This window comes from Patiria miniata, unplaced genomic scaffold, assembly GCF_015706575.1.
Source record: "Patiria miniata isolate m_02_andy unplaced genomic scaffold, ASM1570657v1 HiC_scaffold_29, whole genome shotgun sequence".
Taxonomy (NCBI): domain Eukaryota; kingdom Metazoa; phylum Echinodermata; class Asteroidea; order Valvatida; family Asterinidae; genus Patiria; species Patiria miniata.
The window spans coordinates 6103011-6175099 of NW_024037068.1; the positions used below are offsets into that span (position 1 = coordinate 6103011).

Consider the following 72089-nt stretch of genomic DNA (forward strand, 5'->3'; position numbering starts at 1 on the left):
ATTATCTGCATTTATTAATTGTCTTTGTGTGGGTATGGGCGTTGCAGTGGGGGGGGGCAATGGGGGCTTCCCCCTCCCCCCGACGAGCCCCCTAAAAGGGTGTCCCAAACATTACGGCGTGGGGTTCTGGGCCCGCTCGATTGCCCCAAAATTGTTGGATTCTAGATGTTCTGTGGTGCGATCTGAGGCAATGTTTAAAAACTTAAACCAATTTTTGTTGAGGAAAAGATGGTGGTGTACTCATTGCCTGCCTTTATTGCGACGTCACTTTAAAACATTTTTTTTTGCTTTGTTTCGTTTTCGGTTTTGTTTTTGTTTTTTTGTTTTGTTTGTTTGTGTGTTGGGGTGTTTATTTGTTTGTTGGGTTGTTGGGGTGTTGGGGTGTTTGTTTGTTTGTTTGTTTGTTTGGGTTTTTTGGGGGGGGGGGGGGGGTGGGGGAGCATTGCCCCCATTGCGCCCCCGGATCCGCTCTTGAATTCAGACTGATGGTTCGTGGCTGTATATTGTTGTCTTAAATGAAGACCACAGCCAGTCTAAATCAAATAATTAAAAAAAAATCATATATGTATCATCTATGTATTTGTAGCGTTGGCGTCCATGCCGATGAAGTATCTGCCCCACATAGCCGGTGTAAATGTCCTTATCAAATGCAACGGGAATATTGTCCATCCACGGGGAGCCCTGAATCGTGAGTCTCTCCCCCCCCCCCCCCCCCAGAAAGATCAAATCTGCCCTTTGAATGCATAAAATGATTGTTTGCATTATCCGATAAGTAATGTCCCGAATCATTATCAAAAAAATTAATAGGATTCAAGATCGTACGGGTACTAAATACCCTCTGAAATTAGTCCGTCTGGCTAACTGGCATTTAGTAGAAATGAAGTTCCAACGATCAGTCAATTTGACTGATTCCTCGTGATTTCCTGAAGATAGAGTGTTTTGGACGAAGATCAAAAGGTTGTGCATTTCCTGTTCAAGTTCTCGATTAGTGTAATAACTAATCTCTGCTTTAACTTCAGCGGGTTTGGTTTGAACATTGTTTTGAGTGGTGTGATTATTCGTAACGAACAAAGTGCAGGCCAAGCAGTTACATATGGCCTAAATGAACATCCTACGTCCACCCCTAACTAAAGAAATTAAAATACACAAATAAAATGAAGGGTTGTAGGCTTGATCCTATACAAACCTCACAAAACCAATACCGTTGGTTCCTCTGTCACCTGCAATAAACGTGAGCAATAATGTTAATATCAATTATTTGTTGATACATTGCTAATTTCGTTTCTAGCCAACTTTGCTATCGGCGTGTGCTCTCTGCAACAAGAGTGCTGGGGCGCTGTTGTCAAGATCTGCTTCCACCTCTACCACATGGCCAGTGCTGACGGAGAGGGCGCTGCTCCACACGGATGCAATGACGCCACTTGTCACTATGAATGGCGGCCAGGAGCAAGTGTACACCCAGTGCATGCTGCGAACAGCCTAAGCATCTCATACTAATAAATTTCGAGAGGGAGGCTGAGGGGAGGGGGTCTCGTGAAGTGCACAGGCGTCACAAGTATTAAAACTGGACTTTGTGAGCTTTATGATTACAGGCATTACGTAGAGGAACGTCGCTAGACCACTTTGAATTGAGGCTCTGCTTCCATGCGACCTGATCACGTGAACAGTGAAGGATCCGCCATTGTGTACGTCTAGCGCGGCGGTCGATCGACTAATCATACAGTTCATGTACAATCTTCATGCATCATTCCATAAAATGGGGTCCCTTTTGGGGGTCACTGTTACATCTGATATTTATAACGTTTTGTAATTCAGTGCACATTCTGTGATGACTTCCTTCTCCAAGAGTGATCACGTAACGCAAAGTACCTACCAAACAAATAAAACAATAGTATGAATTCAATTGTATTCATACTTAAATTGCAAATAACACAGATCAGGTGTAACAAGGACACCAACAAAAATTGCAACACTTAGGACCCCTTATTTATGGAATGATCCCCATATGATTTATTGCATTGAATTTTCTCCAAATTGTCATCGGTTAATTACCCCACAAAAATTAAGTGATAATAACAGATGATGAAGTAGGCTTTAAGTTGGTGTTTCTCAAACACCTCAATCTGATACACGGTACCTTGTGGAGACATGTCCATAAAAGTGAACACATTGTATACGTCTCCGCAGACAATTTTGCCAGACGTGGACAGACAATTTTGCCAACAGAACGACGATTTTGCTGACATAACGATTGGGGGGGGGGGGGCACACCTCCATGCCCCTCTAGCGCAGTGGCGCACCCAGGATTTTTTTTTGGGAGGGGGCCCATTTTTTTTTTTCCAAAAAATGTTGCCTGAAATTGTTGGCCGCAAAAAAAAAATTGGAGTTTTTTTCGGGGGAGGGGGGGGACTGTTTTTTGACGTTGGTGGCGCCACTTGCACCCCTATTATACAAAAAAATAGGCCACATACATATAGGTAAAATCTTAGGACTAACAAAAAAGGTCCCCCCCAAAAAAAAAAAATATGACAACCTCTTGTCATATGACAACCCCCCCCCCCCCCCCCCCCCCCCGCGGGTACTTGCGCAACTGCTCTAGCGACCCTCTTCATCACGTCATTGCATTGTCTCAATCCGCTGGAGTTGTTCTTTTTTGCTCAACAATTTCAGATTTTTCTTTGGAAGCTGACCTTTATTCACACAGTGCAACCATAGAGCTAGGACCCAGAACTCTCGGGGGTTTTACATTTGTTCATTACCATTCCAATCCCTCGGGAATGTCTATAGCTAAAACACTGTGACAGAATGAAAACTTAACTTACATTTCTTACAAAACTTAACTTACAAAACTTATATTTCCCAAAATGCATGTACTCACATTTCACAAATGATGTATTGCCCATAAAAAATGTTCGAAAGGACATAACTTATCCGGAAAAAAACCATCCAATTTATCTTCAGATTACAGGGACCAATAGCGCTCTCAAGGACCAACAACTGCACATCGATATTGAATTCATAACTCACATCAACTGCGCAGTTATTAAAACATATCCTGTCGAAAAAGATATTTAAAAAAAAAAGCAGCGACGTGACATGACTTATTATGCAGCATATAGGAGTTGTTTGTTACCAAATAAAAAGGCGGCGGCGATCATCGTTTTCAAGAGCCGCTTGTAGTAACGCAATGAATGGTCCAAGCTTGCGGTAACAGTGCTTTAGCTATGGACATTCCTCAGGGATTGGAATGTAAATGGTGCAAATGAAAATCACCCGAGAGTTCTCACCCCTTGGGTCCTAGCTCTATGCTTACACGTACACAAAGGCATTGCCTGTTATATGTGGGTCACTGGGAAACGATTCACTTCGGTGCCATAATACAGGTAGGAAACCACGCAGGAAAGGAATTCAATTCAGCCGGTCTGTCCGGCCTTCCTTTGTAAGGCATGGATTTCATTCAGACGCTGAGAAAGTGAATACCGTCACTGCTTTTAAGCTGTCCTCGAAATCAAGGCATATATATATAGGGCATATTTGCTGTTAACCTTTGGGCCAAGAGCGGTATACACGTTTGGGCCAAAAGAAAGCGAGACAATACAATTCTACCACACCACTGAGAAGCAGTAAGGTCAATCGAGCTAGTGAACAGATATATCCAGCGTTAGTAGACATACATCCAGCATCCAGAAATATGAATTCCTTCGTCGTGTATCTCTGTGTGGTTGCAGTTCTGATGCGTTCACGGGAGGTAGGTTGCAAAGGAATTGCCGATTTTAAATCTTGGAATCCATGGAAGTAGACTGAACATTGGAACAGTTGAGATAAAACAGTATTAAATATACTTTAAATTATACAACACTAGGCATAGGAAAACCAACACAGTTTCCTTGTGTGAGCAATCAGACTTTAAAGTGTGCTTCTCAACGGGAAAATAGTTTTCCTATAGGTGAGTCCGTTTAGGACCCAGTATATATTTCGTGAGAGGAGGACCTTTTTTAGCAATCCCCAGACGGTCTGGTTCGCCAAATTTCATAAAACTTATAGACACGTAGATTATGGTGTACCTTATTAGGCCAAGTAAAAAAGTCTTTAGCATCCTGCCTTAAAAAAAGGATGCCTTTTCCCCTTCAGAATGACCGCACGACGGGGCTGCTTTTTAAGATGGCCGCCAGCTTTTTTTTTAATGGCCGCCACTTGGACTCCGGAAATGACATACTAGCATATGGGCTAGATGCAACAAACAAAGAGGCCAAGATGATGTCACTCTTAAAAATGTATCATTTTTGTTTCGGGTAAAAAAAAAGAAGGGAAGCCGGCCTCCAAACAGAAAGTGGGTGGGACGATAAACATGTTGGTTTTGTTTGTATTTGGCCTTACAAAAATATTTTTCCCGATCCGCAGTTTACTTTGGAATGAGAAACCCTGGGATAAAAACGCCGATAATTCGTCACAAAAAAAAACATAAGAAACAGCGCCCTTTATTGACATAGTCAGAAACATTTTCCCACGCAACGAGTGCTTGCTAGATGATGCTTCTAATACAGGGTGTTTCAATAAAAAAGGAAACCAAACTTTGAAGAACCAGTATGGACAGACTAAATGTTTACTGGCTATAAACTGGTATCATCTGAAAGCGTAATCTCTATGCTTTTTAATGATACTGTAGTATTATTTGATCCCGTGTGGAATCGGGGTTTCCGGGGTTTATATTGACAAAGACTGTCTTGATGCAAAAGATGTACTCAGTAGACACAGGTTACTGTTGATTTCACGAAAGATTAGCAGTAGTATTTTATTCTTGACGACACTCTGTTATTAATTAGGAGAATTAGAAGATTCCGGATTCCGGATTCCAGTCAGATTAGTTGTGGTGATTGTTTCTTCCCCCAACCATTCGGGCTGATTGTTAATGTACGCGATTCCCCATTGCTACTCGGACGCCATTTTTCTCCACCCTATCCCCCAAAACGACAACTTAATGCACGACCCTACGATACGCCCGGTCCCATTGTCTAAAGTTGACCCGAGGTCACGCACTTTCTAGGCCCCAGAAACAGTGCGCTATATTTAGAATATCATGCACCCATATCGTGTACCGTTACCGTAGCAGTGATATAGCCCCCTCTCGTGATTAATCATGAATCTTAATCAAAGCAAAATTACACTTACAGTCATTCTCCTACAATACCTTGTTTACATTTCCAGGGTCATGCATCACTGAGCGCCATTGTCATGAGATTTTGATGCAAAACTGCAGCAGTTGGTTGACTTTCATGTCAAACACAATAGGCATGGTGTGCATGAGAATAAGTATTCAAGAAGAGGACACCAGTGCATAAAAAGAAACCAAAACACATATCGGGTTGGTTTCAAAACTGGATTGTATTGTTTGTCATGAATTTCTCGTTTTGACCAAGCCACGTTCAAAACAATGTGCCATTTTCCCGAGGATTACCATTTCAGCCATTTCACAGACATTTCCGTAACAATAGGCACACCGTGGCCATTGGTTTTTTTTTATGAAAGTGAACCAACTGCATTTTCACATATACGTCGTGTACACAGACCAGAATTACCATTCGTACATATGAATAATTAATTAGCCATAATTCCAAAACCCTTTGACCTATTGTCATGAAATGTCTTGGGTATGTTCATGAAGAATTGCTCTATGCATGTAGTGAGTTTCAAAATTTCTCGTCACTCGATGGCCAAGATCCAGCCATTTCACAGACATTTTCGTAACAATAGACACACCGTGCCCAATGGGTTTTTTTATGAAAGTGAACCAACTGCATTTTTGCATCTTATTTTTAAGACCATGATGCTCGGTGATGCATGACTCAGAAAACCTTAACACGGTATCATTAAAAAGCATAGAGATTACGCTTTCAGATGATACCAGTTTTATAGCCAGTAAACATATCGTCTGTCCATACTCATTCTTTGAAGTTGGGTTTCCTCTTCTTCTTTTTTGAACCACCCTGTATATTACATGTACATTCTACATTTGTGTCATTTCTTTCCAGGATGCCATACAATCTTCATTACAGTTTTGTTGAACTGAACATAATCAAGGTTTAAGATAAAAAAAAATATTGGTATGGTTCAGGCTAAAAAAAAGTCTCCGGTTTCTGCTATGCGCGCGCGTCGCCGTAGCCATGCGCGTCGACACAATTATTATGTATTTTTCAATGCAAGATGATGTCTCAAAACCGCCAAACTCACTGGTTTGACTGGAATCCTGCTGCTGCACAATTTTAACGTGTTTTTAGATGGGGTTACGATCGAGTATAAGCTTTATGTGGCCTCTCTGGGCGTCGCCGCACCACCTTTGAGGCAAGCTCCATACCAGAAACGGGGGACTTGTTTTGGCCTAAACCCCAGATCAAACTAATCGGTGAACGCTTTTTTTTCCCCGAGAGGATACACCTTGACCTAGATGTCTATCTAAAAGACTAAGCGTTTTCAGCCTCTCGTCCAACTAACTAATAGAGACAGCTAAATCTCTTGGCTCATTTGTGGGGGCTTAATTTCCATTGTAACACTATTCTCAATACAGGGTGTTTAAAAAAAAAGAGGAAACCCAACTTCAAAGAATGAGTATGGACAGACGATATGTTTACTGGCTATAAAACTGGTATCATCTGAAAGCGTACTCTCTATGCTTTTCAATGAAACCATGTTTAGGTTTTCTGAGTCATTCATCAGTGATCATCATTGTCTTGAAAACTGGATGCAAAAATGCAGTTGGTTCACTTTTATTTAAAAAAAAACACTGGCACGGTGTGCCTATTGTTACGGAAATGTTAACACCACTACGGAAATGTCTGTGAAATGGCTTGAATGTAAATCCTCGGGGGAAATGGCAGAATTTTTTTTAAAGCTACAGTCCATCATTTGTAATTTGTGCATTTTGTTCGTTTGAAGCAACAAAAGAGTTCAAAATCTAATGAAGGATACTGAGCAACTAACCTGATGAAGTTTCAGCTAAGCTTCAGCTGTTCATTCCGAGAAAAACAGCATTCTAAGATCTCAATTTCAAATCAAAAGTTACTGAATCATGTTTTGAATTGTTTTGAATTGCAGCTATACGCGACGTCACGCACTGATCCGACGAATTACAACAACCGCGCGCGCGTGTGCGTCGTTCCAATACTTGTGCGCGCTGCGATGAATAACAAAACGAACTACTAATTTAAATTTTCCTACGGGTGCTTCTTAAGAATCACCGTTGTAATTACGCCAGTTACTTTTTGGATGGCTACAAATGATGGACTCTAGCTTTAACGTGGCTTGGTCAAAACGAGAAATTCATCACGAACAATAAAATCCAGCCTTTTTTTGGTTTCTTTTAATGCACTCGTGTCTTCTTCTTGAATACTTATTGTGTTTGACATGAAAGTGAACCAACTGCAATTTTGCATCAAAATCTCATGACAGTGGCGCTCAGTGATGCATGACCCTGGAAATGTAAACAAGGTATCATTGAAAAGCATAGAGATTACGCTTTCAGATGATACCAGTTTTATAGCCAGTAAACATGTAGTCTGACCATACCGGTTATTCAAAGATGGATTTCCTTTTTATTGAAACACCCTGTATAGTATGGAAAACGCAACATTGCATGCACACTACATGTGTATCTGAATCGTACAGAGCTAAGTTAGATTAATAGAGCGGTAACTCTTCATTCTTGCGCGCGGAGAAGCTTTGAAGCCGCTCTGGGCGCAGACATTTTGAATTCGTGTGCGTGTTTGTAGAACACAATCAACATAGATGGATTGAATTTTAAAAGTGTACTCTAAATGCAACGCGCTAGTAGACGATACGCAAACAACTTAAGCGCGTCATGACGGTTCAAAAACATCACGGCGAAAAGCATCTGCAGCGGAGGCACGCGCACACGTTGCGCTGTTTGCGTGGAGCAAAATTACACGCTCATTTGCTGATCGTGCGTTTCAGTTTTGGGCGTATCGGCTTCGATGACGCACCGGTATGGAATACAACCACGTATATGTCTATAGACGGACAAAATACGTACATAATTTTAGTTCTCCATAGGTTTGTGTACAAACATGGATGCGTCCAGCAGGCATCAATTTGTACATGAGCTAGCGCTCTAGTAATATGATATAGCTCTATGATCTGAATACACTGAACGATATCTGAAGACTAGTAGCATTTGCAATTGTTTTCACAGGTGTCTGCTACTGAAAAGATAAAGATTGTGTCTGGCTCAATGGACAAAAGAACGAAGGTTTTCCAGCAGCTCCAGGGACAACAACATGGTAAGTACGGTCCACGTTTCTGAGCCAGTAGGATTTCGGCCAAGAAGCAGTAGGGGTGGTATAGGTTTGGAGCGTTTGATTGAGTTGCATTTGGATTTGGACGGACTTAGATCGGGTTGGTTGGTTGGGTTCCATTACATGCATATCCAATGCCTTGTTCTCCACAACCCAAACACAAGATATGCTTTGCATCTTGCGAGAAATGTTCCTTCTTCACTTTAGGTATGTAAAAGGTAATATGAGAAGAAAAAAATATTGCTCACTGGGGTTCGAACCCTTCCAAACAGTCCACGAATCAGCTGTAAATCGTCGGTGATTTAAACACCATTATTCCTCGTTTATTCTCTAAAGCCCTGGACATCATGAATATTCACATAATGCAGAGAGAGCGCTCACTTTTGATATTGTCGGGTCTCGTTTTGGGAAAAAAATATTCGCGGTCTTGCCTGGCTGCGCTTTGGAAGGTTGGGTAGGTTAGGATAGTTTTGAATTGGTTTTGATTAGGGAGGGTTGGTTTGGGGTCGAGTGTGGTTGGTTTGAAAGGATTTGATACTTCTGATTGAGTTTGGTTGGGTGTAAATAAGTTTGGCTCTGTTTGGTTCGTTCGGATGGGTTTGGTTCGGTTTGGTTTGGTGGGGTAGGCATGGGGTTGGTGATGGTTTGGTTGGGTTCAGTTGGGTTGGGTTGGGATGGTTACTTCTGGTTGAGGTTGGTTGGGACTTGGCTCGGTTCCGTTAGGTGTGTATGAGTTTGTTTTTGCATTCAATAGGTGACGTTGAACATTAAAGAGGACAATAAGGTCTTCAATTTCCCAAAGGTCCCCAATTTACGGTAGTGTGCAAAACATATAGGGGGTCTTCCTACAAGTACAAACAAAAGAGGGGCAATAGGGGTCCCCGATTGCAGGCAAACACGGACTTTGGTGGGTTTGTTTGGGTATATTTATGTTTGGTTGGGTTGGTTTAAATTTGTTCCTGCATTCCATAGGGGGCGTTGAATAGTAAGAAACAATATGGTCCCCAATTCCCAAAGGTCCCCAATTTGGCGATCGTGTACAAAACATATGGGAAGTCTTCCTAAAAAGTTAACCTACAAACAAAATAGGGACAAAAGGGGTCCTCGATTGCAGGCAAATACACACTTACCTCCGTTAACCACAATACATGTGGCCCAAACACTAGACTTCCTCTGCATTTGGAGCCACACATACACCGCTGATAACAAAGTGTGGGGAAAAACAAAATATGTTTAGGAAATCGAAATCTTTCAACTTTTGATAGTCCATGGTTAATCAGGTAATCCTTATTGCTAACCAAATAGGACCATCCATAGTGAATATCTGGTGATATTTTGATTTTCTCAATGCTCTTCCTTTAATATCAGTTGTTCTCTTATTTTTTTTCTTCAGTGAAATCGCCTGGTTCCCTGGATGGAGCAGATCCTGATGGTATATTCCAGCATTGCACATGCACCAGTGATACTCATGTCAACTGCGTGTGCCAAGGCAAGATTGCAACAGGAGGTAAAACTTCCATTTTCAAACATGCACTTGAAAGTTGCACTGGTCTGATCATGAAGTGATGCAATTCTGTTCCTCGAAAAGGTGCCTGGTTTATTCGGCATCTAACTCAATTTGGCCATGTGCACGGATGGTGTGTATGTATACAAGATATACATCTAATAGTATTTCATCACATTTGGAACCAATCTGTTGCCGTTAACCCTAAAGGGGCCGGGTTATTTTGACCATCTCTCAGCGGGGGGGGGGGGGATTCCCCCCCCCCCCCGTAAGATCTCGGCCATCGAGTTACGAAACATTTTGAAACTCAGTACATGCATAGAGCAACTCTTCATAAAGATACCCAAGAAATGTCATGACTATAGGTCATAGGGTTTTGGAATTATGGCTAATTAATTATTCATATGTACGAATGGTAATGCTGGTTTGTGTACACGACGTATATGGGAAAATTTAGTTTTCACGGCGCATAGCGTTGGAAAATGTTTCGCTGCGAGACAACCCCTGGTCCGATTTTTATGTTTCTGGTGTCAATAACTGTGCAAGGCTTGAGGCTGAAAAGTCATAACAGCTCGGGTCGCGAAAATTTTTTTTTTAAAGGCTGTCGCGAAAAAGGTCGGGGGGGGGCGGATTCCGCTCCCCGGCCCCTTTAGGGTTAAACCAACCGCAATATTAAAACCTTCACCGTATTTTCATTTTACCCTCAACGGTTTGACAATGAATAATTAAGATCAAGATGTCTGCGTTCAAGTAGTCTGTTTTTAGCGGTGGACAACAGCTCATTAAATCCTCGTGTCTCTCCGTTACTACGTTAGTTAGTAACAAACATTGCATATTGCTCCTACATATTTTTACTGATTTCTTTTTTCAAAAAGAAGTAGACCAGCCCCAACTTTTCACATGACGACGCTGGGGTAGAAAGGTCATTATAGGGTCATTGGGGTAAATCTAAACTTTTTTTGTGTAATATTGTTACACAAAACACTACTTCCAGAAATTGCATGGCACAATCACGTGACTTATGCATTAACAGGAATTCGTTGGCCCACAGCTTCCGAGATCCCATCGAGCTTTTTTTTATAAACCTTAGCTTCGATGGTCCCCAGAGGAAGGATATTAGGCTTTGACTTATTAAACCTGTGCTCAAGTAGATCTACTTCCTGCTGCAGGGCAATCAAGTTCTGTAGAATGAAACCTGATCCTTTTGCAAAATTTTGTTTTGATACTGAATGCTCTTTAGTGAGTCTGGAACTTGAAGTGAAACCAAAGTGCAAGACCAAGCCAACAATTTGAAATGACTTTCAAGGCTTAGCTGATTTTTAACACATTACCTTCGTCCTCAATTCAGTTTTTTTGGGGAAAAAAAGCACTGGCGTTCTTTTTGTCTCCGACTTAAATGGTTGAATGATCAGCTCTGGAAACCGCAAATCGTTTTTTTTTTGTGGGGCCAATACAATTAGTCAGTTGGCCTATGGTCAAAAATCATCTGCCATATGCAATTTTGGGGACTACATTCTTTGAAACTTTCAGGGATAATTAACGAAACACTATAAAACCCAAATTCCACAGGATGCCATTTTATTCCTACCCAAGAAGAGTGGCCGCCAGGGTATTGTTTTTGAGCCCAAAATGAAGAACGGGCAATTGAATACCCATTTTCCTTGACTTTTTTTGTGGGCGGGTCGTCCTATGGAAAAGTTGGCGAAATTAACCCAACAGGAGAGTCAGTTATGAAGATTTTTTGTGCAACAGATGAACAATTTGAATATAAAATTATAAGTTAAAATTGACAACATCATTTCTTTTTGGGGGCGGGGACACCTTTCATAATGGGGGGGGGGGTGGGAAATGAAATTTTCATATACTGCAACATTAATCCAAACTCATGTCAATTTTGTTTTCTGAATTTTGCCTTGGCAGTCTAAGCAGTGAAAGATGTTAAGGGGAAATACAATTTTCTATAAAAAAAAAAGGGGAATTATAACAAATGCGATTTTGTCCTTACACTCAAATGTTCCCTGCTGTATTGTTTAGCTAACAGAACAAAACAGAACTGGAACGCCGTCTATTCTTTGAAGCAAATCCGGGACATAAACGTGAAACTTTAGGGTATATTCAAGAAAAGAAAATCCGGGAATGGACACAAAAGCAGAACATGTGTACATTTGATGTTACGATCAAATTTGAGTGGCAATTTCAGTTATCAAAATTAACATATAGCAATTTAGATACATTTACAAATGTATAGAAATATAAACTTTTATTTGGCTGATTTCAGACCCCCCAAAACGGACATAAAATTAATGTGGCCTGTTATGTGAACTATTTTGAAAAGTTTAGTTCTACGTCTAACAATTAAAAACAAAGACATACCATGAACATTTCAGGGAAACAATATTCAGCTTCATACATTTGTTTAGTTAATGTCTTGAATTAAAAATAATCTCAGTTTGGGTTGAACTGGTTATGTTTGGTTCATATGCAAGATGCACCCCCCGTTTGTGACAAAATTGTGACACGCCCCCAAAGGGGAACACAAAGTTTATGATTTGACATGAAAACATTATATCCACCCCCGTCCACCATTCTGGATTGAAAAGAAAACACAAAGATTGCCCGCTACAGCTTGATTTTCTGTTAACATAATATTTCATAACATAATAAGAAAAGTGAAATTATTTGAATAGCGCGCGAAGCCCCTAACTTTTTAATGTCATGGCCCCGACCATAAAAGGGTCATAACAAGATGGCATCAAGTGGTTTTGCACTTGTTGAGGTATCCTTAGAGTTTCAAATATTGTACCAACAAATGCACATGGGCCCCACAAGGCCACTGACTAAATTCTAAATCAGAGTATTTGTGAAGATGAAAACGACGCCAGATAGAAGCCGAGCTTTGTAAATGCTCTTCAAATACCACTGTGCGTAAGCCAACAGCGCCCTCTGTCTAGTTTGTATAATAAAATGAAAAGTACGGTATGCTGTAGTCTGAGCATCTGAAACTCTAATTGGATGTCAAAATGTTTATATCTTTTTTAAGAGCACAGTCGACCGAATAATAATGGCGGAAGTCGGGTAGGACGCCACCCTGGGGTTTGTAAGCATGTGTGCATTTTCTACAATGAGGCACGTCATGGTGTACTTGTTTTACATAACCCCCGAGGACAGACACCCAAAGGGAGAAAAACAGATCCCTTGGGTCCTCAGGAGTTGGGTCTTTTGTTCAAAATGGTCCACCGTAGTAATTGTTTGTGTTTTGTTTAAGGGAGAGTGTTATATTACAGGGACAAATGAAAACACAAGGCATTGTCCTCGGGAGTATGGTAAAACAAGAGTACATGGCCGAACTCTACATTCACCCTGAGGATCGACAGATAAAGGGAGAACAACAATTTCTTTGTTGATCTCGATCGTTCATGTTTTGTTCAAAACTGTCCTCGATCTTGCGTTTATGATGCTTAGTATGGGAGAGTTTTAATCAACGACTTAAGGGATTTGCGGTTTATGGCTCTACGGTTTTCCTGTATTCATCCTCTTTTCAGTGACTGCCTCCATGGCAATGAAGTACCTTCCACAAACCGCTGGTGTGGATGTTGAGGTCAAATGCAACGGGGACATTTTCTTCGCCCAAGGCAATATGAACCGTAAGTTTCATCACGTGCATGGCAACATCACATTCAACATCACATTCTTTTCGTAACATTTAAGTAAGGTGATATACAATAAATACATTTAAATACTAAAGCTACACTGTCAAAAACAGTTGAGATACCAATCAAAGGGGACGAACCTGTGTTCACAGGAACGGTGTGCCCATCTCTCTTTCGAAGCGATTGGGCCAGACTCGAGTCCATGAAATGCTTCTGTGGGGGGATTGCCACACCTCCTCCTCCACAACGAGTCTGTTACCTTCCCAGCATTGAATAATGCCTGTACCCATTTAACACCTGGGTTGAAAGGGGTAATTGAGGTAAATCATCTTACTCAAGGGCGCAACACGCATGGCCACGGCGAGGCTCGAACCCACAATATCACGATCATGAGTCCTATGCTCTCCCATTAGACAAAACGTGCCCCTCAGAAGATGACGGTATTACATGTACGTTCCTAGAAGTTATATACGTACATTGTAACTGCTCTGAGCATACACTTGCCCCGCTCAATATACAGGCATTCGGATTCCGCCTTATTTTATATAGTTTTACATTTTGCAACATTACAGTACGGTTCAAGCACATGTATGGACTAATTCCGCGACAGCCATTTTCTGAGTTGGCACGCAATCCAGAACTCCTTTGAACAATAGGGCTACCAAATTGCGCGCGCGCCTCGTCTTTCAGAACGCGTGCAACATGCTCGCGGACGTTTTTTTTTCACCTCAAAAGCCCGATTCATACTCGGCGCGAAAGCGAACGCGAATTTGGGACGTCATGGCAAGTATTCGCGCTGCGAATTCGTAAACGTTGAACATATTTCAACTTGGGCGAATTTCGCAGCGAATGCTTCATGACGTCAAACTCGCTTCGCATTCGCTCTCGCGTGAAGTATGAACCGGGCTTTAAAGGGTTGCCAATTCGTCATCGGCACCACGAACTGACACTCAGTCGCGCGTGAGTGCGCTGCACGCGTGCGTATTTTAGAGCGCAACTAGTACATTTTCGGTTACACGAACGGACACTGACCTTAATTTCACAAATTACAACTTTTTTTAAATTAAATTGTTGTGTAAACACAAAAGTATACGGATGGATATAATTCGTGTAATACCTTTCAAACCCTTTTTCTCCGTTCTGTATTGCCGCATCATGCCTGAGTGTCAGTTCGTGAAAACAAATATCTTCCTTTTTTGCGTTATGTCGATGTGCGCGCGCCCTACCAGATGTCAGATCGTGAAACCGAAATTGTTGATTACGTGGTTTTTACGTGTCAGTTCATGGTGCCGATAACGAATAATGTTTGACTTTCCAGCGGACGCGGATGTCAACCACTGTGCTTTGGAGAAGGCGTGCGGGGGCGCTAACGTCAAAATGTGCTTCCGGCTCTACCGCATGACCAGTGCTGACGAAGAGGGCACTGCACCGCACGGCTGCAATGACGTCACCGTTACCATCAATGGCGGCCAGGAGATAGTCTATACCGAGTGCATGCCGGGAGCGGCCTGAGCATTTAATTTTTTTCGATATTATTTGCTCACATTTATAATATTACGTGAAATACATTGATACATGGAAGTAGGCTAAACATTGACGAAAAGGTAACTATCTAAATCAAATGTCTTAAAATAAACCTAATTTGTCTTGAGTTTTGAACATGTTTTATGCGACCCGGTCTCATTAGTAGAATTTTGAAGATATGGAGGAATATTAAACACTCTCAAACCTTTGTATCATAACATGCGGAAAGGTCACTTGAGTGGTAGCAGTAAAACGTATTTTAATAATTCATTTAACCGATATATGTTTAACAAGGTCAGAGAGGATCAGCTAGAATAATGATTTAGTCATTACCTATTCTCGTATATTATGTTGATTGGTGACGTAAGACTGTTGCCTTAAAGTGATACAAATTCAAAGGTTACTATATAACTATGCTCGTTTTGGCTTTTGTTGGATAGAAAACAACGAACTCTAAACAAAACAAAAGATAGAAATGTCACTGTGTTTTTAATTTGAACGAAATGAGGGTTTCACCAAAGGGTATACAAGACGAATCGAGGTTTGTGCACGTTCGAATGACAATTATGCACACGTTGCGTACACTGCTTTATGAGATAAGCGCGCGAAGCGAACCCTGCAGAAACACAGCATGACCTCATCCATTGCCAGCTAAGACCGGTACACCCACGTATATAGGCCAACAATTCGTCCACCGAGCTACTGAATAAAAGTTATACACTCAAATTATTCCATATTTAGATAATTCTCAGAGCCATGCAATTGGGAAATCGAAGACATATGACACTGCACCTCTGGCCTGGACTTGGGGCTTCCAATTCTGAGCATTTTGGATGTAATTGGGTCCGAAAGCGGCGCAATTTAGCCATGTTGTGGAAGGATCCTTTTTAAAAATGGCAACTTTTCCAGTTTGAGAAACATCATTCGTTTTAGGAGTGGTCTTCTTTGGGTGAGAATTTCTCCAAAAGTCAATAATCAATTATCCACCAAAAATGGAAAAGAACATGGAAGATGACATATAGATCATCATTTTTCTCTGCAGCTGGAATACCTGTGAGAGTGTTGAATATTTTCAAAGGAATTTTGAAGTATGGAGATTGGGTATGGGTTTGTGTCAGTGGGCGGAACCTAGTGGGGAGGGAGGCAACAGCATTTCAAAGGCGTCAGCAAGGGCGGATCTGCAAAAAAAATGTGCACAAATATTCAAAGGTCCGATAGGACATTGGCCGATTAAAGCATTTGAGAAATGCCGGAACACTTTTAAGAGTTCTTATTTAAAAAACAAATGAAGCATTTGGGACTTATCGCTAGTGTCTATGGGATTTTTTTTTATACTGGGGTGCACCCTGACGTACTCAATGACCCTCGTTCTTTGTAGGCCTCAAGAGCGTCAACAGTTCATTATTTGTACAAACCTATGCGCGATAATGTGCATCAAAAACGTAAATCTCCACGTTTTGAGTCATGTTCCTTCGGATTTGCTCATGTTAAATGTATGTTAGTTAGATCTATAATTATCCAGTGAATTAAAATGGTATATTGAAAGATGATTCCAAGGTCTATCGACAAAGTCATGTCGTCGTGTGACATCACTGCATGACAATTTCTGGCTCTACATGATCAACAATCCGATCTACTTAACCCTTTTAAAATTATATCCGTTGGTAAATAGAAATATTTAAAATTTGTTTCACTAAAATTATGGTAGATATCGCAGTTAATGTCCATTATTGCGTTGTCTTTTTGCATGCTTGTTTTGAATATACAACCCAGCTTCAGATTTGAACTTCATAATTTTTGTTAAAAAAAAACTATCAATCAGATGGATTTTTTTTCTTTTTTTTGCGTCGGGGTGATGTAAATCTATATTAGGTTTTGCCCTACACCCGAGTCCCACCGAGTGATTTTTTTTTCCAACTTTCACTCGGGCGGTAACACATTGAGTGTACAGTGTTTATGCGTCGGTGTAGGGCAAAACTTAATATTGATAAAGAAAAAAATGTTGTTTTGCTTCAAACTGAAGCAAAATAAGCCCATTTTGTGTTCACCTTTGGAAGCTGGGAGTTACACTTTGTGTGTGTGTTTTTTGTGTGTGCACATACCTCTTTAATCTACAACCCTGGAGTACATTAAATGCATAGTGTTAGAAGCAGCATGTATTAATGAATTGTTGTGAGGTTGTCTATCCGTGGCCTCTGGCCTCTTCTATACTAGCCCTCATTAATGCATCGTTGCCATGGAACGACGGATGCATACTCCCAAGGAATGTTTAAACATTCTTCTTCAGTTCATAATGAGCTTGTTTGTGTAAATCATAAATGTTTTCCGACACTTTCAGTCCCCTAGGTTATGTTCTCTCTGTATGTTCATAGATAATGATTTCGTCGTCCCTTTATCTGGGCTAGTATCCAAACGAATAGTGAACATTTCGTTATTCGTTTGGCTTTTAATATAAAAGAGCAAGTTCTGCAAGATATTTCTCCATAATTGGTGGACACGTTCTTTTAGCATTCAATTAAATGTTGACATTTTGTGGCTTGATTTTATGTACTAGGCCTACTTATTTTCTCCCCAGGCCTAGCTGTCCCTGACTTCACAAACTATACCAATACCGACTACAGAAGTTTGAGTCTCAAGGTTACTTCGCATTTTTTGCAAATTGTGTTCATTCCTATCTTCATTCTTTTGGTACTGTTTTGACGCTATCTCAACCGGCCCACATTTTTGTCCTTTTGTTAATTTGCTACGAGCTTCGCGTAATGGAGTTCTTAACATACTTTGTTATATAACTCTTATTACTCTGTGCGTTATAAAAGGGCTGGGCTCCGGGCACGCGGTGTCTGTGTCCCTCGACGTGCCGTCGGGATGCTCGGGCAGACGAAGCTGTATTCGAACAAGTTGTTAAGTTGCTTGAGTTGTTTTAATTAAAGATAGGTTAAAGATTGGTTATGTTCTGCAAACCGGTCTTCAACTGTCTATCTGTTCGTGGTGTCGATGCCATACCGCGCTGCCACACGGCCATAACAGTACTGTTAAATTAATCGTCACCCACAGAGTACATGTATGACCAAAGACAAAATTGATATGAGATGCCTGCAGCCTTAAAGCCCATCATTTGACCTGCCAAAAACGCCTTGAGAATTTGCATACAATTGTTCGTCCTCGTGTCCATGCATCGTCAATGCACTACTAGAACGTCTAATTTTGTGGCCAATCGCTTACAAGCTATATACGTTGCAAGAAAATGTTTAGTTCAGCGAACTGGTCTATAAAATAGCTGCCGTGGACTGGTTTGATCAAACGACGGCAACCTTTACACTTTAGGGTCATCGGCTGGTTCTGTAAGTAAAACATGGATATCATTCCACTCGATGTATGCATCAAACATACTTGGTATTCATTAGTCTCTATGTGCATGTGCTGATGCTAGTTAGGCCTAATATGTGTTGCCTACAGAGTTCAAGTATCATCAAGGAAAGAAGTTCCCAACCACTTTGCATTGCCTTTATTAATTTGGAGCCCCATGGCATTAAGCGATGCATTCAGTCAGTATCTTTTATAGTGCATACGACCAGTTTCCTTTTAGCTTTTCTTGTATTTTCTTTTGAAGTAATAAACTAGACAAATATTGTTTAGCTCGGTCGGTAATATGTACGTTTTGAAGAAAAAAGAGGAAAAACGTAAAGACAAGTATCTAGATCTCGTTACTGGAATCCGTTTCTGATTGTAAATAAAGTGTGTGGCTGCGGACACCCGATTTTGAAAAAAAAACTTCCATTGTTAGTTTTCTTCAAACGATACTATTTCAGCCGGAACCATTTTACACAGTATTTGATTCAAGTCCTATTTCCACTTTGAGCAAGGCGTCTGTCATTTAATCGGTAGGTACTTTCCAGGCTAAATGCGGACCTTTCGACTTTGCTTTAAACACAAGTCAAACCGGAGTTAATTGTAGCTGTCGTAGGTAAATCTTCTTCACCGATACACCAATGTGTTGTTCAATGCCCTACTTGTCATGAGGTCTACGATGATGCCCCTAACTTTACCGGCGCTTACATGGGCGTCGCGAGGGGGGGGGGGGCAAGGGGGGGCACTTGCCCCCCCCCCCCCCTGGAAAAGCAAAAAAAAAAAAAAAAAAAAAAGGACGAAAAGAAAAGAAAAAAAAAAAAAGAAAAAGAGGCGCGAAGACAAAGTGGTGTAAATTTAATGAGTTGGGGGGGGGGGGCAAAATGTCCCTGCCCCCCTCTAGAACTGATAAATCGAGAATGTGTTGAGAAATACAAGCATTTTGGGGCAAATTTTTTTTTTGCCCCCCTCTAGAAAAAATCCTGGCGACGCCCATGGGCGCTTATCGTAACATGCCTCCGTTTCACAATTAAATTTGGTTCAGTGGTATAGAAATCGATAACACCGGTAACAACTATTCTCGCAAGTGGTCCATTAGTGAGACACGTTTTAGCGAGACATTGAATGTCTTTTGAGTATGGAGACATTTCAATGTCTACCTGATGTTTCAAGTCCTATTGTTCACGTCGCAAATAGACTAAATCGCTTCCTTGTGATGGCAAACCTGCATCTACAAAGTTTGGCAGAGGCGTAGCCAGCAGGGTAATAAGGGGGTGTTTATAAGAATTTGTAAGACTGACCTTCTCCATTCAAGTGCCCTTTTTTCACCAGCATTTACAACTCCCCCCACACAATTGTGCCGCCCTGAAATTTTGAAAAGCGCCATCTATTGTCAGATAGTGTGCATGATCCCCCCCCACACACACACACGCAGTCTACGTGTCAGCACAGATGTGCGTGTGCCCTTTTCACGACCCCTTCCCCATTCAAAACAACCTTGCCACGCCTCTGTTTTGTGACGCTATGTTAAGTTTAGGTCGGGGGTAATAATTGTCATTAAAGTTCGGATTGTTTTGTGTACAAGTCTACGACAAGGTCATCCAAAGGTTATATTTCGGGTTTCTTTATTAGTAGTTGCATAACTTGCATTCCGTGAATAATTATCGACTGCCTCTAGCAAGAATATGAAAGAAATCGCTGACCCAGCTCGGTTTTAATTTGTGGCAAAGAATTCTCGCACAAATTACAAAGGCTCCTTTCAATTCGTGTGGAACGACTGTGCACAGAATGGTTGTCGCACAAACGACGTGTTTATCCTTTTCCCCTCGAGTTCAGCTTTGTTTTGTTGGTTTTCAATATTATTGACCTAGCAAGAATAATGAAAGAAATCGCTGACCTAGCTCGGTTTTAATTTGTGGCAAAGAATTCTCGCACAAATTACAAAGGCTCCTTTCAATTCGTGTGGAACGACTGTGCACAGAATGGTTGTCGCACAAACGACGTGTTTATCCTTTTCCCCTCGAGTTCAGTTTTGTTTTGTTGGTTTTCAATATTATTGACCTGTGTGGAAGACATGACCCACAAAATATAATCGCTGCATGATGCAGCTCACGTTGTCTCCCGAGCTTAACTAGGAGAGTCGCTTACTTTCATCACAATAACGCCTAGGCTGTTTATATTTGCCCAAACTCTCGGATGGTATTTTAAGTAAGGGTCGTGTGAGGAATCTCCAGTCAGTCAGATCACTACACAACAGGGACTCGTGACTGCATTGGCTGTTGGTCTAAACCAGGTAGAGTAGAGAATTATTAGGCAATGGAGATGGATTTCTGTAGTAGGAGGATTTGCCACGGTTTGGAAATACGTGCCTCCAAATGGCGGGATTTTTTATATTTTTATGTTGAGGAACGCGGAAGTGTGGCGTTGTCTCTCACTTAATTCTCATTTTGAGGCTTTATACAATCTTCTTGTTGAAAGCATGTAATAGTGGTAGGGAGCAGCAATTGTAACACTGCTAATATGAAGATACCAGTGCGAGTGCACAATAAGCACTGACCGTCTTGCATGAAAGTCTTGCATGAAATCTATAAAAATGATTCCTGTCAAAGCTGAAAAAAAAAAGTGTGACGCCCAAGCATGGCACGCCAGGCTCCATTCATCCACGCCGGTGACGCTTCCCACGTGAAAATTCCGCTGTGCTCGTCTGTCATCGAAATCTGACGAAAATAAGCCCCTTAGTTTCCCATAGAATATACCTTGCCTTTTTCGCGTGGTATAGTGCGCTGTATACCACGGGACTACATTACTGCACATATCGTCACCGATTTCACGAAGGGACAAATTTCATAAAAATCGTCTGTTTTTCGAAATTTGTTTTTTTTTTGATGAAAATGAATAAATATATCAATGTCTACAACCTGGTGAGGTTATACTTTCAAAAAATTAATTATAATCTTAATTAACCTAATTAACGAATAGGCGAATTTGCCAAAAGTGCCGTTTTGCAGTTTCACGAAGGGGCGAATTTCCGCACTCTATGGTACTAATTCATTTTCAGTAAATAGATACATTGTAATACAATGGCGCGTATATCACGAAGGGGCGAATTCCATGCGCGTGCAATAAACCGTTTTCACGAAGGGGCGAATTTCAAGGCGCATGCGCAGTGGGGCAGAATCTGCGCGTAGTGTACAGAAAACGCATTGACTCAGACCGCAGAAGGGCGAAATATGCGTGTAGTCACTTTAGCGTTTTCACGAAGGGGCGAATTTGCTAATTGGTCTTTTTTTTTCGTTTTCACAAACAACCACTTCTCTTAATTGATTAATTCTGCCAAACTTATCACCTATTTTTATTAAAGTTTGCTAAATTTAGGAAGATTAGAAGCTCTTCTTTCCTCTGATACCTAAACCTTGCATATTTTATGCATCTTTAAGTTCAAATTGTCAAATAAAAAAGGACAAACTTTAAACGCGATTATCTCGAATGTTGTTCGACAGTGGAATACTAAATTCGCCTCTTCGTGAAAATGGTGACGATATTTTGCCTCCATTTTACAACTTTTCAAAAATGTCAACTAACAATATTTTGTTGACTATTTACTTGATTTTACTTGATTTCTGTAAAATTATAATGTGGTAGTTATATTTTTGTGGGAAGCTTGGGGGTTCTTATTTTCGTCAATTTTCTGGGGACAGACAGACAAACCGACTGACCACAAAGTGACATGTAAAAGCTCCGGCCCGAGCTGATAAATATGAACCTTGCGGGATGTGATTTTTTTTGGAGAGAGAGGAGACATGAACGTTTTATCTCATTTCTTTTTCTCACCTGTTCTTTCTTTACTAATAATTATGTTTTAATGAATGTTAAAGTGTGAGGCCTGCCCAAATTGCAGCTCACGAAAATTACAGTTCCTGCTGGATACATATATTTGCACGCAAATGAAACCCAAAATAAGTTAGGCTCTTTTCTAGGATTTTGCAGGTGCCTATTGAAATGACACGAATAGTTGGTAGACATTTTGTTCCAAGCAGCACACATCCTTTATGAAGATTTGGTGAGGTTTGTCTGAGATGATATTTTTGGCGATGACCTTTGTAGGTTCGATGTGTTTGTCTGCTTTGTTATGTTTTTTTTTTCAAATTAGTATTAGGATACCAACTTTATAGTAATTTAGTTTATTTTGTGTTTATCCTGCAAGGGTTCTACTTGTGTTTTTGTTGGGGCATTGCGTGTTTTTCTCTCTCTCTCTTTTTGGTTTATTTATTTGTATTTACTTAATATTTTTTCCTCGTGATCTTGGAAGTGAGTTATTGCTGTGCTTGTGTCACTTAATGTGCAATTGGTGTGTAATTCTGCATTTTTTTTTATTGTAGTGTATGTAATTTGTGTATTTTTTTTGCCTTTTTAACTTGCGAACTAAGTAAGTGAAATGAAAATGAAATGGCCAATTACATTAAGTCCTGTTCATTGTAATTCTTTCTTTTATTCTGACTTGCATTTAGTCTTCGGGAACGTTCTGATTCCAGTATGGAGCTGCTTGCAACCCCAACAGTTAGACTGAGCCTCTACGACAAGGGAACCACCATTCGGGAAATCGCACTGGAGAGGATCAAGGTCAAAGCGGAGCCAGAAAGGGAGGTAAGATAGAGGGCGCAATTATCATTTTACAGTAACTCTTAAAACTGCAAACAAACGTTCGTTTAAAATTCTTCATCCCATGGTGTAACGTGAATTTGAAGCCACCGATGTTACGTATGAGACACATGCAATGTAAAATAGTCAGCATGCTTTGATTGAACTGTGTGGTGGACCTTCGAAGTAGGGTCACTTGACCAAAATACGTACAGCCGTGACAAATTGTTCATGGACGTATCTGATGGCCGAACCATTGTGACCGTCCGTGTACAAATCAAATGCCCGGGGCGGATAATCTGAACAAAAGCTACTACACGCGCCTTCGACATTGAATTGGACCTTCGCGATATAATTGATAGCGGGATGGGATTGGCCCAGATGTTACCCTTATAATACACTGTGACATATCGGTCTCTCATCAGGATTTGGAAGATCCATTCATTATCTATGACCTGGGTGACGTAGTGGCCAAGGACAACCAATGGAGAGAGATGCTGCCCAACATTGATACTTTCTTCGGTAAGACTCCATTATAAGAATTTAATTTTAACAGCTCGTTCAACTCCCCCCCCCCCCCCCTCATCTCTGGCGTTGTCTATTCGCGAAGCATGTGCACGTGCTGTATACTGGTGCCAGTAATTAATTCAGGCATGTATACGCACTGTTTCAATTGGGGAAGTGTGGTAGCTCACGACACCGGACCACCACACCAGCTCAGAAAATTCGAAAAGTGGAGTGGGGGAGGGGGGTTGGTTGCAGCACTGGAAGATCTCGGACTCCATACATGTATGCATACGAGTACACGCATGCCTCATTTAATGCCAATTCCCTGTTTGAATTACGCGCAATGGGTGGTGGACAGTCAATATGTTTTCGAGATATTGTATACTGGAAAAAAAAATGTTAATATAAAATTAGCTTTGGAAAATTGGGACTTTGGGACGTCTTCCGCCAGATGTAAATATAAGTTGGTGGCACAGATTTGAAAGGGTTAGGACTTTTTCGTATTTTATGTCCATTTCTTTTTTTCTTTTTTTTTTGGGGGGGGAGGGGGGTAGTGTGGGGTGCGTACGCAACCTGCGCAGCCTCCCCCTCTCGCTTGGTACGGGCCTGAAAATGATAAGTTATTCTAATTGAATTGTCTAACTTGAACTATAGTAATCCCTGAAACCTTATGCTATCATACAGGCCCGTCGTCAGAGGGGGGCCTGGTGGGGCCGGGCCCCCTTGGCGAGCAATTGCCCCTCCCCCTGCCCAACGGGAAAAGCCATACATGTGTATTTTTGTATTTTTTTCGGTAGTGGGCCCGCTTAGTTGGTCCTTCCCCCCCCCCCCGACGATCAGGGCTGGCGATAAGGAAACATCAATCGAACGAGTCCTTTGCTTTCTTAAAAAATATGTTGAACATATCTAAACAAACAAAAAAGTTAAACATTTTTGTCTTCAATAACTTCCAATCTTGAAGATTTTCGTCAAGGTGATTTACGCTCTCAGCCAGAAGAGTGCAATAGCTGGAGTCCGTCCATCTGCCAAAATGTATTTCGATGCAAGCATAAATACCCACGGAATCGGTACTCTATTAATACAAATCTATACAAGTATATTTGCATGTACTTTATTTTATTTGATATGCACATTGTATATTTTCTTTTTTCTTAAAGCCGTCAAGAGTAACCCAGATCCAGTGTTTTTGCGACTTCTGCTTGGTCTGGGAAGAGGCTTCGATTGCAGCAGTAAAGTAAGAACAAGAGGCGTTTGTAAAGTTTCGTGTTTGCATTTTAAAAACCTTCCACATCCAAAATACAATTATACAAACAATAAGCTGGTCTGGGCATCTGGGGGCGCACTTCACTATGAATCGCTCGTATTTTTGGAACAGTAGATGTGATTATAATTTTGCAGTAGTCCCTTTGTTTAGTCGGATCGTGTAAATCTAATATTTTCTCCTTTGGACAGGTTTTGTCCCTGAAGACAGGTTTTGTCGGTATTTAAATAATGTGGCAATGAAAGTACAGTGTGTCTGCTCATGTATAACACAGAGAAACACAGACCTGACCTCAGATGTGACGTCAAAGTCAAGGGGTCTATTGGTGATTTTAAGACAGAAGTTTAGGTGCCAACATGGAGTTTTTACTGTAGCCATCACCAATGGGTGGCCAAATGGACATTTTATTTCTCACCAACACGTTAAGTCTCTTGAGGGCGCCATGACTGACGCGGTGCGTAGAGCAAGCCTGATGTATCATAGTCCATCGGCGACGACGCGTCGTCTGAGGTGGTAATAAGCATCCGCAATGGAGGAGTCCATCAGCTGCTTGTAAATTGCAGAGGAATGGTTTGCCCGATATGGGCAAGACTGTGATGCAGGAATGGTTGCTACAGAGAAGCTGGTCATCGTTACGGTCCCAGAAGGAGAGGAATGTAATCCACGTGTCCCGTTTATAGGTAGCTGTTCCTGACTTTACATGTGGTTGATGATACGTGTGAGCCACTTGATGAGACAGTCAGCACCTGCCTTCAGAATTCTGAAGTAAAAATGCAAATTCCGGGGTCTGTGTTGTTGTTTTTAGTTGTTTCATAACAGTCTTAAACTCGTATTGGGTAACAGGGTGGTGCTCCACTCGGGGCTCTGCCGTGATTGTCAGTGTTGTGTTTGGAGATACTGGAGGATGGTGTGGGAGATGGCTGAAGTAATCCTTCCAGCTTCCCAAAACAGCCAACTTCAGTGGAGAGAATGAATCCGTTGCTGGCCTTGATTAAAGGGAAGAAATGATCAAATTATCACAAAAGACCTTACTGGGTTGTTACGGGAATGACAGTCTAAAGCATCCTGTAAAATCGTGTCTCCTGGTGTGCTGACATTTTCAAGAAAAGCATTTGTCAAACGCTGGTCAGCCTACCACCGTTGGAAAAAAACCTGTTTTTTTTTTTCAAAAACCGCTCCGAATTTTGCATAACAGTTGTTCCGCATTTTCTTTGCAATTAATTACACACCTGTGACTGATTCTCTGACCTTACAATTCCCCAAAGTCTATACATCGCTTTGTTTCATTTTAAGTGGGCCAGGGAACCAGATTACAAGAACATGATGGGTTTCTTGGTATTTCCAGCATTTACAAGCCCAAAACGTGAAACAAGTCAGTTTAACAATATTTGCTATAACAAACTAATCCTCCAAATCCATTATTGCAGCAAAAGAAAATGTTGTTCATTCCCTTTAACAAGTTCGCGTGTAGCAGTCCAGCCGGCAGCGTTTGACCCGTCTTACAGTCTCAGCATGCTGAACATCTTGTTTTGTCCATGATTTGTTACAGCCATTTGCATATCTCTGACTTCCTCTTCCAAGTACTTCTCTCGGTTATTCGCAATGGATGCATTTTGTAAAAGTATTAGGTGGTGATAATGTTCCATGTCTCCACGGAGGCGTGCTTGCCAGCGTACGTTGTTCAATGATCTGAAGCGACGCTTGCGAGATACCTTGGTTGTTTTAGTGATCAATCTTGGAAGTCATAAGGTCTTTGTGACTGTTTCCCCGACTTGGTATTTAAAGTGCTGAGCTGGTGAAGTATTCTTCAACCAATTCATTGAATCAGTTGGAGATGACACTGGAGAATGTGGGTCTAATGGCTGGGTCGACGAGTCTAGGCGGGGCTGAAGCTTGACAGATGGAGCAGCATTCAGTTTCAGTGTGGGCTGCAGGCTGGGCAGCCAGTAGGCGGTGGTCTGTGTTTATGAGCTGTGCTTCAATGTACACACGACAAGGAACGACAAGCACGTTATTGCTTTGTATATTTATATCTTTTGATATGACTGTGTTTTTGTTGTGTTATAAAGAACGAAATAAAGATGGTCCTCGATTTAGGAGTGAGTCCAGATCGCATCATCTTTGCTCATCCCTGCAAACAGGAATCGCATCTACGCTTCGCAAGGGAAAAGGGGGTCAGGCTCATGACCTTTGACACGGAAGAAGAGCTGCATAAGGTCAAGCGCGTGCACCCGGATGCCAAGTGAGTATTTTTGTGTGTTAGTCCAACAAAGACTCTTAATAACTGATAGTTATTCGAAGAGAGACAGAAGGGCTTCCCTCAGACATGAGCTGAGATCTATTGACACGAACATCGCTTGTTGATGTACCCCTATATTGCTTGTTTGCATGAATGAAGGGAGGTTAGTACTGTTGAGGGCGTTGTTTACGCTAATGTATGTGTGCAACGTGCATGTCCAACAATCGCAGTAGGTCGTAAAGACAAACTTATATTTGCGATGGGCTCAACCATGTTGAAAATGTGCGGTTTTCCTGGCACTGCTTTTGTCAACGGAGAGACCGTTACAGCAATGGATGTTATACCACAGCGAGTGCTTGTCTTATATGTGTTAACTATGCTTTTCCTCATTGTTGTATTCAGGCTGATACTTCGCGTGCGCTTCGATTTCTTGAAAATGCCAATCAAATTCGGATGTCGCGAAAGTCAAGTTCGCCCTCTGTTGGAGCTGGCAAAGAACATGGGACTGTCCGTTACAGGAGTGAGGTAAACGAATGTTGCAGTCTTTCCATTGCTCAGTCATTCTATTTGGCTATTCTTTTTCTAATACACCAGGTGATGTGATGTCACTTATACTTAGCCGAAAATTCGTGTTATTGATGATGTATTCTTGACGGGTACTCTAAATGCCAAACAGTAAATTAGGGACTAGACGTTTTAGAGTGAAAATCACTCTCATTTTCGATTTAAATAGTCTGAAAAATGAACCGCTTCGGTCAAAATTCGTGTGAAAACTCGATCTTTACGATTGAAGAAATTTCACTCTAAAACGTCTAGTCCCTAGTAGCAATCGTCCCCAACTGATCTGCCAAAAAAATAGTTGCCGCATGAGGTCTCTGTTCGCGCGAGAATATGCCGCCGATTGATTAACGCGTACGGGACAAATAACGACGAGAGCATTGACCAAGACTAAGTCCCTTGTTTCCGACTGTGGGAGTGTGTTTTTTTTATCATGTTTACATTTTGTAAGTTGCGTTTCAGTTGAGCCTATACACCTCCACCAATCATCCAAAATTCAAAACGACGGTCTAATCTGTTTACAGTGAGTTTAACAATATATTTCACAAATTCAAAAGTGTCAAAAAATGATAACAAATACCAATGTCCCCCCCCCCGTGTTTCTATTTAAAACTCAGAGGCGTCTTGTTTTCGTTTTCTAGTTTTTATGTCGGCAGCGTCAATACCATCAGCCCGCAAGTTTTCGTCCAGGCAATCCAACACAGCCGGCCTATTTTCAAGGCTGGACGAGAATTGGGATTAGAAATGGATCTGCTGGACATTGGTGGTGGATTCCCTGGAAATTTGCACACCGAAGAAGCCTTCGAAAAGGTACTGAAACAACTTTACCGACTTTTTCTGTTCTCATTGTGTGATTGGGGAACCATCAATTATTCTGACAATTACATGACAATTATTCTCCGCGGCTTTTCTTTTAAATTTAACAGCTCATGAACTTCAAACTTGTCATGAACATGAACCCTCATAGCAAAAAATGTGCGTATACAAGTGTGACGTCATGATGACGTCATCAGGTATCAAATAAGCGATTTTAGTTCCAAAACTGACTGTTTTGTTTCAATCCTATAACTCATGAAAAAAACCCACAAGAATCATGTTCGCACTTTGTGGTCTGATGGACCGTGCCTTGATTGATTTTCTTGTTGTGTACGTGAAGTCGCTTGACCTTTACATTGAAGTGCGAACGACCTGTGCACAAAGAATTTACATGCGCGCCGTATGCTTACAGCACTGGTCGTACCATCAATGTTATGAGGCGATAATGTTTCCGTCTGCGGTGGCACGTCCCTTGACTTTGGTTATGTAAATAAAACGATACATTTGGCTTTATCGACGAGACGGCAATATTAAATTGAAAGCGAGGTAAAATCTTCATTTGGGAAGTCGCTTGCTCTGATGAATAATGAAACATTTGTGATTAACCCTAAAAGGATCAGGTTGTTGTGACCAGCTCTCAGCGGGGGGGGGGGGGGGATTATGGCTTATTAATTATTCATATCGTCACCGACACCACGAACTGACACCCGGTGGTCAGCGTTGCAGAAATACAAATCGGAGAAAAACGCTTTGAAAGGTTTGACAAGAATTTACTCAGTAAAATGTTCCATTTATCTTAGAGGTTTTAGTATCACTCAACGAAAAAATGCTTTCACTACTCAATTATAAACGTTATATTGTAAAAATCTACTTAGTTAATTAGCAATTAAATGATTAAGATGGGTGTCAGTTCGTGAAAACCAAAATTTACGTGTTTTCGGAGAGTGCGCGCATGCAATAGCGTTAGTGAGTGTCAGTTCGTGAAAACCAAAATTGACGCGTTTTGGGAGAGTGCGCGCAAACAGGTAAATTTTGGTTTTCACGAACTGACACCCTGTGCAGTGTCACTTCGTGGTAACCAAAAATACCAGAATTGACCAATTTCTTGAAAATTCATTAGTAAGATTCGCTTTTTTTAGATGATTTCAGCAATTTTAACCTCGTCATGTTAAACTTCATGATACAAACTGCTAATAAGTGCAAAAAAAGAAAAATTTTATTTTTATTTGTTTGTGTACACATGTGATGCAGAGGGTGTCAGTTCGTGGTGTTGGTGACGATATGTTTGAATGGTAATTCTGCTCTGTGTACACGACGTAATGGGAAAATTCAGTTTTCACGGCGTGTTTATGTTTGTTAGTATCAAAAGATGTGCAAGGCTCGAGACTAAACAATCATTACAGCTCGGGTTGCGATTATTTTTTCTAGGCTATCGCGGAAAAAGTTGAGGGGGAAGGGCGAACTACGCCCCGGCCCTTTTAGGGTTGAACATACCATAATTGTTAAGCCACATTGAAATAAAAAGAAATTGAGGCTAGAATGCATTAACAGTCTGGCACCATCCCATTCAACAGTTTCTAATTTATATACTGCATTCCGGGAACACGACCAAAATGGCTTCCTCGGGAATAATGTCCATGCAGCCGCAGTGGCTGTTGTATGGCCTGCAGGATCCTGCAGGCCAGATCACAGGGGGGGGGGGGGGGGCTGTTCCATTTTATTTAAATGTGTTTCACACATATTTATTTAAATTTTATGTGGCCAGGATAATTGTTAAACACGAACTCCCCGCCATTTGCATTGCTTGACAGTTGGCCGAGGCAGTCCGCGAGGCCCTGGAGGAGCACTTCCCACCAAGTAGCGGTGTGACGGTCATAGCTGAACCGGGGTCGTTCTACACACGATCGGCCGGGTACCTGGTGGCAAACGTCATGGCCAAGCGGATTGACAGGCCAAACAAACAAGATGAAACTATAAACAGTACGACAGGTATTGTATGGATGCATGCTTAAATATTTTGTTCTAAGTGAACTAACGAGCTTCTTCCCCAATCGAGTAACATTACTTGGAAAACAAAGTAGTTTCTGAAGTATTAGATACAAGCAAAATTTGCATGTATTGCCTGGTGAATCCAAGATTTTCACATTTAGTGACTTGATATGTGAAGTTCAGGATTTTTTTACAAAGAGAACTGACGGATGAATTCAAGTACATCAACAATCAAAAGAGACATCAAAAGGCCTAGGACAATACACATAGATTTGCAATTATGTGTGACCTTTGAAAGAAAAGAAAATTGGCAAGTTCTAGCAAAACATAAATAAGAAGTTCATACAAAAAGAATGTATAGTTAGACTTTTGTATTTAGTCCTGCAAAACTGCCACTGGATTTCATTGTATTTTGAAATACAGGATGAGTAAAAAAAACACCCGAAAACCAAATATTGGGACCATTGTTAAGAGAAGTTCTGCATGTAGCATTTTCAAAATCTAGATATAAAAGTCCAATTCATAAGCTTTTTTTAGTACAAGAATCATTCAAATCACTCATGTACTTTTCAAGTTAGAGGCTTTTAAACACAACCACCGTTTTAAGGTATGTCCACGGATTGCAAAAAAGTTCAGTGTTCTTTCAGCAAAACGAAAACAAATCACACAGGGATGTGTGTGTGAATTGTTTTTGTTTTGCTGAAAGAGCGCACACCTTTTTGGTGATCCGTGAAAAGAACCTTAAAACGGTGGTTGCGTTTAAAATTCCTTAACTTGAAAAGTTCATAAGTGATTTGAATAATTCTCATTCTAAAAGAAACCTCATGAATTGGGGTTTCATATACTAGATTTCAAAAGCGCTACATGCATAACTTCAATAAAACAATAGTCCCGACATTTGGTGTTCGTGTTTATCTTTGGATCGACTCACCCTGTACATGTAATTCTTAACGATCTAAAACAATATTAGACTATTGACATTATCGGTGGCATCAACACACCCGTCATAATGTTTTCGTCATGTGTTATCTAATGTAATAAGCCAATGTGCTACATAATGTTCAAAATGACGCAACCAAAAGAACAAGACAGGTGTGTCTGCTGCCACCAGGCGTCTGAAAACAAATATCAAATTGGATGATTCTTGCAATAATACGCTGGCAAAGAGTTTCGTCTTTGTTGACAAAAATGTTCTGTTCTCTCATCTCGTTGCCATGAACATTGACGTTGTGACACTCTAGGTAGCCCTGTATGGATGTACTACTTGAATGTGGGAGTCCACAATGCATTTGGCCTAGACTACGTTGATTGTTTCCTCAAGCGTCCCGAGTTGCTGCGTCAAGAGGTAAACATAGTTGATATTCTGGCATATGCCAGAGACTATACGCTTCACTTGTCCAATAGACCAACCCAGTACACTCTGCCCTACGACGCTACATGGACAATACACTCGTGCACAAGATATCCCACATGAATACACGTGGGTATGACGCGCGTGGCTGCAAAATGCAGTGTGGCAATATACCATTATCATGTTGCGGCCATCTTTATTTTTTCCCCATTCAAATAAACGTAACCAAAGCGAGGCCGGAAGGTAAAAAATAGTCTGGTTCCTTTTTGCCAAAAAAAGAAAAGAAAAGAAAAAAACCTTACCATTTAGAACTGTTATTGGAAACAGGGAACATGACTGAAATGGTGGCAACATGATAAAGGTCAATGGGAGTGGGGAGCGTGTTGCCCAGGTGCGTATTCGGCGGGAATTATTGGATAGGTGCGTACCTATGTTCCCTGGTCCCTATGTTCCCCAGTCCTTCTGTTCCCCAGTCCTAACCCAAACACTAAACATAAACCTTACACTAACCCTAACCCTAAAACTGACCCTAACCGTAGGGAGTTGGGAACAAAGGGACTGGGAGCATAGGAACATTGGGAACATCGGGTTGACCCCTTTTGCCGGATCAGTCTAGCATTGTAAGAACAATATTCACAGGTTATTACATAATTCGCGTGCAAGTAGCATCTGTGCATCCAACAAAATGTGTACCGACTCGTCATGCATTTGTTCAATGAAGTAACATGGATGTGTTATCAATTATTAAATAAAAACCGCAGGAACCTGGTGAGCAGCAGCTGCAGCTGAAGCCCTCCTGCCTTTGGGGACCCACGTGTCATCCCAAGGATGTCATATTCGACAAATGTATGATGCCAGAGATGGAGAGCGGGGACTTCGTCATGTTTCACGGTACGTTGAGTTGATCTTTGTTAATTAAATTCAGTCATAACGACTGTACCGGAGAGATACTTTGCTTAAACCTCGGGAAGAAAAAGCACACAGCTCAATGGTGGTGGCAATGCAAAGGATCTGTATAGACCTATATCATGCTGCCACCATTTCAGTCATGTTCCCTGTATCAAACAACAATACTGAATGATAATGGGTTTATTTTTGCAAAAAGGAACCAGACTATTTGTCCTTCAAGCCTCGCTTTGGTTACATTAATTTGAATGGGGAAAAAAATCAAATGGCTGCAATGTGATAATGGTCTATTCCCAGGAACCGGCGTAATGTGACGGAGGAAACATTCGATTATCTTCTCCGGGTCGATCCAACATTTCTCAACGGAGAATTAACGTAGTATGGATCTAGAAAGGACAGTTATCACCATATCACGAGTTTGGAGAATCATGCATTTTATATACTGGTACTAGATGTCTATGCTCTTATTTGTTCTATCTGCTTATCAAAACCTCAGATATGGGATGTTATGTAAAGTCACGTGTGTCTGAATTTAACGGCTTCGAGATCCCACAGACGTGCTATATCGCACCCAGGGAAATCCGGTAAGTGTACCATTGCTGTGCGCCCCCAAGAGGTAACCTCAAAAAGTGGTCTGGTTCTGGATTTTGAAGATCCCCTGACGTCTCTTAACAGATCCTAGGTCAGGGAGCCGTCATGATTATAATTAGACGCATCCGTGACTGGGTTGTTATCGATGTATTGACTTGCAACGCCCACCCCAGAAACATTTGAGTTGCCACGAACATCACCAAAACATCACAGTGTCAGGAACGATTATCCAAACACGGTGGTTGGAAATCTTCGGTCAATTTCGGAACCAACCTTGCCCGGTTTGTTCACGTTATGTTGGCGGCCACTCAACCTCCGATGTTTAGGCAGTTAGGGTAGTCAGAATCTTAAGGTCCTTTGCGCACATCATTGTGGGAATATTGCGTTTTCTTAAGCAGACAAGATTAGAGAGAGTATAATTTTTCATGCTGACGCGCGTAATTGCTTTTTTGTGTGTCAAAGTTTAAACATGCATGGCGTCGACTGTTACATTGAAAAGTTCAGAATTCAGACATCATTCGTTGTAAAAAAAGTATCACACTAAATGATGCTTGCACTAAGCTGATATTGTACAATGTAATCATCCACAGTAAATGAAGAGTACGCCCTCTAACAACTGTGTGCTCGATAATTAAAGCATCCTCCTTATTACGTGGCAGCCATTGTGTAGACCTCGTTACTGTGTTTCTGTCTCATTATATGTCACTGCTGACTTTTGGGCGAGGAAATGTGCAAGAGTTTGCTGCGAAAAAAAAGGTAAATAAAGACAGACACTTTCCCAATAAATAACTTTTAATTTGTTTGCCCACATGTGGTGTACTACTACTGGTTGCCTTATTGACCGGGCGAGAAGCTGCGAACACATCGAAATAGGAGCGGAATTCAGGCTTTATAGTTACGCTCTATGTTTATGTTCCCCCCCCCCCTCTTTTATTTTACACTTTCCAGACCGATTCTGAAGCAGGTATTCTCCGCCGGAAAGAACGATGTCTCGGTGTGTGGCTGCAGATTTTAACACGTAACGCCTTAGAGTGTTGCTGACATGTATTGGTGACTACCACGATAGAGTAGTTTTTCGAGTGCTTCTGTAACTTCTGCAATTAAGAAGAAAAACAAAAAGAACAGGGGATTTTAAAGGGGGAGTATTATAGTCTTGTTTTAGAATGAGATGGTAGTTAGATAGAGAACACTTCATGGCTTCCTTATCTTATGTTTCATGATGCATCTTTCACGATGGAAGTCATATGAAAATTTCAAAGAGAAAATGTTTTCTTTTTTTGACGCTTACTTAAATTAGGCTACTCTCATCCTATCACGGTTTTGGATCACAGAGGTCAAACGAGAGAATGTTGTCATACAGTTGTTCATTGTAGGTTTAGTAGCAAATGCATATTATTACTTCAACCATTGGAGAAATCATGAACACAGTATACATCACAAATTAAAAACAATAAGAAGTTTAAACAAGTATACATTTCGTAGAATGACTATAGATTCATTACAATTAAGAAACTCTCTTATTTGGAAAGCAACATTCGAATATTATGGTGTAATTCTCCTTGTTATTTTGAAAGCAACATTTGACCATTTAAGTGTAATACTAATTACTATTTTGAAACATTGTTTCAGGAGCACAGTGTAATTTATTGTGATAGTGTATTTTATGAATATGGAAGGCGAATTTATGATATCCAAACATTGTGAATTTTATATTTGAATTTGAAATGAATTTGGATTTTGTTTGCTTTATCATAGAACAGTTAATATTGCCTAGTTTCTTTTTTTTGTCAACACCTGTCACACATCAAACAGTCAGACCAATCAGATGATGATTGGTCTGACTGTCATCTGATAATTACCAATCAGATGATGAGGATTTAATCAGGCGTTGTATACAACGATGATGAATGTTACACATCTGTGTCATGATAGGAGTAATTTCATTAGGTGACTGACTAAATGTTCCATTCCACGCTGCCTCTCCTCGTGGAGTGGAATAATATTTCCCTTTAAAAAAATCCTCCAGAGCCGTAGATAAAAAAAAATATTTTGAAATATGCGGTTTCGAACTCACATCCTCCGATTTCAAAACCACGGCATTATCCATTAAGCTCGATAGCATACGATAATTAATGGCATTATATACCCGCGTACGTATAATAAAATTATCGTAGAGGGCGCTCAACAACCATCCATACGATGTTGTTTGGGAAAAAGTTCGATTGACCCCCCGCCCTGCAAACAGTGCCCATCATGCGTAGCGCGCTAGCTGCATGCAAAGGTCAGTGTGTACCTCCTTCACAAGATTCTGTGAAGCTCATCAGCCCTTACCAGCGCCCTGTTTGCAGGGCGGGGGTACGAGCGAAGGGAAAAAGTAATTCGCGGCCGGGCCGTGGGTTGAGACGAATAATTGGATGACACGTGATGATAAACATCCCATCAATCAGATGACGGCAATCTGTTACAATACTGTTACATTACTTAATTCTTTAAATTTGACTGGATTAATGCCGCTGAGCATGAAATGCAAAAAACAGTCATCAAATCTCATCGGTGTTCTTTGTGCTTGCTAATTAACAGCGTTTTGTTTTCTCTCTGTTTGTTTTTAATTCCATATCTGTTCGTTTTTAATTCCATATCTGTATTTTTTCTCTTTTGTTGTCAGTTAAACTAAAGGAAAACTAAATACAACCCTCCTTTAATTGTATCTGTCATAATATATCCATACGAAACGAGAGCGAGCTTTACTATAAGAGCACAAGTTCTTTCAATAAGTGCCAGAGAAAACCGAGTGCATGCTATTCCACAATGAATACAATTTTCTACAGTGTGTTTTCTTTTTAAAAGTGGCGACAGTTTGATCAAAAGAAAAGTTGCATGCCTGTGGAAAGGAAACTTCCCTTTTCCACTGTTCTTTGTTATGTTGGCAGTGACAGCCTTTGGGCAGATTCCGCGCTTTCAAAGAGCAGGGGTTGGTACTAGCCTGTGTCCCACACACAGTCATGATAATTTTGGGGTGAACAATTTGAGTTGCATTCAGATTCGGTGTATAATTGATGACAACTTGAGAACCGTAACGAAATTCCTCTTTTCGCACAGGGTGACCGTACGTACCATGTTATCGTGTCCGCCATTACATCTCCATAACAAACGAGAACGAGGCTTCACCTGGTTTATACTGGTTCTTTTATTTTGCGTATTATAAATTCCAGGAGCTGATTTTCGCCATTACAAACCGAACCTCCAGTGACGTCTCAATTACTCTCCAGCAAGGGGGGGGGGGGCTTTTGGTAACTACTTCCTTCTCTGACATGGACGACAAATAAAGACAATCAGCAACAGAGAATGGCAGCACGGATAGAACCCCCCCCCCCCACCTTTTGATCACAAAGGATTTGATATGCATCTATTGGAATAATTACTGAACAAAACAATTCGTGAAAAAAATCCTGGGGGAGGGGCAGAGTGCCGTGATAATGGGTATATAATTTGCAGTATTCATAATAATGGTCAGTTTTGAAGAGCGTCCCCATTTGGAAGGTGGGTACCGCCCCCCCCCCCCCCTCCCCCCCCCCTCCCCGGCATGCATACAGTGTGAGTAAAAAAAAATACACTTTTAAAATTGGCCATAATTTTATTCTGTAGCAATATAGATAAAATATTTTCATATATACTTTAAAGTGTTCTTTAATTGTCTCATTCTTATCCAGCCCTGACCAGTTGGCGCAAGTCACATTTTACCCGACCCCTTTAATTGTCTCATGTGCAGTATGCATGAAAACTATTCCAGTGAAAATGACACCATGACAAACCAGAAGAGTTACTTTAAAAGTACATATGAAAACATCTTATTTATATTGCTACAGAATAAAACTATGGCCAATTTTGAAAAGTGTATAGGTTTTTTTTTTGGACACACACTGTACATTCGAGATTATTTGGGGTGAAAGTCAAAAGTTGCATTTAGATTCGGTGTATGATTCTCTATGACTGCCCCTAGCAAAAAAAGACGAATGAATTCACTGGCCTAGGTCTGTTCTTTTGAGGCAAAATTATAATCTCGCATATCCAGAACCGAAAATACACAACTTTCTCGTTTCGCACGTAGCGACCGTGCTCAAAAGGGTCGTCGCGCATAAAAAGTACGGGTTAGGCCTACCATTGTTAGCATTCAGGTTGTTTAGCATGCGTGACGCGACGCAGGTCACGGTTTTATTCAGAGCTTCAACACATTGAAGTGACGATAGTTCGAAGAGTCCACAATCTACTTTCATTACACAGACACTGTTTTGCAGTTTTGCCTAAACTCTCGCAAGGTGCCCGTGTGAGGAAACGTCAGTAAATCGGATCACTCATTTAAGATATGAGGATGGCTCTTGTCTTGGTCTTTCTCCTGACTGCCTTGGTTGTTGGCCTTAACCAGGTAGGAAATTACTAGGAGGTAGAGTTGGATTTGTTTTGTGAGTGGGATGATTTGCCACGGTTAGGGAGGAAAATGCCGAGAATTCGGCGGGGTGTTAGTACTGTTGAGCAAGAGTTGAGTGCGAGAACGAATTTGTTTTCACAACTGGGTGTCAGTAGGATATAGCTTTCAGAAAACGGGGCAGGGGTGTTTGGGTTGAGTGAAGGACCGAAGGCACCGTACTCCCAGCTGGTTGGTCGGTCGGGGACTTGCACCAGGAAAACTTTTGAAATATTATATGTTTGGCCCCATTTTACTAGTATCTGAACATTGGTCAGCGTTGATTAGGCCCCAAAAAAGTCTCCGGTTTCTGGTATGGAGCTTGCCCAAAAAGTGGTGCGGCGACGCGGCTTTTTTTTTTTTTTACCTTATTTTTTTGCTTCAAATGTCGGCTGATGACTGCAAATGGTGCCCGACTAAACTTTGTGCAAATATATGGGAGTCCAGAGAAGCCACATAAAGCTTATTCTCGATCATAACCCAATCTAAAAACACGTTAAAATTGTGCAGCAGCAGGATTCCAGTCAAACCAGTGAGGTTTAGCGGTTTTAATACATCACCTTTTATTGATTTTTTTTTTTCATTTTGCCGACGCGCATGGCTACGGCGACGCGCGCGCATACCAGAAACCGGACACTAATTGTTTTTGGCCTATGGTGTTGCAACCCCTCTCCCCTTTAGGTTTGCAACTTGGAATTTGTCGAATCGTATAAAAAGATCTATCTAAACCCATGTTCTAAAGCTCAACGAATACATTGACGACATTTCTACAATAATTATGTACTTATTGTATGCACATTATGCAAATAAGTACCCACCATTGTCAGAAATATTTATGGCATACTTCTATTTTCTCCGAAGGAATGTGCCCCATCGTAACTTACTCATGTTTTCATGGTCAACGAATTCATTAAAGCCTTTTTACGATGATTATGATACTGTGTGTATTGTATGCATAATTGCAAACTAACATCCGCAATTAGCAAACCTTCCGGTTTTGTTGTTTCTATAAACATCTACCTATGCAGAATAATCGTCCAAATTTATCGACCAAGGTGTCTATATTCATGTTTCTGAGTCAATGGTATTGTACTGGACAGGTATAAATGTTTCAACCGAGATGTATATATTTTTTTTTTTAGAGTCAATGGTTTTGCTTTGGTACATGTATACATGTATCAACAGAGGTGACTATATTCATGTTTTTAGCGTCAATGGTATAGTATTGGTGTTTAATAGTTTAGTAGGATTTTCTTCCCAACCATCCCAATAATTTGTTCTTGACCATAAGAAGCACGTTTTTTTTTTTTTTTTTTTTTAATTAATGCAGATTGAAGATTGAAATTTTCATTTTGGCCAAACTTTACAAAATTTTGACAAAACAGTTTGCGCTATATCGGAATAGAGAATCGTGTTCGTTCTTTCGTGAGGATGTAGACTTTGCCGTGAGAAACATTTCTTGTTCCCTGACACAAAACTGCTTGACCTTCACTTTCGGTGTGTTACCTGAAGTGCAATAAAAAACAAATATTGCTCAAAAGTGGAAGCATTTTACTACACACAGAGTTACTTCCTCCGAGCTTACTCGCGCCTGGCTCTTCGCGTGAAAATAGACATGCGCAGTGGAGCTAAATAAACGAACGGTTTCGGGTAAAGTTTCGTGCAAAAGCTGGAAACATGGACGTCGCCAGGATCTTTTCTAGAGGGGGGCCAAAGATATTCCCCCCAGAAAAATCCTGTATTTTTCAACATATTCTCGATTTATTAGTTTTAGAGGGGGGGGGGGACATTTTGCTTTCCCCCATTCAATTTACAACAGTATGATTTCTCGCCTTTTTTCCTTCTTTTATTTTTCTCTTTTTTTCCTTCCTTTTTTTTTTTTTTTTTTTTTGGGGGGGGAGGAATTTCCGTAAGGGGGGAGGGGGAGGGTTGCGCCATCCTTGCCCCCCCTCCTCTCGCAACGCCCATGGTTGGAAAGTTTAATTTTGACATAACGCAGGCGGAAAAAGAAAATGTTGCAACCTGGCGCCACTTTTTTTCTTCATAAATCATCTCAATGAAGGTCATTCATTGCAAAAATGATGATAAGACATGAATCTGGGACTGAGAAATATTTCCAATTTTGTTAGGAAAACAAAGAAAATTGTCTTGACTCTCTCCATAAACATTGTACACAATCGCGGAAGTGGCGTCAGGTTGCAACATTTTTTTTACCCAGGCTGCATCCGAATCAATTAAGTGTCTAGAGCACATCCACGCCCATTGCAAATACGCGAGACGCTCTGACTTGCACGAGTAAGCGCTGGGGAAGTAATCGAACGCACTGCCTCACAATTATGAAAGTGCTTAGTGAGGAATGCCAGACACAACAATTAGTGTGGTGGCGTCATCTTTCGAAAGGGCGCCCCTAGCAGCACATAAAAAGTGTTTGCTTTCTTTAATTTGAAAACCATCTTTTCAAATTTTACCAAATCGCCCCTTAATATTCTATAATAAACCACAGATAACTTGGCAAGGTTTCAAATTCATGACGTCATCAGACCGGAAGTTCCTTCTATAAAAATTTGAAAACGACCATATTTGGATTTTAATTTATATCATTCCATCCATGTCGTATATCCGTGGCCCAAATAACGATATCTATTACAATCTTCACTTTTTGCTTCCAAATACTGTGACGTCATCAAACCGTGGGTTAGGTGTTATGAATACATACACTTATATTTTCCAAATTTGTATACGTTATTTAATTTCACAATGAACATTTATCCACTCCGAACTAAATCAGTATTCACTTCCCGTTTATGAATAATGGCGTCATCAAGCCAGAAATAACTTGTAGTGTACATAGAATGTTTACTGAATTTCATCAGAAAATAATGTATTGTACTGGAAAGGATTTAATTTCGTGAACCTTTGTTCTTACATAAAAAATATTCATAACTTGACTCGGCAGTGTTTAGTTAAAGAAAATGCCTGCCCGACCTCTCTACGTTTGTAACATTACATGTCAATCATATCAAAGCCCAATTCATAAGCTTTCTTTTAGTACAAGAACCATTCAAATCACTCATGTACTTTCTTTAGTTACGGAATTTTAAACACAACCACCGTTTTAAGGTTGTGTCCACGGATCGCAAAAAAAAGGTTTTTTTTTTTTTTTCAGAAAAACGAAAACAAATCACAAAGGGATGTCTGTGAATTGTTTTCCTTTTGCTGAAAGAACGCACACCGTTTTTGGTGATCCGTAGACAGTGGTTGTGTTTAACATTCCGTAACTTGAAAAGCACATAAATGATTTGAATGATTCTTGTACTAAAAGAAAGCGTATTAATTGGGCTTTTATACACTAGATTTGTATAGTGCTACATGCAGAATTGCAATAAAACAATAGTCCCGAAAGTTGGGTATCTTTTTTTTACTCACCCTGTACAGAGGGTATACGTTCGTGAGTAAAAAGACCGCTTTGTAGTCGCCTGAACGTTGATTACCACAGACTTTTGAGCAGGAAAATAAACATTAGCTGTGGCCGTCTTGCATGAAAGTCTTGCATGAAATAATTATGCGTACGCAGTGGCGTAGCCAGGAATTTTTCAGTGGGGGGGCGCTGGGGGGGGGGGGCTGGAACATTTCATGGGGGGGCGTCATGAAGGGGCGTCAATCACTTCTCAAAAGTGGAGGGGGGCGGACATACCTTGATCAGAACTGATGCGAGCGCGAAGAGCGAAGCCCTTACGGCGTGGGGTTCGGGGCCCGCTTAAGGGCCCCGAAAAAAAAATTGATTCTAGATGTTCTGTGGTGTGATCTCAAGCAATTTCTTACAACTTTAACCAATAATTATCTTAGCACAAAAGATAATATTTGAAACATAATTTTCGAGGTTTTCTCAGCTAAAGGCATAAGAAAAAAAATTTGAACATTGTTTTCGGAGTTGGAGTCATTGAATCAGCTACCAGAATTCTGAGCTTTAGGCGTGGGGTTCGGGGCCCGCTTAAGGGCTCCGAAAATTGTTGGATTCTAAATGCTCTGTGGTGCTATCTGAGGCAATTTCTGACCACTTTAACCAATATTTTCTAAGCAAAAGATACATTGTAGCACATAATAGGGCCCTGTAAATGAGACACGAGTTCAAAAATCTGGGGGGGGGGGTACATTTGATATTGTGTCCCCCACCCTCCAAAAAGTGGGGGGGGGGGACATGTCCCCTGTTCCCCCCCCCCCCAGGATTGACGCCCATGACGTCATGTAGATCAATGATAATGTTTTAGAAACTCAAAATGTTAGTGGGGGGGGGGCGACTGTGGGGGGGGGGGAAAGATTTCATGGGGGGGGGGGCGGTTGCCCCCCCCCCCCCCCCGGCTGGCTACGCCACTGTGCGTACGCACAAGCCCGGGCCGCGGAACACAACAATTTTGGTAAATGTTCATGTCCTCCTTCTGGATAACGTACAAAGAACAACTTTACGAATTGTTACAAATAATTTGTATAATCCATTTACTGACGACGGCTTGGCATTTGCTCAATTTTGGTAGAAATGTTTTTGGTAAATTTTCGGGGACTAACCGACCGACCCACCTGCGCACCCACTCCAGCACACATACCGGAATTTGTATCCTTGTGGAGACATTCCTTTGTTCTCGTGTACTAAAGTTTTCGAGTTGAAAAGTGTGGTTTAAAAATGTTCTTATTTTGACCAGAATTAATTTCCTTGGTTTAAATTCGGACTTAATATCCCTTTTCTTAAACTCTTCCATTTGCGACGGATCAACATAGCTTTTAAATTCCTAGTTTTTGAGTAATAATCATATATCTATTTCGTGAGAACCTTGTGGAGACGTATTCATTTATAGAAATTGCGCTGTGAAGAGGTATACAATCGTTTGTTCCTTATTGAACACACGTCTCCAGAGGGTATACGGTGTATCAGATCACGTTCGCTTATGGTGTAAATCGAGGATTTTCTTTTGTTCCTCTTCCCTTTTCCTGTGTTTGTACTTTTTCGCGACAGCTCTCGTTAATTCTGTACACGTTTTCCAACCGAGGAGTCCTTGGTTTGGTTTCTGGCCTCGATTCGTCGATGATGTTGCACGTGTGTGTCCTCGATTTACACCATAAACAAACGCAAGTGTGCATTTGCCTGCAATCGGGGACCCCCATTTTCCCCTATGGAATGCAGAAACAAACTCAACCACCCACCCCCCCCCTACCCACCAACCCACCACGAAGTGACATACAGAAGCTCCTGCTAGACCTTAAAAAGACGTTCATGTGTAATTGTTGATTGCGTCATTTGTGACATTTGTGGATGATAAGCAACGAGGCCAAAAATGCGCTCTTTGCAAATGGTCCGATATTACGTAATGCCGTAAAATTTGAAACTGTGCCATTCATTTATATTTTAATTTGTGAGGCTCCATCCTACTGCTGAAAGCATTCATTAATGGTTGGGAGCTGATAATGTAATAGAACAGCTACAAAACAAACTAGGAGTAAAAACCTTGGGAAGTGTGAGTTTTGTTGAAGAGGTGACATCAACTTGATGACATCACGTCGTGTCCATCCGTTCTCTTCATTTACTCTTGTATATTTTTTTTTACATTTTGTTAAAGATTGAGGCCAACCCAAATTACAGCCCAGAAACAAGAGACAAGCTCGCGGAGCTGTTGCGTCGTATGATAAGTCTTGAGGGTGAGTCGTTGAAAGTCAAACCGATCTACAATCATCCGATAAATTTAACAAAGACAATATTGTACTGCATATATTTAAACCATGCATAGGTTTAAACCATGTAGTAAATTCTGAATGGACAACTTCGATTCCTGACTGTTTTCAAAGTTGAGTAATGAAATTGACTGAAGCCGGGCTCGAACCTGCGACCTCCGGATTACCGTTCCAGTGCTCTTCCAACTGTGCTATCTAGCCCTATGTTGGATGTTCCCCCTATAATTATGACAATATACGTGTTCATGGGGCGCTAGTCAGAAGCCTTAAGACTGTGTTGCAGTGTTGCGAGGCACCACGCCCAAAGTCACGCCGTTATATAGCAGCAGTAGGCCAAACAAAAAAACTCTCCGGTTTCTGGTATGCGCGCGCGTTGAAGTAGCCAGGCGCGTCGGCAAAATGAAAAAAGTGGTGTTTTTTTTCAATAAAAGATGAAGTCTCAAAACCGCCAAACTCACTGGTTTGACTGGAATCCTGCTGCTGCACAGTTTTAACGTGTTTTTAGATGGGGTTGTGATCGAAAATAAGCTTTATGTGGCCTCTCCGGACTCCCATATTATTTGCACTAAGTTTAGTCGGGCATCATTTGTAGTCATCAGCCGACATTTGACAGCAAAAAAGACAGGTAGAAAAAAAAAGCCGCGTCACCGCACCACTTTTTGGGCAAGCTCCATACCAGAAACCGGAGTCTCTTTTTTAGGGCCTTAGCAATGTTGTCAACTCGCAATAGCCTAAGTCGATTCCTAGTTACGAAAAACCTAAATGTACAAAGTTTGGTGAGGGTACGTTCAGTTAAGGTAATAGGTTAAATGTCATTAAAGTTCGGATTTCTTTTTTTTGTGCACGCATGAAGGTCTAAGGGCATCCAACTGGCAGCATATCCCGTAAACTAAGCAAAACAGTTTTATTCACAAATTGGTTTTACATCTAACCTTAGATTTTCCGGAAATTATATCAAAATAAAAACAGAGATGTATTTTATCCAATTGACCATTAAGTCATAATTTTGAACAGTATTCTGCATGGACCAGTTTCACTTCCAGATGCCTTACAAATATATAACATCACAAATAACCATGCATCTCGATCGAAAGCCAGCAACTCATGCATGTCAATGCTAACTCCACTTAAAATGCAAAGACTGTAGCCACAGCTTAGAGCGCGAGCCGGCAATCTTTGGATCAGGAAACCTCAGTTCCTAAATCATGTGGCCGGTCTCCAAACAGAAACTCACTGCACGGAAATAGCCTATGTAGTTTAAATAAAGTTGATTCATAGCGTTTCAGGTAAAATTCCAGTTCTATTTGGAAAAATCACAGAGAGAGAGAAAAAAAATAGGTCCACTGGCTACGGGTACAATTGACATTATAAATTCTAGCGGAAGAAAACATGTAAGGCCAAAAAAAAAAATTAAAAAAAGGTTAATTGTAAAAAAAAAAAAACGAAAAAAAAATAATACATTTTAAACAGTGACATAATTTTGGCCTCTATGGCTGTTGCATCTAGCACATAGAAAGCTGGTATGTCATTTCCTGAGTTCAAGTGGCGGCCATTTAAAAACACTGGCGGCCATCTTAAAAAAGCCCGGCTGGTCGTTTTGGAGAATGGGTCGAACGGCCATTTTGGGAAGGAAACAAAAGGCCCCCTCCTTCGTTTTTCAGTATGTTTTTTTTTTATTTGGCCTAAAAACCGACGGGGAAAAGTCGTTGGTTACCCGAAACGTCCCCCATACACAATGTTTGTTACAGGGCAAGATCAACAGGTATAGAAAATCTCCTTTGAGTACCCCGAATAGAAGTGGAAAGTCCATTTATAATTCGAAAAAGGGTTGACCTCAACAATTTTCAGGAGTGTTGCGAACACAAAAACACGCCCTAAAAATTCCAATCTAATCACTCATGGTCTGAAGGTTGTGCACCAGTGATTTTCTTTATAAAAGCCGGACCATTTTTGAGGACAATCCCCTTTTCTGGTTCAGTGATCTGCAGGGTAATTTGTTAAGGTCTCTAGATATCAGACCAGGTACGCCATTTGGGTATTTTTGGTTTTCAGCACTTCACTTGTTATAAAAAAAAAATCAACACTTATACATAGACGAACTGTATAGTGATATTTCTTTGGACCAGAACGAAATAAATCATGAACCGTATTGTGAACCGCTAATAATTGAATTCGTGACTTGTTCAGCTAGTCGGGTAGACTGGTGCACGCTAGGACGGAATTGTTCATTTGATTATAAAAGCATGGAATTCGGCACACAGTGAGAGTATGTCGTAAGAAAGATATGTGTCTGTCACCATGTCGCGTAGAAACGAACACCGAGCCGCGTATAGTGACCTTAATAGTACACCATGAAAGCCGGTGTAAACCATCCGAGTCTGACTACACAGTTAGAAAAACACACATTCTTTATTTTCTCTTCTGAAAAGGGGGGGGGGGGGAAGGGCATGGCACCATAACTCGCCATTGAAGGGGGTCTTCGTAATTGAAGTGGAAGCGTGACTGGATTGGTCTAAACAATCGTGCTCATCAATATGATGTTTTTCGGATTTCCTGCGTATTTATGTTTTACGTCTTCGTCTTTTAGTGCGTTGTGAAATCATTACTATACAGGAATACCCCCTCATATCGTTATTATTTTAGTCAATGCAGTCGTCAGACATTGGACGGTCCATAATGAGGTCGACATTTTTGGGAAAGGCTTTTATCAAAATAATAAAGCTTTAGACCTCAACTACTATACAAACAACAAGAGGTTTATCACAACCACTGTTTTCGCATTCAGGATATACCGATTTATCTCCCGGGAATTTGGAAATCTAAAAAATGTGCTTTTTGGCTGAGGGCGTTTTGATTATTGACAATTTCGTTCATGACTTTTACCTTCTAGATGAGAAGGCAGTAGACATCGCTGCGGGTGCCGACCCAGATGGACTCTTCCAAAAGTGTGTTTGCATGACTCCTACGCATACGGACTGCACATGCAGCGGTCACATTGGAACTGGAGGTATTTTATTAGTTGGCCTTTTTTTGGTCCCCCGCTTACCTTTTCAAGAGCACTGGTGACCGCTAATCCCTTTCACAGAAAACCGATGAAGAATAAGGTTGCAGACCATTAAATAGTAATGCCGCCGATTCAAAAAACCCAGAAAAAGTCCAAGTTGTTCGAAACACACATCAAATAGAAGCTTACTTCAGCATCTTTAATTTTTTTATTTTAATTTTTGGGTGGGGGAGAGGGGTAATAATGACATTTTGGAGAACTTTCCATCCAAAGATGATCACCCCTAAAAAAAAGTCCTGAAGCCCATCGCCATTTTGAAAAAAAAAACACAATAATGCCTACGTGCCATTGAAAAAAAATGAGGGGTTTTAGCTCAGTCCTGTGCACGGGTTCCACCCTTCTCTTTTTACAAATTCTCAAGTTCATGGCCCACAAAATAGCAGAAAAGTGGAGGGCATGCAAATCATGCGAATGGCCGGCGTAGGCAATTTTGAGACTATTTTATAAAAAACTTCACCCTTTAAATATAGCAGCTTTTTTCTATTTTCCCCAGACCACTTTAAAAGCAAGAGGGACTCCATAAATCAAATTTCATCTGAAAATCTAATGAAAAAAATACTCACAGGTTAATAAAAGACCTGAATACGAGGACTGTTTTCTACAGCTTATGCTAGGGGTGGGTATTATGTCACTTTTTTTTCACATTTTAATGTTCTGCCCCCTTCAAAATATGTAGTAGCCCATAGAAACAACAATCAAACATTAAAACAAACATTGGAAAAGTTTACCCCCCCCCCCTGTACATGCCGCCAAAAAGTGTTGGGCGAAGGGCACCCTCTATGGCTAGTTGAACTGACATGTTCCCTGACTTACAATATACTTAAGAAAGGCCAATTGGAAGGTACCAGACTATAAATATAAAAAAACCATTTGTGCCACACAGGAGATCAGCTGGGCATAGTTTGTGGACATAGTTGGCGGGTTTAAGTCATTAAAAGCAATATATTTTGCAGTTCAATGATTACTGAAACAAGTTAAGTTACTTTACTGGCCATTTCTTGCAACATGATTGTGAAAAAGTTGTTTTTGGTCCATAGTTAGGTGATTGTATTTCCACTCACTTATCCCTGAGCATATGACTGCCTTCCTTATGTGAAACATTTATACCCAGACCTTTTCTATGTTTGTCTGAAGCTATTATCAATAATAACGAATCGTGAACATCTCTTTTTTATTGTGATATCACCACTGGTTTGGGTGATTAAGTTCCAACGTCATTATTGTTAATTAAGTTTTCAAATTGTGACCTCTACTTTGCCAATGTTGAAATCTGCCTTGCAGTAAACTTCATGGATAATTTGTTTTGTAATTAACCCTCCGGCGCAGAATCTAGCCCTTTTGGGGACCCAATTTGGTTAATTACCTTAATTTAAAAAAAAAATTCAAACCAATACTGGTGATCTTCCATCTAATCCTAGCAAGAGACACCCTCTACGGATATATGCAGTCACCTTTAGTGTGTGACCCCGGGTCAGGCATATCTGAGCATGACAACCTGGGCTAAGGACCGATGCAATTTCTGCCCATCCGGGGACCCACCATATACACGTGCACAAACAAGGTCACTTGCGAGTAGACAGTGCACGGCTTGACCACAGACTATGTATACAAATACACCTCCTTAGTCTACAGATATGGCAAGATTGTGTTCATGTGGATACAGTGTTGTGTAGCCTCAAACCGTGGCGCTAAATATTTGGGTCCCCGGGGGACCCCTTACTGTAAGTGTGTTACTAAATGGGCTTTCTGCGTCGGAGGGTTAATATGAGGGGGTTGGAAAATTGGTATTAATTATATTTAATGCTTCATCAGCCCAAGTCAACATGGTCAAAGCTACATTCATGTACTAACTGTTGATCTAATTCAGCGAAGATAGCCAGGTTTTTTCCGAGAATACTCTGGTGAAACAATTTTACAATACCAGAAGTAATGTGCAGTGGAATTCTGCACAGGATGAATTCAAGGATAAACTATAAGGCGTGGGGGTGCACACCTGTAAATAGGTCTAAACCCATCCGCCGAGCTCATGAATAAAAGTTATACCCTGAAAATATTCTATATTAGAGAGTTCTGAGAGCCATAACATTGGGGTATTGAAGAGATACCTCTCGGGGCTTCCGATTCTGAGCATTTTGGATGCTATTGGGCTCGAAAGTGGCGCTATTTTGGCAAGTTTTGGAGAGATCGTTTTTCAAGATGGCTACTGTTCCGCTTTGGGGGAGATAGGGGTCGTCTTCTTTGGGCGAGAATTTCTCGAAAAGTCAATGGTCAACCCACCAAAAAATGAAAAGAAATTGAAAGATGACATGTCGATCATCATTTTTCTGTGCAGCTTAAATACCTGTGAGAGTTCTGAGTATTTAAAAATGAAGTATGGGCATTTAGCACTAGTGGCTATGGGATTTTTTTTGCACTGTTGCACCCATGGGAGGACTATTCATATCATCAGACCGGGTTGATAAGTATATGAGTGTTCGGAAGACTAGGCCCTAGACTAGGCAAATCTGACGCTATATTTGGGTAACAAAAGCAGATGCCAGGATGGATGATTTGCAACAGAGCCGGCCATGGACATCTCTTAAATAAGTAGTCCAATGCATTCAGCATGAATCATACCCGCAATGAATTTTCAGTGAATAGAAATATACTATTCTCTGTTTTTGCCTTTCAATTCAGCATAAACATGTACATGTATCTGACATAATTGAACTTGTTTAACACTTGGACTAATACTAGCCGAGTTATGTGTAAGCTTGGAAAACGGGAAAAAAATCAACATATCGCAAACAATTAAAGGTGCAATTCTCCTCTTTTGGCATTTTTCAACGGTCCATTTAATTTCAGGAACATGTTTTTCAACTGTTGTGTATTTAATTATTGTTTTGGTATGTGCTGATTCCCCCCCCCCCATCAAAACAAAAAGAAGTAGACCTGTTGGTACATATAACTGCATTCCACACACAAAGCTGCATGGGCATGTGTTTTAAATTACATTTTGCCTTTACAGTACCACCGTTGCAACCGCAGGCAGGGACGGCGGAACTGGGGGGTGGGGGTTTACTCCCCCCCCCCCCCCCCCAGATTATCCCAGGCCAACAAAAGTGCCCCTCTCGCGGATATAAACGTGCTCCCTTGAGATGAAAACAAAACTGCCCCTAAACACGCACATGAAAGCACCCAATCGCGCTACAAATAAAATTGTTTCCTCTAGTAGTGGCAAACTTCTTGTGTTTCAGAAACACAAGTGCCCTCTCGCATTAACAAGTTTGGCACCTTCTTGAGATGGAAAACTACCCCTCGGAAGCACAAATACGACTCTCGCAATAATACAATTGTGCCCCTCTCGAGATGGCAAATTTATCATCAATAACAATAGTGTTCCTCTCGCAATAACTTCTCGAGATGTAAACCTGCCCTCGAAAGCACAATTGTATTAGTGCCCCGCTCACAACATTAAAATGGTGCCCCTCACATGAAAAACTGGCCTTTAAAGATAAAAGTGCTCCTCCTCACGCGATTAAATGGTCACTGAGCTGGCATCAAAGGCAACAGTGCCCCTCTCGCGAAAAAAAAATGGTCTCTCTACATAACTAGTCAAATTCATTGGCGGACCCATACTGCCGGGGGGGGGGGTGGCGTACGGTGTGCCGCAGGCCCTAGGGATGATGGGGGGAGCAATTAGCACATGCCTCCTCCCCCTCCAAAAACAACAACAACAACAATAACAACAACCCAACTTTTTTTTTTTAGTGACGTCACCAACAAAGACAACCACCACGTACAGCACCATTTGGGATTCCCCCCCCTTAACAAATTGTGTTTTGGATCCGCCATTGCGGAGACGGACAGACAGTACATCAGGAATGTTAGCAAACAAAACCAAACAAACAAACAAACACTTTTCGTGCCAGCAAAAGAAGTCGTTTGTGAACATGTGACCGATGACGAACACATTGTGATGTACCACCAAGAAAACAAACTTTGCAAGAGATGTGACAATGGCAAGTGCAGGTCTTAGGGAAAATGCTATTCAGCTTCAAGGTGGGAGAAGAAAGTGAATCAGGGGAGTCAATGTGCACAGAAACTGACAAGCTGTAAAAAACAGAGCCTCTCTTAGCTCTTAGTAAATAGGCTTAGAACACGACTGATGCTGGTGGGTGTTTTGGCAGATGTCAGTGAATCATGTCTGCAAAGCCAGGCAGATATCGAGACTGAACATTCACTAGACCCTCCTCATTTGAACAGATCACTTTGTGCAGCCATAAGTCGAGCAACATTTTGTCCAGACATGTTATCTGGAAAAACGAACAGAAAATGAAAATTGCAAGTTCGTTTTGCTGACGATATCAGTCACATAGCACAAGCCCAGGCCGCTGCTCTTCTGAACAAGTTCAGAGGAGACCGTTAAGAAGGCTGGCATGGCTGCAAAGGCATCAATCGCCATGATGCAGTGTTACATGGGGATCCATACCCTTTCTAAAATGGTGGTCAGTAGTTTGTAAAGGTTTTAGAAGTACGTTTCCATACCTGCCAGCTAATGCTACGGAAAACTGTCCATTTCAGCAACTGATTAAGAAACGATTTTCAGACTTCTCAGCAAAAATAATGAGACATGAAGCCTTGCAAAAAAACAGGCCCGAGGATTTATCAAAAGCGAAACAAATCACTTTTTAGATGGATCTCCAGACAATAGGCAAAAAAAAAACATTAAACAATAAGCAAAACAGATTAGATCAACTTAAAAATACAGAGATTAATTACATGGATAAAACTCAGAACCCGATAACTGTCGTGTTCAATCCTTATATAAAAGGGCAAGGTGATTATTCATAAAAAAAGGCATGTTTATTACTCATAAGAAGGCAATGTTATTGTTAATTAAAAGCAAGTTTATTATTCATTAGAAGGTCAGATATTTTTTCATAAAAAGGCAATGGTTTTATTCATAAAAAGGCCCGTTCATTATTCATAAAAAAGCAAGTGTATTATTCATAAGAAGGCATGGTTAATATCTGAATCGATGAAACATGCATAAGCGGTAACAAACCCAACGGGAATATTATGTACTGACTTTTTTATGCGCATGCCAATTCAATCGTGAAAAAAATGCAAAGCTGCTTGTTGCTCAATTACTCCGGGTTATCCGACTACAAATGCCCTCCATCAAATAGACACAGAAATATCATGCCGAAAGAGCAAAGGGGGTAGCCTACAGAAAAAAATAAACCGAGCAAATTGAAGATCTAAGAGGTATTACTCTTTTACTTTACCCAAAATATATATAAGCAGGGTCGACTGAATCCTAAGCACGGTTTCATATTCCAAGATGTGAATGAAAGTTACAATGTTAGACACGATCATATTTATTGCATGCAGTTTTCTAGCAAGTGATTAAACTTTGTGAAAGGCTTTTTTATATCTTATATGATTACACTTACAGCTTTATTTTATTTTTAATCAGGCCATCTATGAATGCGGCATGCCCTTGGCATTATTTTTGCCTCCGAGATTTTTTTTTTTCGCTGATTAATTACAACCCTCAGGGGAAAGGTGCTTGAACAGAACTTGCAATGAAACAAAATTTATTGGCTTGCACATTCCCGATATGTGCCATGTAAGCCACTCGATGCACAATTTTCCTTTCCTCCAGGAAGTACTCTTCGTGGACCCTTTCCACACAAGGCATCCAATTGTAGTTTGTTTGGCTCTTCTCAAAATTGTAATTTTATGCAACCGCACCATGTTTCGAAATCCATATCCTCTATGTTGACAAACAGGGTGAGTAAAAAAAAAACGAAACCCAAATGTCGGGACCACTGTTTTAGATTATGAAGTTGTTTATGTAGCACTATCAAAATCTAGGATTTGAAAGCCCAATTCATAAGCTTTCTTTTAGAACAAGAATCATTCAAATCACCCACGTATTCCAGTTCACAACCGCTGTTTTAAAATTATGTCCACGGATCACACACAAAAAAAGTTTTCTTTCAGCAAAACGAAAATAATTCACACACCTCCTTATGTGATTTGTTTTCGTTTTGCTGAAAAAACACTGACTTTTTTGTGATCCGTGGACATAACCTTAAAAAGGCGGTTGCGTTTAAAACTCCGTATTTTTAAAAGTACATACACTGTAAAAAAAAAAAATGGATAAAACAATGTTGGGCAATATAATTTTACCCCAACATTGATTTGAAATTACCCAGTTTGGGTAAAAGTTTTCCAACAATTGGGAAGAATTTGCCCAAGAGTTTAACCTGTTGATATGTTGACCAACGTTAGTCTACATATCAACCCATTTTGCCAACGTGTCTAAGTGATTTGAATGATTCTTGTACTAAAAGAAAGCTTATGAATTGGGCTTTTATACTCTAGATTTTGAAAGTGCTACATGCAGAACTTCACTACAACAATGGTCCCGACTTTGGGTTTCGTTTTTTTTTTACACACCCTGTATGTTTCCATTAACATATCCTTACCTGTCCCGTTTATTTATGCAATTGGCCGTATGTTTCCACCCTAGTACTGCAATGCCTCTCCCACCCTCATAATTAAGTTTGTACATAGCATCAGACCACGCCAGCTTATCTATGAAAAGTGCAAAGATATTCTTTAAATTAAAGTAATTATTGTCAGCAGAGAAAATTGAACACCCAAAAAGGAAAAGAAAATATTTAAAGCACCTGCTGACTTGGGTGAATGTAACGTGTGTAGTCCTGACTTCCTGTGCACGTAAAGGCCTATACACACGTTACTGTTACATTGTGCGGTGATTAATTATTGTTTCGGTGTTTTTTTGTTAATAAATACAACAGGAAAAGAGGTACTTTGTCCAAGGTTGTCTTTCAAAGTTTGTTTTTTTATATCATTTTATAATCAACACATTATTCAGACAGCAATCGACCTTTTTCAACCCATGTCACAACAAAATGGACGGTGCCATTTTGAAACTTTAACGGTGAAGGCCAGTAAATTGCCTACGCCGGACAAATCACGATTTGCATGCCCTCATTTTGCCGGCCATGAACTTTAAAGAAGAATGGCAGCCGTGCAGAGGACTGTGACCTCGTATTTCTGTGAAAATCGGATAAAATTGTGCCCTAAAATTGCTCTATTTTGCAATGGAGCGTAGGCATCTTTGTTCAAAATGGCGATGGGCTTCAGGACTACTTTTGAGGGTAATAATCTTTGGATGGAATTTTCTCTCCAAAGTCATTGGTTAATCCCCAAACAATTGAGCAAAGAAATGGAAGATGATGAACTAAGCTTTGTTTTGATGTGTGTCTTAAACATCTTGGAGGGTTGTGAGTATTTTTAATAATGTTTGGAATTGCGCGTAATTATCACTTAGGTCTATGGAATTCTATTTTAAGGTCGCGGCCATTTTGATCAATGATGCGACAGTATATATGAGGGCGTACTTTGGTTAATAAACTTCCCTGGCGAGGGGCAACGCTTGGGTTTTGTTGGGGGGGGGGGGGCATTGCGGGTACTGGCGGGTTCTTTTTTCGGGGGGGGGGGGGTTGACCCCCCCCCCCCCCCCCCCGCCCTGCCGAGAAACGTGATTCTTATTAAATTAAATGAGGTAATTTTGACGGCAGTTTCAGTGCCGGAAAGACTATTGCATTCCTTTTCTGCACAGGTGTAAAAAGACTTGCAGGTGGTCAAAAACGTTCAACCCTGTTACTAACCTGATTTGTCGTATTTGCTAAATTTGTAGACGTAGTATGATTAACTGGTCCTACCTCTTGTCTAAATAGTGCTCTGTGGGAAATAGCAAAATTTCGGTTAATCAAAGTGTGCAGGCCTGTAAATGTGCCCGAAATTGCCTACGCCGGCCATATCACAATGTGTATGCCCTCAAATTATCCGGGATTAGAGCATGTTGAGGGCTACAAACTTGAAAAATGAACACAAAAAAAGGAAGGATGGAAACCGTGCAGAGCACTGTGAGCTCGTTTTTCTATGACATTTTGATACAATTAGGTCCTAAATTCGCTACTTTTTGCAATGGCGCGTAGACACTCTTTTTCAAAATGGCGACTGGCGTCAGGACTAATTTTAAGGCTGATTATCTTTCGATATAATTTTCTCCCAAATTTTTTTTGTTTAAACTAACCCTCCCCCCAAAAAAGAAATAAAATAAAATAAAATAACATTTGATGAAATGTTTAATATGATGTGTGCGTCTCAAACACCTTGGAGAGTTGTGAGAATACTTTTTGGAAGTGCGTGTTATTATCATTGAGGTCAAAAACCAATTTGTTTCTGCTGCCAAAAAAATTGGGCAACATAAAAAAAAAAAATTAAATTCTAACAAATTTGAAAAAAAAAAACACACACAAACAAACAAACAAACCATCAATTGTGAGCCCCCCCCCCCAAAAAAAAACCCGAGTGCGCCCCAGACTTCAGTAATAACCAGCAGTGCATTTCGTACACGTACCGAAGTGCTGCCAACAAGTGACAAATGACACACACGGGGCGTATTCGAAACCCCTGTTTCTCACTCCCCACTTATTGGGGAGTAGATGAAGAACGTCAAGAACAAAGATGGCGGACTTAGGCTCTTACCGGAACTTGCGTTAATAATTGTGTATAAAATTGAAAGCATCATTCAGTGTAGGAGCAGTAAACGATAAAAAAAAAATACCCAGCTGATCGGGTCCATAAAAGCCCTCACTAAATTATTACACTGATTACATGGATTACACTGATTTTAACCCAAAATGTTATATAGTGTGTATAAAGAGGGAGAAGCTGTACTGCGTTAAAGGCGGTAGATTGCTGTCGTTCATTAACAATTTGGAGGAAACCTTTTTGCGAAAAACGTTGCCGTTGCGACGAAAGAGGGCGCAGTTTAACACACCCCAGTCGTGGTTTTGTGGCCAAGACTAGTATTCGCTCGCCCGATTCATCGTCTGTGTGCTAAACACTTATCCAAAGTATCCAGCCCTCCTCCACTCACGAACCTAATCACAAAACGAAAACCCTCTAAAGCATTCATTCTAAAAGCTATCGCCTCAATTGTAAAATAGAGTTCGTGAAATGTTACATGTCAAATGACATTGGCATTAAGCAACTCTGTATTTTCCGACTCTAGGAACCTCACGCAATGTCATTATATAATGCACTTACAACGTCACACAGGTCCGTAAACATTTCTAGAGTGTTCTCTTGAAATGGATTATCATCCATCATTTAAACGAGCAAAGGGTAACGCTTTTCTACCGTTTCTTGTTTAAAAACGAAACTGCAGGAGTTAAGTGTGTTTTTGTATGCAATGGAAGTTGTAAAGAAGTGACCTCAATGAAAAAAAAAACCGCTGACGTGTTTTTCTGGCTCTAATCTTCCATGTTTGTTGGACATTAAACTGCAGGCTACTAGAGCTAAACAAGTGCCCACATTTAACGCATCTATAGTTGCATGTCAATTACAAGTTCAATAATAAATCTGGTATTAAGTAACAAGGAATTCGTTTTTACGTCAGTTCTTTTGATCATCTTGACCTATGATCTACTGGCCATGACTTTTGGTTGTCATGTGAGGACCTATGATCTACTGGTCATGATCTAAGATTGACTGGTCATGACTTGTAATGCGTGTGAGAACATGATCTGCTGGTCATGACTTGTGACTGACTGGTCATGACTTGTGATTGCCATGTGAGGGCCTATGATCCACTGGGCATCACTTGTGATTTACTTGTCATGAAATGTGATTGACTGGTGATGACTTGTGATTGCCATGTGAGGACATAATGATCTACTGCTCATGACTTGTGATTAAATGGTCATGACTTGTGATTGACTGGTCGTGACTTGTGATTGCCATGTGAGGACCTATGATCTACTGGTCATCATTCAATGGTTAGGAATTGTGATTAACTGGTGATTACTTGTGATTGCCATGTGAGGACCAATGATCCACTGGTCATAAATTTTGATTGACATGTGAGGACATGATCCACTGGACATCACTTTTGATTTAACTGATGGCTTGTGATTGTCCCGTCGTCGTCACGATCCAATGTGGCCCGGCGCCCATCGGGCCGGCGTTTTTCTTCGGTTTCAGTAGCATGACGCGAGTTAGAATATTTATATTTTCCCTGGACTGGATGCTAGTCCATCGCAGGTTACTCCCCAAATGCCGGTACCCATCTATACTCCTTGGTGGAGAGAGGCAAGTGAGGATGTGGCCAGCGGCAGGATTCGAACCCCTGAACCTCTGATCATGAGTCACAAACCCTAACCACTAGGCCAAACTCCCCCTGCAATTGTCATTGGATGGTTATAATCCATTATAATGACTTATGATGACTTGTGATTGACCGGTGATGACTTGTGATTGCATTGTGATAAATTGCGGTTATTTTTGGACGACTTGATAACAACACTGGCTTATCATCTTTTCCTATTTCAGTGTGGGCCTCGATGCACAGCTCGATTGATTCGCAGAACGAGGCTCTCGTAACACTGACTTGCAACGAAAAGACACTCATCAAGAAAGAAGAAAACAATCGTAAGCAGAGAAAGGATTGTTAATGCACATCCTCTGTACCAGGGGACAAGGGCGGATCCGGGGGGGGGGCAAAGGGGGCCATGCCCCCCCCCCAAAAAAAAGGAGACCAATTTTTTGGTTTGTTTTATGTGACATCGCAATAAAGGCAGGCAATGAGTACACCACCATCTTTTCCTCGAAAATCATTGGTTAAAGTGGTCAGAAATTGCCTCAGATCGCACCACAGAGCATCTAGAATCCAATTTTTTTCGGGGCCCTTAAGCGGGCCCCGAACCCCACGCCGTATTTGTTTTGACCCACTTTTGGGGGGGTCCCAATTTTTTTTGGCCCCCCCAAAAAATTGTGTTCAGGATCCGCCCTTGCCAGGGGAATTGAATCGTGTCTTCTTCTTTCCTTTTTTTTTCTTCGGAGGAGTGGGGGTGCAATTCCAAAATACTTACTGCGTATGGTAGGAGGTTGGCATCACCCATCTCTATAAAAAAAGGTTAATACATTAGTCTGAAGACATCACATTTTAAATTGGTCAAATTAGGGGTACAGACTGCCTTAAATTTCATGTCAATTTCAACATCTCAAATTTTCGAGAAAAGAAATTCGTTAACACCCTCCATTTCAAAAGGAATGATGCGATTAATATTCTCTGGCATCTGGCATATAGAAAACACACCAGCATGCATTTGCGCACAAATACCGCGCCATGGAACAAGCATCGATCCTAACTGTTCAATAGTATTTCCCATTCCCAAGGAGTAAGTACTTCACCAGAACGCCACGAATGTATCTCATCCGCCGAAGTAGCTGTCTTTGTTTAATTAGTCAACATGAATAATCAGTGGCGCACCCAAGGGAGGGGGGGGGTGGAGGAAGGGGAGGGGCTTGAGCCCCCCCTCCCCCCCCATTTTTTTCAGCCCAACGATTTGATAGTGGTGATATGTGGTCTATTTTCGAGTAGTATAATAGGGGTGAAAATGGCGCCACCAACGTCAAAATAGTCCAACCCCCCCCCCCACCCCTCATAAAAACAAAATCTTTTGTGCGGCTAACCCCTTATCACGACAGGTGCACTGTTTATTAACCGACCTTTCTGTGCATTTGTTGTTTATGATTTAATATAACCATACAACATGCAAGAACAGCAAGATGGCTTTTTTTCAGAAAGTATATTTTGGTATGCAGCCGCTCCGTCTAATTTGTTTCCTACGCCATGTTGTACTGTAGCTTCGCGAAACGGGCCCGAGGTTTGCTCCCCGGTGACTGAGTGTGGGGGCGCTAACGTGAAGATCTGCTTCAAAATATACGATTTGGAGATACCCGACAGCCCGGGGGAATCAAGCAAGGGCTGCACGGACGTCACGGTCAGCTTCAACGGTGGAACAACCAAGAAATACAAGCAGTGTGTTCCCGGAACTCCAGTCAACTAAACACGCGCGCCTAGCCCCCATTATCCTGGGGTTTTTTTTCTGCAAAGAAGTGTACAGGTAAAATTGACCATAATGCGCATGCGTCAGTTGTTAATGGATGGTTCTCGGATTTTTACTAAGGGAATAAATGTGTGCTCCGGAGGTTTTTATCACTCTGTTTAAGACCGCTTAGAGTCTGGGTGCTGATAATTACCCGAGCCGGAGGCGAGGGTAATTATCAACACCCAGACTCTAAGCGGTATTAAACAGAGTGATAAATACCAACCGAGCACACATTTATTCCCATTCATAAATACCTTTTCGGTAAAAAAAATCAAATAATTCGTTAAAAAAAATCCCGGTTTTGTTTAACAAGTTCACTTCATGCTTTTGGAAACATCCCTCAAGCAAAATAATGGAGTGTTCAGCTGGCGAGTAAGATGTAGACAACCCTTTTATGGAGATTGACGCGCGCGTGGCACGTTCTGCGCGATGTCGCGCAGAACGCACCTGGGGTGTTGCGTTTTGAATTTAGATCTATACAATTCTGACTCGCTGGTAGTGTTGCGCACGCCTACGTGAAAATTGTGAACGTTCAACCAATGAAATGGTAAGAGGCACTGGATTTTTAGGAGTCCACATTTTATGTGACACTGGAAAAGTGTTTAAGACCAGCTAGCAATGTCTTTATCATCCGTTTAAGACCGGCCACGTGACGGGCTCTCGACCAATTTGAATGGCTAAACTGTCTGAGGTATTTATGAATTCCCTTTCAAGCCAAAATACAAACTTTGCAAACATCAAAAAACAAAACTACCACAATATTATGAAATACCTTACTGGACTGCTGGTGATTAATAGTAGTAAATCATCCTGTAATTCAAGGCAAGTGGTGTGTAGACATTTTCAAGAAAAGTGGAATTTGGTCACAATTTCCAACGATTGGTCAAATTTACCAAATTTAGTTAGTCCACATTTTGTTTGTAATCGGTTACACATCTGTGAACGGGTGCAAGCCAGCTAGGCTGGTTCCCTAATTTTACAATTCCCCAACGTCTACAACTTGCTCTGTTTCATCTAAAGCAGAGTCAGGGAACCCTACTGATTTTTCCAGCATCCTTGAACAAAAAACTTTAAAAAGTCAGTATAACAATATTTTCTATAAAATACGAACCACTAAATCCATCCATATCTGAAAATTACAGCAAAAGCAAATGTTGTATAATTATTTGCTTTATAAAAAAATCATCCTTCGGAGCTATGAATATCCGAAGCGGAAGGTGAAATGTATTGCATTGAAAAGTCGGAATTAGTTAAATATTACTCCAAAGGGATTCCAAATTGCGGCTAGTACTATCGCCACTAATCTCACCATGAACCACAAGGCCACGGTGTAACTTCGATCTTCGCTAGAAAAATACACCATATAAGGTCATCTCAAATCATGTAGTGTATTATTCCAATCAATTATAATTTCCAAATGATATGATTCACGCATGCGCATTGTGATAAGAAACTGTATTCTTGGCTGCAGAAAAAAAAATTGCCGCTTTGCCTAGCGATATACGCACGGTCTTATTAGACTGATTTATGCATGTTAATCACGTTTTTAATTATCTTTTCCGATTTCTTCTTTGTCTATATTTTTCCGTTTTGGAAGGGGTTGTCTAGTCGCTCTAGTATCTGAGAACGTATAAAGCATGATATACTTCATTCACGATTCAGCCATATTAAAGTAAAAGAGAGGTAAACTCTTCATTATTGAATTTGCGAATTTAAGAAAAGAAAGCAATGAAGTAAAAGTTCGTTACAAAGTCATTTCAGTCTGCTCTGATGAATATTTAAAAGTTGTGATGAAGCATACTCTAATGTTAAGCCACATTTAAAAAGAAATTTGAAAGTGAGGCTTGGTACGCGCTCCAATCATAATAAAAAGTCTGGCATCATCCAAGTTCCACTCAACAGTTTACAAATTCTTAAATAGATTCAGGGAACACGACCAAAAATGGCGTCCTCGTGAATAAGGTGTATTGGTTTGCACGTGGAAAAACCCAACATCAAAAGAATTGTGGTCGTATATAGATTTACCAACGTAGGACTTAACGGATTTGGGCAATTATTGGCGTACACAATTGTTGCATTATTCTTAGAAACATGCTGACACAGTGACATAGTTACCAGTGGAGGCAAACATTTCAATCAATTATAATATATTTTATTCGGTAACCTTGAACCAGATGAAGGGACCATGCTTACGTACTTATGACGTAACAGAATGCAAGATACAAGAAAAGATGACAGTTATGGGGCAAATTCATGTCAAATGACATTGAGGGCGGTATTGTGTTCAGGCATTGGAAACGTGTCTTCACAGACAATATGATTGTGACGTAGTTTAAAACCAAGGTAGTATGCACCCAGATTTAAGAATAGAATCACAGCTATTGCTGAATTCAATTATCCAAAAAAAAAGAACGAGTGCTTCTAATATCTAACAGCAGTTCAAAGTATACTACGTGCAGTTAGTGATTAGATTTACTGTGTAAGTTTTATATACAATAATGGCTTTGATGGTGATACTATTGTTAAGTTCTAGTATAATTAATTCATGTACAGAGCATAGGCGGCACAATTTTCCAAGTTTAATAAGATCTTTCTAGAGTGATGCACCTTATTCAAAAACAGTAGTTTACACTAGTACACTAAATATAAATAGACGTCTATTACACCAACAAAATAGAATTGTATTACTGTTTGTTTATTTTAAATAATGATACAGTGGTTTGCCATTTATGACCGGATCATATGCTATTCTAGAGGGTTTTTCAGGGAAGTTTTGGTACGTCTACATGTTCCTATAAAGGCCCGCACGACAGTTGGAATCAGAATGATGAGGCCCCAAATACACATCTGGAGCCCAGAATAACAAGTGTTTTCTTTTCCATTGAGGAGCAAGATTGTGAACTCCCTAGAAGCGGGAATGTAGGCCTAATTTGAAGATTAACGTGACTTTTAGACATATTTTGGCCAAACCTTAGCATTCTCATTCCTATTGTCGATTTAAATAAAAAACGGGCTTCATGTTAAAATTCACACAGCTCTCATTTTTTAGACCTGCTCCCACAAATACTGGACAAAGTTGCAGATGTTGTTTTTGAATAAAGTGTAGGTAAAAATCATGTTGGGATGGAACTGGCCGCTTTGAGGTTTAAAGATTTTTCTGATTCAGTAACCAAAAAACTATAAGCTCCCAAAATATGCATATAAATTCATCATGCACATGTGTTTTTTATGATTTTATTTTTTTACACATAACAAATGTGTAAAGACATGTACACAAAAACCCTTCATTTTAATACCTGTGCTTATCTCATGATTGGGTTGTCAGGGTTTTATTACTTAATCCTTTCTCCCAGGCTTGATAGGTCTCAGTACCTATGGAAATCATATAGGCCTATCATGTTAAAGCTGAAAACGTCAGAAATTTAAAAATGCCAAAACTAAAAAAAAAAGGAAAAAAGATTCAACTTTGTCCGGTTTTGTAGGAGCATGTCTCCTTTACATTAGCGCCATTGTCCTAAACAACTCATAGATGGACAGAAATGAGGGGCTGAATGTTATCAAGAAGCTTCTCCACAATCATAGTTAACGACCTTGCGCTATTCAGGTCAATCGCGTCCGCAATCCAAGTCCCACTAAGTGTATACATTGGTGGGTCATCAACGAGTCTTGCAGTAGTCGCAATACTGTCCATCTACAAGTTATTCATGTAAGCCATGGTAATCATTTCCTCTTATACTGTTTAAAGACTTGTTAAGACTGAAAATGTCATAATAAATTTTGCTTTCTTCAAGAATGAAAAGACAGGCAGATTGTGTTTCTAACCACACATAGTGGTGTAACACCGGGGGAGGGGGGAAAGGGGGGGGGGGGTTATTTCCCCTTCGATACTTTCTAACAAGTGCCTTTTTTATAAGCGCCGTTTTCACACGATAGTACCAACTATTGTTGGCTTTTAACAGCTCCTTAATGGAAAGATCAACTCAACTCTTGAGGTTTCAACCCAGATGAACGATATGCCCGTTTTGACATCTACCTACCCCTCCCTCACCCCCCCACCCCCACCCCCACCCCCAAAAATGGTCTTGCTACATGCTGCCACGGTCATGGATCTTAGTCTAAAAATCAAGCAAAAATCCAACGCTGTATCTTCTACTTTTTAACTGATATTCATAATTCTGTATAATAGAATCATGGAGCCAGGACGAATTATAATCACATTATTGGATCCGGTCTGTGCAGAAAAGAGTGCGATTAATACAGAGCTCAACGTTTGGGGCACCATTTTGAGCGGCCAGAGGACTCTAATTCACCCGAACGAAGCTCCTCCCTAGACGCGTAAAATTCACGGACCGGACTCAAACGTAAAGGGGCGGAAAAGTAGAAATTGTAGTCACGGTGTCCCTGATTGGCCAAAGTTAAAGTTGCACCATTCCGAAATGAAGCCTTTGGCATTAAATGTTCCACCTGCAAAGAAAGAACAAGATCGAGTCGCTGGTTAGTTTTTTCTGGGATTAAAGGCATAGGGCTTATAATGTTATGATCATTTAGCTTTTTCGTGCATTTTTGTTTGTGATTCTCACAGTAACACCACGCAAGGATCCCTAGACCAATATTCACAACCTAACCCGTGGAGGTTTCAGCACAGAGGGTATTACATTTTCGAGAAAACATTGACAAACAATACACAACCTTTAGATTACAAAACACCTGTTTTGTCAGCTTATGTATTTATGTCCAAAATGATTCAATATGCAGTGAAATCTTGATAAGTCAAACCTCAAGGGAACTGGTTCAAAATTTGACTGAAGCAGAGTTTTGAGTGAAGCAGGGTTGTACACATTGTTGTACCACTGAAGGCACTGGATTCTCTGTTTGACTTAACAGTTTTTTCAGTTATCAAAATTTTACTTATCGAAAGTTCGCATGCATGCATGATTTGAGCATATGGTATCAATGGTTTCCCGCAAGTTGGTCTTTGAAAATCTTGGTATCCACAGCAGAAAAGCCATATTTTTAGGGATTCCAATAGAAACAAATGAGAACAATAGTGGTGAAGTAAATGTAGACAATAGTGGTACCCCATAAACCCAATATATAGATGTGTGAGTATGCAAACATCGGCAATCGTGCGTTTGTTTATGGTGTAAATCGAGGACACACACGTACAACAACTATTAGAAAACGTGTACAAAACCAATAGCTGTTGCCAAAAAGTTAGAGTATAAACAAAGAAAAAGGGACGAGGAACAATAAAAAATCATCGATTTACACCATAAACAGACGTGCTACTGTATGTGTGTGGGGGTGATGGGGGCGGGGCTAAGTAATTGAGAGAGCCACCTTTGATGATAGTAGCCTAATCCACAGCTTGTAGGTTGGTTATCCGCGTTGCAAAGGCATGTAAGCCCTCCGTACTCACAATCTGCAGGTGAAAAACAAAATGGATGATGTCCAAATTAATTGGCAAGTGAAATGTTTCCCCGCAATTAACACTCATGTAGATGAGTTGAATGGAGAAATTTGCCTCACACTAGGGCGCAATAAGGTTGAATATTAAAGGACGGTTCAGGTAGCTTCCCGCCGACCCGTGTTCAGACTGGACCAGCTAATTCTTCTTAAGATTCACATTTAGATCGCCGTTTCAAAATACAGGGTGTGTCAAAAAACACAAAACCCAAATGTCGTGACTATTGTTTGAGTGACATTTTGCATGTAGCGCTTCCAAAATCTAGGATATGAAAGCCAAATTCATAAGCGTTCTTTAAGTACAAGAATCATTGTTCAAGTTTTAAACACAACCACCGTTTTAAAGTATTGTCCACGGATCACACAAAAGGTGTGCGTTCTTTCAGCAAAACAAAAACAATTCACAAACGTCTTCTTTGTGATTTGTTTTCGTTTTGCTGAAAGAACACTTACTTTTTTGTAATCCGTGGACAGAACTTTAAAACGGTGCCTGTGTTTAAAAGGCCGTAACTTGAAAAGTACAGGAGTGATTTGAAAGATTATTGTACTAAAATAAAGCTTATGAACTGAGCTTTCATAATTATTGTGGATTTTGAAAAGTGCTACATTGAGAACTTCACTAAAACAATGGTCCCGGCATTTGGGATCGTTTTTTGACTCACCCTGTATGAGTGACTACACACACACACGTCGTCGACGGATCAACTGTTGCCGTTGTACAGACCGACGGCAGAGTCTAGGGAATGAATACGTTACGTTCGTTTTTCCATAACCGAAACATTTTAGGGTCGACTGGAGTCGCTTCATCACTGTCTTCGTGATCGCTTAGGATCGTTTCATGCTTCCGCGAAACGCGACAGCGATTGGACTTTGGCGTCATGCAGGAAACATCCCTGGCTGATTTCGCCGGAGTTCAGAAATCTTTCTGAATTCACAGCGAAAAAACCTTACCTGACGTCATGAATTCGCGTTCGAGTTTGATTTCGCGCCCAGTATGAACCCGTCTTTGGTGTGAAACGGGTGGAACTAACATCCCTGAAAACATGGGGAGACTGACCAGCACTAGTGTACTTTTAAATTGTCTTTCCTTTTAATATCGTTTCGTTTAAAACGCGCTGTGGAGCCCAATTGGGCGTATGCCAGGTCTTAATGTCCTTTTAAAGATATAGTCCATCATTTGTAATGTGTGCATTTTGTTCGTTTTGAAGCAACAGAAGTGTTCAAAATCTAATGAAGGATACTAAACAACTAACCTGATGAAGTTTCAGCTCAGCTTCAGCTGTATATTTCGAGAAAAACAGCATTCTAGGATCTCAATTTCAAATCAAAAATTGCTGAATCATGTTTTGAATTGGGCCTGAATTCAGCGTCTGAGACGCGTTCTCACTGAGCCGATTGCAGCTACGCGATGTTGCGCAGCGATCCGACGAATTATAGCAACCGCTCGCGCGTGTGCGTCGTGCCAATGCTTGCGCGCACTTCGCCGAATAACAAAACGAACTACTAATTTCAATTTTCTTAAGACGCACCGTTGGAAAGGCCTTCTTTCGTTGATTACTTCAAAATGACAGCTTGCCAGAAATCAAATAATTTCACAGGGAGTTTAGTCCCCTTACTATCTTTCAACCAAATATGTTTTTCAACAATTTTTACGCCAGTTACTTTTCGGATGGCTGCATAATTATGATGGACTATAGCTTTAACACTGTTATGAGCGCGTTCGATTACTTCCCCCGCGCTTACTCGTGCAAACGCGACAGCGTTCGATTTTCCTCTTACATGACTTCTCGCGCTTACTCGAGCCTGGCCCTAGTAACCGACTCGCCGAGCCGGTTACTCGGGGAAGTATCCCATAAGGCCATGCAATAAACATGGCTGCCAACGTGACGTCCGGCGGGCGAATAAAGCCGTGTCCGAAACGGGCTTCCAGAGCTACTGCTACGTCTATTGTCAGCGCGTCCCCGTGTATTTTCAATGGGCGTGGACCTGCAGTCCCGGCCAAAATGGTTGGGACACTTCTTGAGCCTGCCACGGTCACCCACTCCCCTGCTTCCCGGTCAATGTTGTTTTCTCCAGCTAATGGAGCACACACCGCGCAATGAGAGACAACGTTGAACGGAGATGGAGGTTGGGGGCCCAGCGTGATTTGGTCAGGATTGTAGACCTAGCTCTATAGACAGTTGATTCGGATGCAGCCTGTGTCATGTCAAAGTTCAACTTTCCAGCTCTTGCACGAAACTTTACCCAAAACCGATCGTTTATTTAACTCCACTGCGCATGCCTGTCATCATGCTAGGGGTCAGACGAAAGTAAGCTGGGGGAAGTAATCGAACGCACTCAATGATAGAAAGCTAAACTTACAGACGTCGCCCCTCGATCTAAGTCTCCTTAGGAACGAGTTGTTCTCGTTTGATGGGTATTGCACCGGTAACGCTGTGACGAGCAGCAACGTGTAGGCCAGGCACACCACCAGCATAAAGGTTTTGGTCGACATTTTTTTTGGCACAAAGTCGAGTCTGGGAAGACAAAAATACGAAAACATTAGTAAAATGAGAACAGTTCAATGGCCTGATAATATCAAAGTCTGATATAGCGCAAGTATTTACCAACAATATGGTACTCAAGGCGCTGGCAATTATGTCTATCTCATTAAAGACAGGAGAATGAACTTCACGAAAAAATGAGACCTATTATGTAGCACCTTATAAGGTTTACAAGGTGCTGCGGCGCATATTGCAGCCACTGCCAGAAACACCGGAGCGAACCCCTTATCTTAGCGGTAAGCGTTACAGGGTTCTTTAACGTGCGTCACACAGCACACAGGACCAACGGCTTTACGTCCCATCCAAAGGACGAAGCAATAATGGTAAAGTGCCTTGCTCAAGAGCACAAGCACCATGTTCCCACAGTCAGGATTCGAACCCGTGTTCCACGGCACACAAGTCGAACACCGTATCCATTGGACCATTCCACACTAGCATTTTCTTTATCAAAGGCAAAAGTAAACAGGGATATAGAAACAAACATGTACTATAATAAAGGGTCCGTTAAATAATTTTGTGTCCTTAGGAAGATATTTTGTGCAACTGTCTACTCCTATTAAATGTATTGAATCTTTTTGAAATCCCATTTAGATTAATTATATTGAAAAGTGCAGTTCTCTAAACATTCACAATTGTTGCTGTGATGTCACTTCAGGAAGACACAATTCCGTTTAGGGATTTTCTGTTTAAATTGTGAACCCCAAAATTTTGCTCATTGAAAACATGTGAGAAAAGTTTGCCCATTGGCTCACTTCCAATTACTTACACAACAGCAAATAACTACAGAGAAGAACATTTCTGACAGAAAAATACCCAAAATTCTGGCGACTTTTTATTCTCAAATAGCTGTAAAATTGAGGTTTCCGCCTGCAATTGTATCACACTTTGCTCATGAATATAATAACTTGCAATAGCATAAAAACAAGGCACCAAAATACCCATGACAATAGCAAAACGAAAATTGAAAATAAGTTGAAGTGGGCTACAAAGGTGCATTTTTAAGGATTTCATTAAAATATTACATTGCATAGGCCCATTAAAGGAACCAATCCTTGTTCTATTAAGGGACACACTAGCATGCATGGGTGGGAGGAAAACGTAAAGGAGGGATAGATGAGGTTCAGAATAGAAGAAAGGGAGCAGAGAACAAAGGGGAAGGGTAGGGTACGAAAAGAGGCTTAAGGTAGGGGAATAAACGGGGAGGATGGCATTAGGTAAAGATTAAAGAGGGGTCTAAAGAGAGGTTGCGGGTGAGTCAGGGGAAGTAACAAACAGTTTGCCAGTTGGTACAGATGAAGATAAAACAGGGGAAGATGGTGGGATTAGACAGGGAAGGAACAAAGGAGTTTGGGTGAAGATCAAAGGGGGACACCAAGGGAGGTGATCAGAAGTAATTTTCAGAAGTATATATTAACTAGAAAGCACTCAGAGAGCACAAACATCCGCCACAGCTAGACAATTCCCCGCATAAAAGGTGAATAATAAATTTAAGAAAAAACACATTCTGGATCCAGACCGAGATCCAGATCACTTCCCAAATCTAATCGAATTGTACTTGAACCAAGGACCACCCCTAAAAAAAGCTCCATGCAAATCCGTCCATACCTTTTTAAATTAACTTATAAACAGACAAACAAAGCAACCAACAAACTAACCAAATCCGATGCAAACCTAACCTCCGGTAACAGAAAACAGAAAACAGAAGTACTTATGAGTGTCATGTGCAGAATTGTTTTTGGTTTTCTTGTCTTTCTATCAACATTGAGTTTGACTTGTCAGATCGATGTGCCAACATGCACCAATCAATTAGCCATCGTGTTTCTCCCTGATATAACTTTTGACGTACAACTGAACGGATTTCACTCTAACAAAAAAAAATAACAATTCTTCAAAAATCGTTGACGCCAAAGAGAAAAACACCATGGTTTATATACCTTGACAAGACGAAGCGTGAAAAAAAAGTCTGAACATTTCGCAGTCACGAGTATACGCTTTATTTTGTGTGATAAGCTTTCTCATTTTTTATCTAGATAGTTCATTTTATCTTGGCCGTTGTTAGTAGTATTAGTTTGAACCCAGAAGGGAGGTTCGTGAAATGCCAACCCAATTTGCCAATTAATGTAGCTCAGATTGTAATGAATGTTGATTTACGGTGAGTGATCTCACCTCAACTTTATTCACCGTTTGACATTTCGCGTCCGCCGTAATTTTTTTTTTTTTTTTTCAAGAATCGGAAAATAACCGATTGGAAGGTCTCGACAATCACAATAAGGGCGTTCAGTTTGCACTGTGTAGTGTGTGTGTGTTATTATTAGCCGTGGAGTTTCGGACGATTATTTTTCCCTAACCATTTTGAGAGCGTATGCTTTAGTCTTTCAATCGATGCTTTTGGAAGCTATAATGGTACGAAAAGTAACCGCTTATCTCATTATTGGCGGGCTGGGAATTCCTACCGTACGGGAATTAAAGTTTGACGAGCGCACGCGAGCAGGCCACTCTTGGGGGACTTTAGCGAGGAAACAAAGCGCATTCTCCACGGCACTCACCGGGTCCGGCTCACAATAATGCTGGGCCAGGGCGCCGGGCGTGTAATATACCCGAAGCTGGGGAACGCACGCTGCGCCAGACAGTTAATCATTTCGCTGGAGTCTCGCGCATGCCAGATGCTTTCCAGGAATATATTTGTCAAACATTTTTGCAAGCAAATAAGCCTTGTTTGGACGGGAAGGACTTCGGTAAATCTCGCCAGCCGGGACAGCGCCCCTGCAAATTGAAGTGGGAAAAGCTAAGGGCCAGGTGTGTGTAGAAAGTGAATACTCAATGCGCCTTGAGCTTCGTTTGTTGTTTAAACGCGTGGCCCAGTTTCGGCTACGAAGTGTTGATTCACGTTGAACATTACTTATATCAACATTAATTACTTGATCTTCCCTCCTGAACTGCCTGTGGAAAATAATTGTGTAAAAAGAAAACCAATTCGCCGCATCTTTTTTGTTTCTTGCTCCATGTTCACACACTGAAATCACAAGCATTATTCATTCATTCATTCATTTGCGGTTTATTTCATAAAAAAAAACCACCAAACAAAAAGTCAAATGACTAAAAATGTTTGATTTGATTATGTGATCACTCTGTACAAAATAGTGTCCAAACCACTGTTATATCCGAACAATTTTGGGTTGCCTTCAAGACAAAGAGTAGTTTTACTTGACGTTTCAGTGGCAGATCTAACGGGGTATATAAAGTCACCTCTCTCGCCACTGGGCCTCAAAAAGATGAAAATACCGGGTGTCTAAAAGAAAACCAAACTCTCAAAGTCCCTTCGTTTTCTCAGCTTACAAAAAATACCTCGCAAATATCGAAAAATAGTGTGAAGAGTATATAGTTTAATAGCTTTTCACTAACGAAAAAAATCTTTCCAATCGGGTAAACAAATTATTGATTTATGGCCATTTCAAAACAAGGCCGATCTTTCAATGTATCCACGGTCTCGATTGGCATGTGTTAGGAACGTGATGGATTCCGGGCGAGGGTAGTTTCGTCTTTCTTAAATGTTTTGATCTTTGTTTCTTTATTCGCCTCTGTTTAATTATTATATTTTGCAACAGTGGTCATTTATCTCTTAATGGTGGTCCTGATAAAAGACTGTTTGGTTAACTTCTGATATGTTTACTGTGCTGCTCTGTCTCTTCTCTCTAGGCATATACTTTGTAGCCTTTTTTCCACAAATGCAACTTTCGCCCGTGTTCATATTGCGGAAGTCAAAATATCAATCGTCGTGGAGAAAATTAAAAAGCGCTATAGGCCCTATATGTATCCAATTGGCCATAGTAAAATAAGTATTTACCCGATTGGAAAGATTCTTTTCTGTATTGAAAAGCTAATGATATTATACCCCCCCCCCCCACACACTTTCTATTGAGCTAAACCTTGATCCGTCCCTGCGCTACACTTTTAATTCATGTTTATTTATTTCCATTGCTTGATCTCCACGAAAACAGATTTTTAACATATATTTTTTGAGCAGATTTTTTTCTTTCTACTTTTTCATTATAAGTCCAAATAAATGGGCCACGGAAATAATGTATTCCTTCTTTGTTGCGAATTCTTTAGTTCGTGTTAATTTAAAGACGCAATCACGCGTATGTAATAAATGGTTGAGAAATTAATTATTAAAGATGAAAAAGTAGCATTCCTATTTGACTAATAATCGGCAGACCAGAACCACGGATGTGTTTCAAAGCTATTAACGCATGACCGATGATTAGTTGTTTTTTTTTCCTTTTTTGCACAGCCCGTTGAAATGTCAAGAACACATCTCGTCTATCAGTGATGTTTGAGTGCGCGATGGCGCACAACCATTTGCTTTGGTAAATGATGTTACAGGGGCTACGGAGCATGCGACAATGGCTCATTAAGCAGAGATTATATCAAATGAGTTCAGCAAAAATATAGCATATCAGTACCCAGACTAAGTTTATGTTTGTTAATTTAAGGGAAAAACCTGTTCATTTCATTTTTAATCAGACGTAGGAGTGCTAAAAAAAAAACCTGAAATAACAACTCTTTAAAAAAAAACACCAAAGTCTTAAAGTTGTTTACGTGAAACCTGAGCCAATCCGCAGTGATTGCATAATTTTACTTCCGAGGGACGAAAAAACCCACAAAACAAAACAAAACCTGAAACTGAAGAGCTAGGTCGACCACTCCTACCGCAATCTAAATAACTCTTAACGAGCTATGCCTAGCCTAAATATTGCCCGAAATGGTCGGAGAGGACCTACTGTAAACACGGCAGCAAAACCACACATAGCGCTTTTCTACAAAACAGAAAAACAAAACTATCATCGCTTGTCATTTTTGCCGGCGCTCCTCGTTTATTTTCCTTGCCAAATTGCCTGGTGTTTTTCCTCGTCATTTCACCAGTGTTGTTCCTGCGGGTAAGGGGGGACACGCGCTTGACAGGTAGCCTCCACTTAATGATAGATCAGCATGGAATATATGTCATATCTGTCATCTGCAGAAAGGTGGATTTTTTTCTCTCTCTTTCGATCGGGGTCTAAATATGGCAAGAGATGACAGATACCCCCAAAGCCATGGGCGTCTGTCAGACATGCCTCATTTTTGAACCCTCGCGATCGATATAGCCAAGCAATACGTACCATGCAAGTCTTTGTTTTTCCAGAAAAAAAAAATCATCCGGATTTAGAGTCTGCTGATCCTGGCTGTCTCCTGTCTAATAATTGTTCCGGAGAGGGGCAAATGGTGAGACGGATTTGCGCAGAACAATTACGGTCAAATATAGCTAAGTATGGAGCAATCAAGCTCTCTTCTTCAAAGATATCTTCATCAAGATCCAGTATCTTTCTGGCGCACTGACACAACGATACGACTCTGTATTCTCAGAATTATTTTGAAGTCGACGATGCAAGAAGTACTTTTTTTATTTAGCTGGAAAATTGCCTAGCGTCTTACCGCGCTTATCCGAGGGATTTTACCCCATTTCTTTTTAATATTTGTTGGTGTTGGGTTTTGCTAAGTTGCACTTGCTCCATGAGAAAGCAAGAGGTACTATTTCAGGCAAACACAGCAAATTACTCAACGTTGACAGTTTGTTTTATCCGTAAGGTAAAGGTAAAGGGGGACGAACCTGTGTTCACAGGAACG

At 40.8% G+C, this 72089-nt stretch overlaps 3 protein-coding genes across 3 annotated transcripts; all 3 read left to right on the forward strand.

The window, feature by feature from the left end:
* Nucleotides 1–3419: 3419 nt before the first annotated feature.
* Nucleotides 3420–17138, forward strand: LOC119735781. Its single transcript, XM_038209709.1, has 5 exons — nt 3420–3748; nt 8204–8291; nt 9700–9813; nt 13353–13454; nt 14779–17138. Exons 1-5 carry the CDS (start codon nt 3692–3694, stop codon nt 14970–14972), a joined length of 555 nt encoding a protein of 184 aa, XP_038065637.1. The 5' UTR covers nt 3420–3691; the 3' UTR covers nt 14973–17138.
* Nucleotides 17139–22847: 5709 nt separating this feature from the next.
* On the forward strand, nt 22848–35412 carry LOC119735782 (ornithine decarboxylase-like). The gene is made up of 11 exons (XM_038209710.1): nt 22848–22973; nt 23393–23489; nt 24632–24708; nt 26805–26977; nt 27377–27499; nt 28174–28342; nt 30160–30337; nt 31579–31682; nt 32450–32579; nt 33091–33178; nt 34134–35412. Exons 1-11 carry the CDS (start codon nt 22863–22865, stop codon nt 34198–34200), a joined length of 1317 nt encoding a protein of 438 aa, XP_038065638.1. The 5' UTR covers nt 22848–22862; the 3' UTR covers nt 34201–35412.
* Nucleotides 35413–37379: 1967 nt separating this feature from the next.
* On the forward strand, nt 37380–58549 carry LOC119735783. Its single transcript, XM_038209711.1, has 5 exons — nt 37380–37608; nt 43257–43335; nt 46259–46375; nt 56855–56953; nt 58172–58549. Exons 1-5 carry the CDS (start codon nt 37549–37551, stop codon nt 58372–58374), a joined length of 558 nt encoding a protein of 185 aa, XP_038065639.1. The 5' UTR covers nt 37380–37548; the 3' UTR covers nt 58375–58549.
* The last annotated feature ends 13540 nt before the right edge of the window (nt 58550–72089 follow it).

What these genes read in the sequence shown, in the direction of transcription:
- LOC119735781 (XM_038209709.1), top strand. Translation starts at nt 3,692, where the DNA reads ATGAATTCCTTCGTCGTGTATCTCTGTGTGGTTGCAGTTCTGATGCGT. An exon ending in GCTCCAGGGACAACAACATG is followed by an intron (nt 8,292 to 9,699) that starts GTAAGTACGGTC and finishes TTTTTTCTTCAG; the next exon opens with TGAAATCGCCTGGTTCCCTG. An exon ending in AGGCAAGATTGCAACAGGAG is followed by an intron (nt 9,814 to 13,352) that starts GTAAAACTTCCA and finishes TCCTCTTTTCAG; the next exon opens with TGACTGCCTCCATGGCAATG.
- LOC119735782 (XM_038209710.1), top strand. Translation starts at nt 22,863, where the DNA reads ATGGAGCTGCTTGCAACCCCAACAGTTAGACTGAGCCTCTACGACAAG. An exon ending in CCGAAGAAGCCTTCGAAAAG is followed by an intron (nt 28,343 to 30,159) that starts GTACTGAAACAA and finishes ATTGCTTGACAG; the next exon opens with TTGGCCGAGGCAGTCCGCGA. An exon ending in GGACTTCGTCATGTTTCACG is followed by an intron (nt 32,580 to 33,090) that starts GTACGTTGAGTT and finishes TCAAAACCTCAG; the next exon opens with ATATGGGATGTTATGTAAAG.
- LOC119735783 (XM_038209711.1), top strand. Translation starts at nt 37,549, where the DNA reads ATGAGGATGGCTCTTGTCTTGGTCTTTCTCCTGACTGCCTTGGTTGTT. An exon ending in TGGTTGTTGGCCTTAACCAG is followed by an intron (nt 37,609 to 43,256) that starts GTAGGAAATTAC and finishes ATTTTGTTAAAG; the next exon opens with ATTGAGGCCAACCCAAATTA. An exon ending in CGGTCACATTGGAACTGGAG is followed by an intron (nt 46,376 to 56,854) that starts GTATTTTATTAG and finishes TTCCTATTTCAG; the next exon opens with TGTGGGCCTCGATGCACAGC.